The sequence below is a fragment of the Peromyscus leucopus genome, chromosome 15, assembly GCF_004664715.2.
Source record: "Peromyscus leucopus breed LL Stock chromosome 15, UCI_PerLeu_2.1, whole genome shotgun sequence".
In the NCBI taxonomy this organism is placed as follows: domain Eukaryota; kingdom Metazoa; phylum Chordata; class Mammalia; order Rodentia; family Cricetidae; genus Peromyscus; species Peromyscus leucopus.
This window is the reverse complement of record NC_051076.1, coordinates 26,568,609-26,640,697: the sequence shown is the minus strand read 5'-3', so window position 1 is coordinate 26,640,697 and position 72,089 is coordinate 26,568,609. Positions and strand designations below refer to the sequence as shown.

Below are 72,089 nucleotides of genomic sequence, written 5' to 3'. Positions count from 1 at the left end.
TGTTTACCCAGGTTTGGCCTCACAGGCACTCAGAGGTCACTACAGCTATGATGAAAAGGGAACCAGACCACATGTAGAACTTGACAGTGGTCACCACATAGTGATAGGTCCGGCTAACATGAAGAATGTAAGAGCTATTGGATCACTAAGGCTTGTACCAAGATTCAAGAAAATTGCTGAGACCAATGTGTAAAAGGGTTTGATTTATGTGGAGCCCCTGACTGGGCTGTACATGAAGCTGTGAAGGGGAACCATGCTTGAGTCCCAATAGATCTACACTTGTAGATGCCAGGAACATGAGACACACACTTGAGGAAAGATGCAGGCATCTAGTGTAGCCAGCCCAAGAGAGAGGCCACATGTACTGCAGCAGTAGAGCTATAAAGCTGGGGCTACCCAAGCCCATTGGAGCCCAGATATTGCTACCAGGAGTTCCAAATGCTGGACATGGAGCTTCAGAATTTAGTATTTATTCTGTTGTGTTTCAGTCCTGTGTTGGTCTGGTGTTTCCATTCTATTCTCCTTTTGGAATGGAAATGTTTGCTTTGCCATTATAAGTTGGAATTATGCAATGTGAGAGTTTTTTTAAAAAAAAAATTTTTTACAAGTTAAGAGATTGCCTTGAGTTCCAGAAAAGACTTTAGACCTTGGACTTTTGAACAGTGTTAGAACTGGCCTTTTGAAATTGGGCTGAATACAGTTTTGACTATGAGAAGACCATAAGTTGTGGGGGCAGGGGGTGGTGTGGAACAGAATATCATGATTCAAGTGTGAAATGTCCCCTCTAGGGGACACATGTTTGAAAGCTTACTCCCCAGAGGTTGGCAATATTTGGGGAGACTGTGGAATGTAGAGATGGGTCCTAACTAGAGGAAGAAAGTCACTGTGGGGGATAGACAGTCAAAGTCAAACCTGCTTCTGGTCCAGGCTCCCTGCTTCCTTGTCCACCAAGATGTGAGGAACCCTACAGCATGTTCTACTGCCATAAACTCTGCTATGATTTCCCTGCCATGGCAACTGTATCCTTTCAAACTGTGAGCCAAAATTAACTGTTAGTAGTTCTCCTCAAGAACCATCCAGTTTGTTCTTAGAGACTATTATGGCAAAAACTTCTTCCTGTGGTCAATAAAACTATTGAAAGAGTTGGAAGTTATAAAAAGACAAACCTCATACTTTCAGTGGATAACAAACCATGGAGTAAGTTCACAGCAGTACATCTATCCTTTGTTCCCATGGTGATTGAGAAACTCAGACCATACTTTTTTTAATAGTATTTAATGAATTTTTTATTTATTTTTCCATTTTTTATTAAGAAAATTTTTTCATTCATTTTGCACATCAATCAAAGATTCTCCTCTTCCCTTTTCCCACCCCCAGTCTCCCTCTTCCAAGCCATCCCCCACTCCCACCCACAAGAAGGCAAGACCTCCCATGTGCAGGCACATCCAGTAGAGGCAAATCCAAGCCTTCCCCCTGCCTCAAGGCTGCATGAGGTGCCCCATCATAGATAGTGGACTCCAAAAAGCTTGCTCATGCACCAGAGATGGATTCTATCCTACCTCCAGGGGTCCCCCCAAGCAGATCAAGCTGCACAACTGTCTCACCATGCAGAGGGCCTAGTCCAGTTCCATGTAGGCTCCAAAGCCATTGATCCAACTTTCATGAGTTTCCTCTAGTTTGGTTTGGTCATCCCTGCATGTTTCCCCATCATGATCCTGATGCACTTGCTCATAGAGTCCCTCTTCTCTCTCTTTGACTGGACTCCTGGAGCTTTGCCTGGTGATTGGCTGTGGATCTCTACATCTGCCTCCATCAGTCATTGGAGATGACAGTTAGTGTATTCACCGGTCTGATCTCTGGAGCAAGCCAGTTCAGTTCAGGCACCTTCTCCACTGTTGCTAGTAGTCCAGGCTGGGATCATCCTTGGGGATTCCTGGCAACTTCCCTAGTCCCGGGTTTCTCTCTATCCCCATGATATCTCTCTCTATCATGGTATCTCTTTCATTGCTTTTCCCCTCCCTCCCTGTTCCAGCTCAACCATCCCATTCCCTTATGATCTCATCCCCTATCCCCTACCCTCCTTTGCCCACCCCTCATCCCCAGTTTACCCATGGAGATCTCATCTACTTCCCCTTCCCAGGGAGGTCCATGTGCCCCTCTTTGGGTCTTCCCCATTAGTTAGCTTCTCTAGAGTTGTGGGTTGTTGCCTGATTATCCTTTGCTTTATAGCTATATCAGCTTATGAATGGGTACATACCATGTTTGTCCTTCTGAGTCTGGGTTACCTCACTCAGGATGATATTTTCTAGTTCCATCCATTTGCCTGCAAATTTCATGATGCGCTAGGTAACAGGTTATTAGTTAAGGCCAGAGAGTTTATTCACTCTTTGTTCCTATAGCCATCTTTGTATTCATTATTTCTGTATTATGTACCATAATGCTTGCCAAAAGCAATGTAAGAGAAGAAATATTTATTTTGGTGCCGAGTTTCAAAGGGTTTCAGTTCACCATGGCAGGAAAAAAAAAGATAAAATAACTCAGATCATGGCAGCAGGAACATGTGGTGGAGATGGTTTACATCACAGTGAACCCAGAAGCAAAGAGTGAGGCAGGAACAAGGGGCCGAGTATAGTCTTCAAGGGCTCACTCCTACTGACCTATTTCCACCAGGCTGACCTCACTTCCTAAAGTTCAGGAGCCTCCCAAAACAGCACTACCATCTGGGAAACAAACATTAGAATGAACCTATATGGGGCAATCAGATGCAAACCATGATAGTCCCTGACTGTTTCATAATTTGTGCCTTTTAGTTCATTTTTTATACATGTATATATTTGTGTTTGCAATATATGTGCATATCTGAAATTAGTTTCAAGTTACATTAGTAAATGTCATTCAGTTTCTCAGGCCTTTTGTCTGTTGTTCAATATTGTACTCTTCAGATCTTTTCAAGTTGCAAATGTGGCTTTAGCTGTATCTTTTTAATAGTGTTGTATTCTATGGATACATCATATTTTATGGCTTATTTTGTTGTTGATATTCAGGTTTCTCTAACTCCTGGTTATTGGGCATATCTATTGTGAACCCTCTCTCACTCAATTTTTCATGTCTTTGTATCTATGTAAGTGTTCTGAGTAGTTACCAAGGGAGTTACTCTATGGAAAATTATGCAAATTAATTGCTATAGTATATGTAGTTATGATGCAAAATGCATACTCCCAGTCTCAGTACATTAAGATTCCTCTTCCTCTCCAGCACTTGGTACTACAGTATCTGGGGGTTGGGAGTTTTGTTTTATTTTTAGCTGATCAAGAATGTGATACAGAGCACTTGCTTTCATTTTCGTATCTCTGATCCCTATTGGCAGGGAAGGAGATGGTGGATGCTCTCAATGCTTATTTGCATTCTATTTTCTACTTCTATGAATTATTTACACAAACCGTTAACTGATTCTCCTACCAGATAACCTTTTCTGTTCTTGGGGTTGCATAGGCTTTTACCCTGCTTTTGTGATGTTAGTCGGCTGTGACACCACTTTTGACATTGTACTGTCATTCACTAAGCAGAAGCCAAATTGGATTTAGGTATCGGTTTTTAGATTATTATTTATGTTTTTATATCTCTTTAGAATTTTTTCCCGGATTACAAGATTGCTAAGGTATTCTTCTACACCATCATCTGATTCTCTGTCTCTCTCTCATTGAAGATGAGGACTGTGAATTGATTCCAGGGTCTCGTGTATGCTAGACAAGTGCTCTACCACTCATCTGCTCCCCAAGCCCTTGCTTTATCTCTTTCTCCTCTTGGTTATCAGTAACGTTTAAGATGTTTTATTAGCAAATATTAATTATCCACCTGATGGCTTTCATTATGACATTTCGCACATGTACCTGATGTATTTTGATCATGTTCACTCCTAGTTACTCTTTCGTTTCTCACTTCCAGTTCCCAGCTGAAGCCCGCTTCTACTTTCATGCCTTGTGTGTGTGTGGTCCTAAGAGTTTAATTAAGGTGTCCAGGAGCATGGATGGCAATTTGTTTCTAGTAATATATGCACCATACCAGTGTCTACACCACTAAAGAAAATATCTCTCCCTCCACACTCAACCATGATCAGTCTTCAGGGAGAGCTGGAGCCCCAGGAACCCTTCCTGCTTCTGTGACAGCATATTTAACAGGTATTGAAGTGGAAAACAGAATGCAAATTGAGAGCACTCATCATCTCCCTCCCTGCCACCGGGGTTCAGAGATAATGAAAATGAAAATGAGTGTTCTGTACCACATACTTGATCAGCTAAAAATAAAACAAATGTCATGCAGGTAATCACAGTTGCAGTAAATGCAAATATGCAACAGCCCTGCCATTGCTCTCCCTTCACTCCTTCCAGTTCTTACATTCTTTCCACCCCTTCTCATGTGATGTTTCCTCATCCTTGGAGGAAGTGACCCAGATGCTTCCTTTATGACCAGGCATTAAACAGTCACTCTGGTCAATCAATATTTTGTCTACATGGTATTTTTACACTTAATGCATTGTATATACAGGAAGTCAAGGCTTCCAGTTATGCTTTGTTCTATCAAACAATCTACTTCCTTTTTTGTAGATGAACTTCTAAGCGGTCTTATTAAATAAAAAGCACGGGGCCAAATATAGGGGTAGCCTTAGAGATCAAGGAAATAGGAATAGCCACCAGCTAACCTTTCCTCACCATGCTGCAGCTTTCAAAGTGTGCTACTTCCTGTCTACCCACGTCTTTATTGCCTTGCTGTTCTGCCCTCTCATTGGCTCTTAGCCCAGCTACCTTGCTTCCTTGTCACTGCCTGTCTGAACAGACCCACAGGTCTCTATGGTTGGTACTGGGATTAAAGGCATATGTCACCACGCTTGGCTCTGTTCCCTAGTATGGCCTTTGAACACACAGAGACCCTGCCTGCCAAGTGATCAGATTAAAGGCTTGTGCTACCACTGCCTACTTTTGTGTTAACTTAAAATGTCTTTGCTATTTCCTCTGATCTCTAGGCAAATTTTATTTATTAACATACAAATAAAATAACACCACATTTCTGCACAAATAAAATATCATCACACTTTTTCCATCAGGAAGATCTGGTAAGAAGCTTATCACTTCATTGTAATTGGGGATTCAGCTTAGTCAGGTTGAGTTTCAGTTTAAGTAAGACTTAATAAACCTTTGTTTTACCCAGTTCCTTGGGTGTGGTCCTCCTGAGCCTTTGCATAAGATACTGGTAAACTCCTATTTTCTAAGATCTGAGAGGACTTTTTAATTTCCCCAGCCCACCACTTCAGTGTGGTATTCCACACAATCTGGAAAATTAGTTAAGAGAGAGGTAACCATGCAAGGCTCTCCCATAAATACAGGACTGAGCAATGATTTCACAATAGGACACCATTATTTGGGATTAAGTTCCCAAACCCAGAACCTGACAGACTAAACTATAAATTAGAAATGGAGTCACTCATACCAAACTCCCTAACTAACTAACTTATTAACCTGGTTTGAGAAATCAGAAGAAGGAGAGAGGGAGAGAGGGAGAGAGGGGAGAGAGAGGAGGGGAGGGAGAGAGGGAGAGGGAGAGGGAGAGGGAGAGGGAGAGGGAGAGGGAGAGGGAGAGGGAGAGAGAAACAGCAACATTTTCCAAACAGACCAGTTTTTGGTTTTTGGTTTTTTTTTTTTTTAATGTGTTCTGATTTGTCCAGTTTGGTGATGCTTGGGATCAACCTTACACATGCTAGTCAATCCGGGACACTGAGCTATGACTCCAGCCCTGACAAGGTTCAGGTTGCCATGGTAAAATAATATAATAAAGTAACCCAGTGCTCAGCAGTTATCTTGCTGTTACCCTGCCTTCTGATCTTAACTTTTAGGGAAAGCAACTTTGGAATCAAAGCTGAAAAAAAAGTTACACATTGATCTTGGTTTCTGCTTTCCTTAGAGATGCTCTGTTCATAAAAAGAAGCCACTTCTGCTCAGCTCATTGGAATATTTAGTCTATTTTCTGGAATAAAAGGTTGCCTGGATCCAGAACCACAAATAAAGCCAATTAAAGCCTTTAAAACTAAATTTATCATAACTTGGCCTCTTGCCGGTTCTTATCAGTCTAACTGCCTACCCTCCCACGAATTCCCATTCTATTGAGAAAAATCAGTGTGCATTAGAGACCATTTCATATTTCCAACTTTCTCTCTATACTCACCAGCTTCGATTATTCTTTTCTGCCTGTCCCTTCCCTGACCAAAAAAAAAAAAAGTTGAATATTCAGCCTATGCATAGACTCAGTCTTTCCTCTCCATGCCCAACAAAGTGGGGAAATGGCTGGTGGTTGTTGGCTCATGGAATTACAGATCATGGTGTACTGTTTTTTCCATAGCTCTCTGGCAGCTTTGAAAACACAGTTCCAAATTCATCTTTATTCCGTTCATATGAGGAACATGAAACACTGATCTCCCATCAAGTGTTGGCACTCCTCACAGAAGTTAAAGACTTAAGCTATGCTGTATCTTTTGCTATCTGTGGAGAATTTATAAGTCAAAATCTTATGTTCCATAGGAATTAAATTAATAAATTTTGTGGTAATTAAGTTTGCTAATATTAACCCCCCAAAAAAAGCAATAATTAAGTACAACTTATTTGATAAATGTTTTATCATAAGAATTCCTGCATAAAAATGCATTTTGAGTAGAAGTATTAATATAGAATCTGAAAATATGGTTTCTGTGTTTATATACATATTTAAAGTTCAGAAAATTATGATGTGAATACTAGTACTTCCTTAAAATTGATATGTTGAACTCATGACATTCAAGATGATGGTATTGTGTAAGGCCTTTGGAAGGCATTTATGTCCTGAAAGGGAAAAAATTACCATTCTTAATTGAAACTTGTGCCCTTTCTTTTTTCTTCTCTCATACATTACAGACCAATGGTAGTTCTCCCTCCCTCCCTTTTCCTCAGTCTTTCTCTCTCACCTCTCCCCCAAGACTCATCATTCCACCACCATCCCACGACCTCCCCTCAAAAAAGAACAGGCCTCCCAGAGACACCAATAATGGCATAACAAGCTACAAAAAAATCAGGCACCTACCATCATATCAGGGTAGACCAGGCAACCCAGTAAGAGGAAAAGGGTCCCATGAGCAGGCAAAAGAATCAGAGATAGCTGTGGCTCCCAGTGTTAGGAACCCCACAAGAACACCGAGGTACTCAGCCATAGCATACATGCAGAGAACCTAGGTCAGACCCCTACAAGCTTCCTGATCTCTGAGAGGCCCCGTGAATTCCGGTCAGTTGATTCTATGGGCCGTGTTCTTGTGGTGTCCCTGACACCTTTGATTCCTCTAAGCTTTCCTGTCCCTCCTCCGGAGGACTCCCTGAGCTCCAACCAATGTTTAGCTGTGGAACTCTGCATTTGCTCCCGTCAGCAGCTGGATGAAGTCTTCTGTTCTCTTTGAAGATGATTCTGCTAGGCTCCCATCCCAGAACACTCTGCAGGCAGGACAAACTGTGGGTCAAAGGTTTTGTGGCTGGGTTGGTGTCCCAATTCATCCACTTGAGGCCTTGCCTGGTTACAGAAGATGGCTGATTCAGGCTGTCTCCAATTACTAGGAGTCTTTGCTAGAGTTACTCCTATAGATTCCATGAAGTTTCCATTGTATTAGGATTCCACCTCATCCCCCAATACCAGTTGTTTCTCCCAGTATTTTCTCCCTCCCTTCCACCTGATCTCTCCTGTTCCCAACCCCACCCACCCCCAGTCCACCCACAAAATCTATTCTGTTTCTCCTTCCCAGGGAGGTCCTTGTTTTCCCACACACACACACTCCTTAAGCCTTGTTACTTAGCCTCTCTGGGTCTGTGAAGCCAGATTATCCCATGATTATCTTTTACTTTACAACTAATATCCACTTATAAGTGAGCATATACTATGTTTGTCTTTCTGGGTCTGGGTTATCTCACTCAAGATGATTTTTTTCTAATTCCATCTGTTTGCATGCAAATTTCATGATGTCATTTTTAACAGCTGAGTAATACTCCATTGTGTAAATGTAGCATATTTTCCTTATCCATTCTTTGGTTGAGGGACACCTAGGTTGTTTCCAGTTTATAGCTATTACAAATAAAGCTGCTGTGAACATAACTGAGCAAGGAATGGAGGATCCTTTAGGTATATGCTCAGGAATTTTATAGTTAGGTCTTGAAGCAGATCAATTACCAATTTTCTGAGAAACCACCATATTAATTTCCAAAGTGGCCGTACAAGTTTGCACTCCTACCAGCAATGGAGGAGTGTTCCTCTTACTCCACATCCTCACCAGCATGAGCTGTCCCTTATATTTTTTATCTTGGCCATTCTGACAAGTATGAGATGGAATCTTAACATCATTCTGATTTTCATTTCTCTGATGGTTAAGAATGTTAAACATTTCTTTAAGTGTTTCTCTGCCATTTGAGATTCCTCTGTTGAGAATTCTCTGTTTAGATATATACCCCATTTTTAAATTGGATTAGTTTGTTGGTGCCTAGTTTCTTGAGTTCTTTATATATTTTAGATATTAATCCTCTGTCAGATGTGGAGCTGGTGAAAATCTTTTCCTATTCTGTAGGCTGCCATTTTGGCCTATTGACAGTGTCCTTTGCCTTACAGAAGCTTTTCAGTTTCATGACGTCCCATTTATTAATTGTCAAACTTAGTGCTTGTGCTATTGGTGTTCTGTTCAGGAAGTTGTCTCCTGTGCCAATGTGTTCAAGGCTATTCCTCACTTTCTCTTCTATCAGGTTCAGTGTATCTGGTTTTATCTTGAGGTATTTGATCCACTTGGACTTGAGTTTTGTGCAGGGTGATAGATATGAATCTATTTGCATTCCTCTACATACTGACATCCAATTAGACCAGCATCATTTGTTGGAGATGATTTATTTTTTCTATTGTATATTGTATATATTTTTTCTATTGTATCCATAGGCATGTAGATTTACATCTGGGTTATCCATTTGATTCCATTGAACCACCTTCTGTTTTCATGCCAATACAATGCAGTTTTTATTACTATAGCTCTGTAGTAAAGCTTGAAATCAAGGATGGTGATACCTCTGAAGACCTTTTATTGTATAGGATTGTTTTAGCTATTTGGGGTTTTTTGGGGGGGGTTGTTGTTGTTATTGTTGTTGTTATTGAGTATTGTTCTTTCAAGATTTGTAAAGAAGTGCATTGGAACTTTGATGGGGATTGTATTGAATTTGTAGATTGCTTTTGGTAAGATGGCCATTTTTACTATGTTAATCTTGCTGATCCATGAACGTGGGAGATCTTTTCATCTTCTGATATCTCTTTAAATTTCTTCTTCAAATACTTGAAGTTTTTAATCATACAGGACTTTCATTTGCTTGGTTAGAGTTACCTCAAGATATTATATATTATTTGTGGCTATTGGGAAGGGTGTTGATTTCCTGATTTCTTTCTGAGCCCATTTATCATTTGTATATAGGGGGGTACAGATTTTCTTAGTTAATTTTGTATCCAGCCACTTCTCTGAAGGTGTTTATCAGCTGTAGGAGTTCCCTGGTAGATTTTTTGAGGTCATCTATATATACCATTTTCCTTTCCAATTTGTATCCCCTTGATCTCCATTTGTTGTCTTATTGCTTTAGCTAGAACTTGGACAGCCTTGTCTTGTTCCTGATTTTAGTGGAATTGCTTTGAGTTTCTCTCCATTTAATTTGATGTTAGCTATAGACTTGCTGTATGTTGCCTTTATTATGTTTAGATATGTCCCTTGTATCCCTGATCTCACCAAGACTTTTATCATGAAGGGGTGTTGGATTTTGCCAAAGGCTTTTTCAGGATCTAATGAGATAATCATGTGGGTTTTTTTTCTTTCAATTTGTTATATGGTGGATTTTCATTGACAGATTTTTGTGTGTTGAACCATCCCTGAATCTCTAAGATGGAGCTTACTTGATCATGGTGGATGATCTCTTTAAGGTGTTCTTGGATTTTGTTTGTGAATATTTTATTGAGTACTTTTGCATCTATGTTCATGAGGGAAACTGGTCTTAAGTGTCTTTCTTAGCTGAATCTTTTTGTGGTTTAGGTATCTGGGTGACTGTGGCCTCATAAAATGAATTTGGCAATGTTCCTTCTGTTTATATTTTGTGGAATAATTTGAGAAGTATTGGTATTAGGTCTTCTTTGAAAGTTTGAGAAAATTCTGCACTAAAACTGTCTGGGCTGGGCCTGGGCTTTTGGGGGGAAGATTTTAATGACTGTTTCTATTTCCTTAGAAGTTATAGGTCTATATAAGTTGTCTAAATGATCTTGATTTAACTTTGGTAAGTGGTATCTATTAAGAAAATTATTCATTTATTTTAAATTTTCTAATTTTGTGGAGTACAGGTTTTTGAGGTATGATCTAATGATTCTTTGGATTTTCTCAGTGTCTGTTGTTATGTCCCCCTTCTCATTTTTATTTTGGTAATCTGAATATTCTTTCTGTGTCTTTTAGGTAGTTTGCATAAGGATTTGTCTAGCTTGTTAATTTTCTCAAACATCCAACTCTTTGTTTCATTGATTCCTTGTATTGTTCTCTTAGTTTCTATTTTATTGATTTCAGCTCTTAATTTGATTATTTCTTGCCCTGTACTCCTCTTGTATGTGTTTGCTTCTGTGTGTTTTAGACCCTTCAGGTGTGCTGTTATTATTAGTATGAGATCTTTCCAATTTCTTTATGAAGGCACTTAGTGATATGAAATTTCCTCTTAGCACCACGTTCTTTGTGTCCCATAAATTTGGGTTTTGGTGTGCATTCATTTTCGTTGAATTCTAGGAAGTCTTTAATTTCTTTCTTATTTCTGCCTTGACCCAGTAGTCATTCAGTAGGGAGTTGTTCAGTTTCCATGAGTTTGTAGACTTCCTGTTGTTTCTATTGTTGTTGAAATCCAGCTTTAATTCTTGGTGGTCTGACAGGATACAGGGAGTTATTTCAATTTTCTTGTATCTGTTGAGACTTGCTTTATGATCCAGTATGTGGTCAATTTTGGAGAATGTTCTGTGAGGTGCTGAGAAGAAGATATGTTCTTTTGTGCTTGGGTAAAATGTTCTATAGATATCTATTAGGTACCGTTTGATTCATAACATCTGCTGGCTCCAGCATTTTTCTGTTTAGTTTTTGTCTGGATGACTTGTCCATTGGTGAGAGCAGAGTCTCACCACTGAAGTTTCCCACTACTAATGTGTGATGTTTGATGTGTGGTTTAAACTCTAGTAATATTTCTTTTACAAATGTGGGTGCCCTTGAAAAGAACTGAAACATCATCTTGGTGGATTTTTCCTTTGATGAATATGAAATGTCCTTCTCCATCTCTTTTGGTTAAGTCTATTTTGTTAGCTATTAGAATCACTACACCAGCTTGCTTCTTGGGTCCATTTGCTTGGAAATCTTTTTCCAGCCCTTTACTCTGTAGTAATGTCTATCTTTGATGTTGAAGTGTTTTTCATGTATGCAGCAGAAGGATATGTTTTGTTTTTTAATCCATTCTGCTGTGTCTTTTTATTGAGGAACTGAGTCCATGATATTGAGAGATAGCAATGGCTAATGACCGTTAATTCTTGTTATTTTGGTGGTGATGATGGTGGTAGTGGTGGTGGTGATAGTGTATGTGTGTGTTTGCATATGTATGTGAGTGTGTATATCTGTGTCTGTGTGTTTGTGTATGTGTTTCCCTGATTTGGGTTTTGCTGGTTTGAGTTTATTTATTGCCCATGTTTTCATGGGTATAGTTGACCTTTTGGGATTGGAGTTTTCCTTTTAGTACCTTGCATATGGCTGGATTTGTGGATAGATATGGTTAAATTTCATTTTGTCATGAAATATCTTGTTTTCTCCATTTATGGTGATTGAAAGTTTTGCTGGGTATAGTAGTTTGGGATGGTGTCCATGGTCTTTTAGAGTCTGCAAGAGTCTTTTACAGTCTCCATTGAGAAGTCGACTGTAATTCTAATAGGTCTACCTTTATACGGTACTTGGACTTTTCTCCTTGCAGTTATTAACATACTTGCTTTGATCTGTATGTTTAGTGTTTTGACTATTATGTGGCAAGGGGACTTTCTTTCTGGTCCAATCTACTTGGATGTTCTGTAAGCTTCTTGCACATTTATAGGCATGTCCTTCTTCAGGTTAGGAAAATTTTCTTCTATGATTTTGTTAAATATATTTTCTGGGTTTTTGAGCCTAGATTCTTCTCTGTCTTCTATTCCTATTATTCTTAGGTTAGGTCTTTTCATAGTGTCCCAGATTTCCTGGATGTTTTATGTTAGTAATTTTTTAGATTAGCATTTTCTTTGACCAGTGAATCTAGTTCTTCTATCATATCTTCAACACCTGAGATTCTCTCTTCCATCTTTTCTATTCTGTTGGTAATGCTTGTGTCTGTAGTTCCTGTTTGCTTAACTAGATTTTCTATCTCCAGAATTCCCTCAGTTTGTATTTTCTTTATTGCTTCTATTTCGATTTTCAGGTCTTGAACAGTTTCCTTTATCTGTTTACTTTTTTTTCTTGGCATTCTTTAAGGGATTTATTAACTTCCTTCATTTTTTTTTTTTTGTCTTTTTCTCAATTTCTTTAAGGGATTTTTTTTGACATTTCCTCTTTAAGGACCTCTACCATCTTCATGTAGTTGGTTTTATGGTCATTTTCTTCTGTTTCAAGAAAATGAAACTGCATTGGAATATTCAGGTCTTGTTGTCATAGGATAGCTGGGCTCTGGTGATGGTTATTTTTATATATCCTCAATATAGCCATATTGCCCTGGCTAATTATCAATTGTGTTCTTACACTGGCATTTAGACATCTGGGTTTGGGATGATTATAAGTCTAGGTACTGATTTCTGTATGAGTGTTTTGTTCCTTGGTTTCTGTTTCCTCTTTGGTCTTCTGGTTTTTTGTTTGTTTGTTTGCTTTTGTTTTTTGTTTTTGTTTTTGTTTTGTTTTTTTGTGGCCTGGATTTCTGGAGACTGGCATGACCTCTGATCCAGTAGAGAGTCTCTGTCCAAGTTTGAGGCTGGACTTCTGGGGGCTAGCTTCTGTGACAGCAGGGAGTTTCTGCCCAAGTTCAGGGGTGGAATACAGTGCTGAAGAAGGGGAGTGAGGACTGGGGCAAAGAGTGAGTGGAGGAGGTCTACTAGTGGGCTGCCTGTCTGTGACTCTGGTGACAGGTATGGTCTCTGGTCCAGCAGAGAGTCTCCACCTGAGTTCACATGTTTTTCTGGCTTGCTTGCCCTGCACCTGTTTCAAACTGCCATGGCTTGCATCAGCTCTGATTGGTGTGGCCTGCTCCTGGGCAGTGTAAGTCTGTCCAGAGTGGGGTCAGGGTAAGGGTACAACAGGGGGAGGGGACAGCAGGGCAGGATGTGGGTGGGGGAAGTGGGATGGGTTTTGGGGAACTGAATCTAGGGAGTGTGCCAGTTCAGCTGGCAGGCCAGTCACTCCCCTGTTCTTCTGACGTCTGCAGCCTCCACCTGAGCAGCAGGAGTCTGCCAGAGTTGGGGGAAGGGGCCTGGCAGCAAGGTGGGTTGAATTTTATGCCCTTTTAATAGATAGCCTGGAGGGGCTGGAGAGATGGTTAAGTGGTTAACTGGCTGGTGCTCTTCCAGAACACCAGGTTCTATTCCCAGCAAACAGCCATCTGTAACTACTTTCATTGGATCTGACACTATTTTTTTTATCTCCATTGACACCATACAGAAATGTGGTGCATAGACATACATTCAGACAAAACACCTATATACAAATTAAAGTAAAATAAAATAAGTGTGTGTGTGTGTGTGTGTGTGTGTGTGTGTGTGTGTGTGCAGGAGCACTGCCTCTTCTCTTCTGCCATGATTCTTTCACAGCAAAAGGAACATTTTATGAGGAAGGAGGCTTTCACCAGACCCTGAATCAGCCAGAACCACCTTCTTCAATTTTCTGGCCTTGAAAACTGTGACAAATAGAAGTCACTCAATTTATGATAGCTCATTATAACAACAACATTTTAGGAGAAACCAGAATAGGACAGAAAGCATCTTCTACTCAGCAGACATTTTGTTGTTTTTTGTTGTTGTTTTGTTTTGTTTTTGTTTTCAGAGTTTCATGGTCCCTCAACACTTACAGAGAGATTACTGTCTCAGAGAAAAATATCAAGAGGAGTCACTTAATTATTCTAATGGTTTTAAATACCTTAAAAGGTGAACTTGAAAAAGTCCATAGGCAATTAGTTTTCAAGAGAATTAATTAAAATAAGATAAAATTATATATTATTTAGAATAAATTGTAATGACAAGGTACTAGAGATGATAAAAAGAGAACACTAGTGAAACTCTGTGACCATGCACAAGGAATTATTACTTTTGTATCCAGATAGCCAATTGTCTGAATACAGCTTAATATATGAACAGTAATAAATGAAATGTTTACCTTATTTTACCTCAGTAAAAGCAGACGTTGAGCTTGGCAGAGAGCTCAGGAAAACACATGAGGACCTGAGTTTGGATCCCCAGAAACCACATGGAAAGCTGGGAGAGGAGGCACCCACCTTTAACCTCAGCAATGGGGAGAGAGGAGGCAGAGACAGATGCTCACTGCAAGTTCATGGGCCAGTTAGTCCGGGTGACACAGTAAAGTTTGAGGTCAAAGGTCAACGCTCCTGAGGACCAACACTCAAAGTCGTCCTCTGACTTCCATGCGTGTTGTACATGTACACACCCACACCTACACTGCATACACACAAACATGTGCAACACACACACACACACAATGTCTTAGGTTTGTTCTTATTATATATTATATATATATTATAAAAATTAGAAATAATTTTTTTTCTCTTTTTTTTTTTTATTTTACAACACCATTCAGTTCAACATAATAGCCACAGATTCCCCTGTTCTCCCCCTCTCGCCCCCCTCCCCCTCCCCCCAGCCCACCCCCCATTCCCACCTCCTCCAGATCAAGGTCTCCCCCGAGGACCGGGATCGACCTGGTAGACTCAGTCCAGGCAGGTCCATTCCCCCCCTCCCAGACCGAGCCAAGTGTCCCTGCATAAGTCCCAGGATTCAAACAGCCAACTCATGCAACGAGCCCAGGACCCGGCACCAACGCACAGCTGCCTCCCAAACAGATCAAGCCAAATGACTGTCTCACCCATTCAGGGGGCCTGATCCAGTTGGGGGCCCCTCAGCCTTTGGTTCATAGATCCTGTGCTTCCATTCATTTGGTTATTTGTCCCTGTGCTTTATCCAACCTTGGCTTCAACAATTCTCGCTCATATAAATCCTCTTCTTTCTCACTAATTAGACTCCTGCTAGATGTGGAACAAGGATGACTGGACTGCTACTCACATCACCAGTGAGGCTACCTGGAAAACGGGACCCCAAAAAAGACACGGAGAAATGGACGAGATCTACATGAACAGCCTGGTCATGAGTGGGAACAATGAAGGGCAAGGGTCAAGGGAAAGAGAGTGGGAGATCCTAGCTGGATCAAGAAAAGAGAGGGAGAACAAGGAATAGGAGACCATGGTAAATGAAGACCACATGAGAAGGGGAGGAAGCAGAGAGCTAGGGAGGCCCACGGAGATCCACAAAGATACCCCCGCAAAAGACTGCTGGCAATGGTCGAGAGACGGCAGGAACTGACCTACTCTGGTGATGGGATGGCCAGACACCCTGATAGTTGTGCCATAAACCCCATCCAAGGACTGAGGAATCTGGATGCAGACATCCACGGCTGGGCCCCTGGTGGAGAACTGGGAGTCTAATTAGAAATAATTTTTAAGATTTATTTCATTTGTAATTATGTGCATATGTACAGTTCTATGTTTGAGTTTATGCACATAAAGATATTGTCTGCTGAGGCTTACATCAGATGCCCTGGATCTGGAGTTACAAGTGGTTGTGAGCTGTCGGATTTGGCTGTTAGGCTGAATTTGGGTCCTCTGCAAGAGCAATACATACTCTTAACTGATGAGCCATCTCTCTAGCTCCTAGAAATCATTTTTTAAAATATTTTAATAAAACTATTAAAATCAGTTTGCCATTATAACAAAACCTGGTATTTCACCCAATATATCATCACTTCAAAACATCAAATAATATCCATGAATTTGGTGTCCCCTTTAATCACAAGCATATAGTAGTGTTTTATTTCTCTCAATGGATGTGTTAGTCAATGTCCTGTTGCTGTGGATAGACACCATGGCCAACTCTTATAAAAGAAAGCATTTAATTAGGGTCTTCTTGCTTATAGTTTCAGAGATTTAATCCATTATCACCATGGCAGAGAACATGGTGGCAGACATGGCAGGTGTAGTTGTTTAAATAGAAATGGCCACCATAGACTCATGTGTTTGAATGCTTGGCCCACAGGGAATGGTACTATTAGGAGGTGTGACCTTGTTGAAGTAGGTGTGGCCTTGGAGAAAATATGTCACTGTAGAGACAGGCTTTGAGGTCTCCTATGCTCAAGCTACACCCAGCATGACACACAGTCTCCTTCTGCTGCCTATGGATCAAGATGTAGACCTCTCAACTCCTTCTCCAGCACTATGTCTGCTTGTATGCTGACATGCTTTTAGCCATGACAATAATGGACTAACCCTCTGAAGCTGTAAGTCACCCCCTATTAAATGTTTTCCTTTATAAGAATTGCTGTGGTCATAGTGTCTCTTCACAGCAATATAAACTCTAAGACAGCTGGCATGGTGTTAGAGAAGTATTTGAAAGCTACATCCTGATCCACAGTTTGGGGGTGGGGGTACACAGGGGAGACTGGAAGGGGTTTTTAAAACCTCAAAGCCTACCCCAAGTGACACACTTCCTCCAACAGGGCCACACCTCCCAGTCCTTCTAATCCTATTAAAGAGTTCCACTCCCAGGTGTCTAAGCATTCAAATATAGAGCCTATGGGGGCCATTCTTATTCAAATGATCACAATGGAGAACTGACCAACAGAGTTCACAACATGGAGATGAAGACTCGAGATCCCCATTGGAGAAGAATGAAATCAGAAAGTAAAGTAAGGGAGCCAGGTATGATGATACACCTGTGAACCCAGCACTGGGGAGGCAGAGGCAGAAAGATTGCAAGTTCTGGACCTCCTGGCTGTATAACAAGGTCATGTCTCAAAAGGAGGGAGGAGATGTAGAGGTAATAGACAATATACTAATTTTTCAATGCTTTTATTGTATTTCTTAAAGAGAGGTTCTCACTCTATAGGCCAGTGAGTAGTTCCTTCAGTTCAGCTTGAAAACTAACATCAAAACTGTTATACACACACACACACACACACACACACACACACACACACTTATATTTATCATGCTATCACATGCTGCAGCTGCTTTTATACTAGAAAAAAACAGCATCTCTTAGATAAATAGTCCCAAAAGTCATTGGATGCTTGGGAGGATTTCACAAAGAAAGTAGAATTTTTTTAATTTCTATTTTGAAATATCCACGATTCAACCCCACAATGAGAAATTCCCATAATAGCATTCATGTCAGAGGCCCATCCCTTATGGTTTGAACTCTACTGTCTGCTGTGAGATGACTATAGTTGTGAGTCAGGGATCTTCAGGTAGAACTGAAGTCAGCCCCAATGCCTTCAGCTGTTTCTCATGTGAAATTATTCCCTGTAGTTCCGGAAATGAACCTGTGCATGCAATAAGTAATAATTGTCTCTTTTGGACTGTTCATTGCCTGCTCTTTTGTGAGCAAAGGAATTCCCAGCCGGAATCTACCAAAACATTGTATTGAAGTTTTTGAATTTTGTTTGTAATAGCTAATACAATGGAAACGCTTTGAACACAGCATTGAGGAAATAATGGCAAGAAAAATGTGCACATCAGTGAGATGCAGTTATCTCTTCCTCTCCCCTGTGACCCTTGGTTGCCCCCTTTCTCTACTGCATCCTTCCTCCTTCAGTGTTCTCCTTTCATATCTCATGAGTTCTGCTGTCCTCCACAGCCCAGTCCTCAAAGCTTTCTTTCTCATCTCACAGGCACTAGCCTCCTGCCTTCTCTTCATTCTCCCGTGTAACTGCATAGATTTAATCGTCAGAAGTTAGATTTAAAAAGAGCATGTTATTTGTCTTTATGAGCCTGTTACCTCATGTGATACCATTCTCCAGTTCCATCTCTTTCCTTGAATTTTTTTCCTTTATCTCTGAATAAATTCCATATGTACACTACATTTTCATTAGCCATTCATTAGTCGATGGAGAGCTAGGCTAATTCCATTTCCCTGCTACTGTAAATAGAGCATCAGTAAACATGGATGTGTATGTCTCTACAGTAGAACACTGAGTTTTTTGGGTGTGTGGACAGGAGTGGTATGCTGAGTCATCTGCTAGTCCTATTTGTTGATTTTTGAGATATGCTCACACAAATTTCCATAGTGGTTGCACCACTTAGAGTCCCACCAGTGGTCAACAAGCACCCCTCTTTCCTCACATGCTCACCAGCACTTTTTAGTATTGGTTTTCATGATGATCACCTTCTGACTAAAGTGAGAGGGATCCTCAAAGTAGTTATTTGCATTTCTCTAATGGCTAAAGATATTGAACACTCCTCAAAATATTTATTGGCCATTTACACTTCTTTTGAGAACTGTTAGGTTAATTCATTTGCACATTTTTTGAGAGGCAAGGTATTGGTTTCTTTGTTTGGTTTCTGAAGTACTTTTGTACATTCTAGATATCCACCCTTCCCCTGGAGTGTAGATGGCAGATTTTCTCCTGATCTGTAGGGTATTCATACCGTTGACATTTCTGTTGCTGTGCAAAAGCTCTTTGAGTTGATGCAATCCCATTTAATTCTTGGGGCTAATTTCTGTGCTTCTGAGGTTCTATTCAGATTTTATTCCTGTACCTGTATCCCAGAGTATATTCCCTCAGCAGTTTGCATTTCTGGATTTAATTTTGGGTCTTCAATCCATTAGAAATTGATTTGTGTACAGGATGCATGTTGTGCAATAATTTCCTCTGAGTCAAAACATCCCCTCTTTGAGAGGGTAAATGAAGCTCATTAGGTTTCCAGAGTAGACAATTCACAAGTCTCAGAGAGTTCTAACCTTTCGTCAAGATCCCCAAGACCTTTCCCCTGGTTTGTAGAAACAACACACAACTGCTGAGGGGCAGACTCTCGCCTGTGGCGCTAGATGCAAGTCATGTACGGAGCTCCAGGGATGCAGCTTTGACGTCACCGCTTGGGCTGGGTGGGTGCTCTCTGATTGAGTTGCCCTGGAGTCAGTCATCCATGCATCTGTAAGTAACTCTGCACCCACTAAAAGGAAAGAGAACACTTACCACATCTGTAAGAGCTCATTCTGGGATCCTGGGTACCTATGAGAAGAGTCAGACAGCGGAGAGGGTAAACTGAGATAAGTGATAAGAAAGAAAGTAACCATGCTAGAGGTGGTGCATGAGGCCCAGTATAGGACATTGTTTGGCAGAGTATTGAGAAAGGGGGGTTCCCAGAGCCCTCTGGACTAGAGCGGTGCTTCAGTAGCCTGGTGAGCCCCATATGGAACATGGATTTTATGAGTTAGTAGAGGATTTGGTGGATCTAAATGACTTAGACTGGCATGTAAATTACGTTTATAAAGTGCTAATCTAAAACAAATAAGAAAAGAGAAAGAAAGAGGAGAGAAAGAGAGAGAGAGAGAGAGAGAGAGAGAGAGAGAGAGAGAGAGAGACCTTTCCATGTCACCTGAAGACAAATATGCAAGATTTGTGTTGAATCAAGTACCAAGTTCCTACCAAAAAAGATGAAAAAAAGGTTGTATTAATAGAAGACATAAGTATTTAAACAACACAAGAGGGTTAAGATTGTCCTGAAGGAGGACAATAATTCCCCTGAGTAAATGAAATTGTGTACATCTTTCTCCTACCAGAAAATAATAATAATAATAATAGGCTGGGGGTAGAAATTGTTTGCCTGGCCTAGAACTTTCCCAGAGTCAGATGTGGCTGACGGAAAGATAACTGGAGTGGCTGCAGCGACAGTTCTGACCAAGAGCCTATCAGACCCAGGCACGCACAACTGTGGCAGGAAACCCCGCGGTTCCTCCTTGGTCCTGACCCAAACTGCCTGAGCTGTTCCCGCTAAGCCCAAGGAGGTGAGGAAATGCACCACAGAGGTGCGCAGGGATGAGGAAACCAGACCGCTGTGGAAGGGACAAATCTTCCTTCTGCGTGGGAGCTTGCTAACAGTTTACTTTAGCCGCTAACTCCTATCAGTTGATGATTCAGATGAACTAGTGTGGAGTTCTGGAGAACCCGTTCACCATCTGTTAAGAGTTATTATTACATGAGTTTGGGGTGGGTTTTTTTGTTGTGGTGGTGGTGGTGGTTGTTTTGTTTTTCTTTGTTGTTTTTTTTTATGCTAACTTCTGAGTGTCTGACAAAATTAAAAGAAATATCTAAAAAAAAATAAAAAGGAGTTATTTTGTATGTATTATTTTAAAGGTATCCTACATGGGTTGGAAAAGAGGATCCCAAAAGCTATAAGGTTGTTAAATGAAAAGCCCAGAACTAATGGTGGGTTGCCTCTAGGAGTTATTGGCCAGGGAGACCCTACAGACTTTTTAAATGATAAATACTACTGTCACTGTGTCCTGGTTAGGGTTTTTATTGCTATGATGAAACACCATGACCAAAAGTAAATTGGGGAGGAAAGGGTTTATTTGGCTTACACTTCTACATCGCAGTCCATCACTGAAGGAAATAAAGATAGTTACTGGAACAGGGCAGGAACCTGTAGGCAGGAGCTAATGCAGAGGCCATGGAAGGATACACTACCTTGCTCGTCATGGCTTGCTCAACCTGTTTTCTTATAGAACCTGGGACCACCAGCCTAGGGGTGACCCCACCCACAAAGGGCTGGACCCTCCCCATCAATCACTAATTAAGAAAATGCATTTCAGCTGTGTCTTATGGAGGTATTTCCTCAATTGAGGTTCCCTCCTTTCTGATAACTCTAGCTTGTGTCAAGTTGACATAAAAACTAGCCAGTGCACAGTGTCATTAGTTGTGTGAATGAAATTTTTTGAGAAGAACAAAACCTGGATGTTTTTTGACACCTTCAACAAAGATTAAGTGACCATAGATGGTGGGTTTATCTCAGTGTCTTTTATTATGCTCCACCGGTCTTCCCGTCTGGTTTTGTCTCAATACCATGCTGCCTTACTCACTATAACACTGTAGTAGTTGGAAGTCCAGTAATGTGAGAATTCAGGCTGTGTTCCTTCTGTTTAGAATTACACTGACTGATCTTTTGTGTTTCCAAGTTTTATCCCACTGTTTTATCAAGTTATGTGAAAAAATATTGTTGAGCTCTTTATGGAAATTGTGTGAATTTGTGATTTATTCTTGCAGTAGAACTATAAGCACAATTATTAATTCTGCTAACCCACAAGCATGGCAGGTTGTTCTATAATCCAATGTCTTCTTCAATTTTTTTTCCAGTGTCCTCAAATTTTCCTTGTAGAGGTCTTTCACTTCAGTGGTTAAATTTATTCCTAGATGTATTTTATAAGCTATTGTTAGTGGGATACTTTTCCTAATTTCTTTCTCAGTAAGCTTGTTATTGGTATATATAAAAGATACTGAATTTTTTTTTTTTTTTTTTGTATACTGGTTTTGTATCCTACCACTTTACTAAAAGTGTTTAAGATCCAAACATTTTCTGGTGCTTTGTCTGTAGGCTCTTTTAAGTATAGAATCATGTTATTTGCAAATATAAATAGTTTAATCTCTTCTTTTCTAATTTTTATTCTCTGTGTGTGTGTGTGTGTGTGTGTGTGTGTGTGTCTCCGTGGTATCACTTGTGTCCTTGGCTGTCCTGGAACTCACTATATAGACCAGGCTAGCCTAGAACAGAAATATATATATATATATATATATATATATATATATATATAGAGAGAGAGAGAGAGAGAGAGAGGGGGGGGGGGGGTTCTCTCCGGGTCCCGCCAAGCCCCAGCAGTCCAACAGCCTGCTTATAAAATAAACACACAGACGCTTATATTATTTAAAATGATTGGCCTAATGGTTCAGGCTTCTTGTTAACTGTTCTTATATCTTAAATTAACCCATTTCTATTAATCTATACTTTGCCATGTGACTCGTGGCTTACCAGTACCTTACGTCTTCCTTGTCATGGTGGCGGGTGCAGTATCTCTCTGCCTCAGCCTTCCACTTCCCCGAATTCTCTTCTCTGCTTGTCCCACCTATACTTACTGCCTGGCTCCTGGCCAATCAGTGTTTTATTTATTAACCAATCAGAGCAACACATTTGACATACAGACTATCCCACAGCCTATATAACATATTTAATAAAGGTTTCATTGACTTTTCATGTATACATATGATAAATTTTGATCACAGTCACTCCCCTATTACCATCTCATCCCCCCACCCCCACTGATCCCCTTCCTCCTCTTAGTAAGTTCTCCTTCGTCTCTGATGCCTTTTATCCACTCCCAGTGAGTTTCATTAAGGTTGTTTATAAGAGTATGGGTGAGAGTGTGCCTTACTACAGGCTGTTGGGGGAGATTTGTTTGTGTTGATTGCTCCAAGACCTCCAATAGAGTCCGACCTCGGTTCAGAGTGTGGGGTCCATGAGCTGGACAGAGTGGACCATAGAGTTTCCTGGCTGATTCAGTGATGATAGAAGGGGGAAGAGGAGCAGCCGAGGGGTTGCTCAGGCTTTTCGATCCGGGAAGTGTAGTAGAGGGCAGGTGATTGTGTCTCTGTCACTCGGTGGATCTTTCAGGTTTATTCCCTAATATTTACTCCCGAGTTTTGTTTTTTTAATAAAACAATAAAAGAAATTACAATAAATGACTATATCATTGAAAAAAAAGTCTCTTCCTTCTCTGTAAACCATTCACTGTGTATAATTTCCAAAGAAGGGTGGGCCTTCTGATCCCATCCATGCTCCATGACAGGATATTGATGGGCCCAATTTGATGTACATCTTGTGCAGAAAATCAGAGCTGCTTGGAGTTCAAAAGTGTAGAATCCACATCATGCCTGGAGGTCAGCATTCCGTAACACACCTGCTCTTCCTCTGGCTCACACGGCCTTTCTAACCCTTCCTCCAGCAATGTTCCCTGGGCCTTAGAGGAGATGATGTAGATGCCTCAATTATGACTGAGTCACTTCTTAACAGTTGATCAATATCTGAAGTTGCCACAGCCCACTGCAAAAAGAATTCTTCTAACTAAAGCAAAGAGTACAGTACCACAATCCTATGGACCTAAACACAGACATTTAAAAGGTAATTCAAGGGACACATGATGTCCATTTACTAAACAATAGCAGTAGCTTCTCTGCTAAGGCCTATGACCCTCCAGCCAAAGGCTTTTGGAAATGTTAATAGTATTAGATGCAGGATTTCTCCTTGGGAGTTAAACTCAAATCCAATCTTAAAGTGGGTGTTTCAGGCATGACAGACTTGCCACCATGGCACCAAGGGACAGACACATTTTTCCTGGCTGGTCACTAGTGTGCATTCAGGGTCCCCGGTTGAGTAAGACTGTTTATGACAATTTGTACCCATCAGCACCTTCCAGCATTATGAGGGCTAGCCAAGAGAGAGGAGGTTTCCACCCTAATTCCAGTTTTATTTTCCTTTGTTCTGTGACTAAAGTATGTGGCCTCTTCAGCAATAACATCTTACAGGTGTGCATGATTGCTAAGTGATCTCTCCAGCTTCATCAATCTCTTTTTCTTATTATTTTTTTAAATTTAGCTTTCCAAGTATCAGATTTCTTTTTTTTTTTTTTTTTTTTTTGTCTTTTTTTTCATGACATGGTTTCTCTGTGTAGCTTTGGGGCCTATTCTGGAACTCGCTCTGTAGACCAGATTGGCCTCGAACTCACAGAGATCCGCCTGCCTCTGTCTCCCGAGTACTGGGATTAAAGGCATGCGCCACCACCGCCCAGCCAGATTTTCTTAATGAATTTTTCACACATTGTTGATTTTAGTTGACTCTTGTCTCTTCATCTCCCTGTCCCCACCTCCCCACTTTAAACTTTCCACCCCCACATTTCCCTTCCATTTCCGTATCTGTGTCCTACTGCCCCATGTCCTTTAAAACCTCTCTTTCCCAGTCTCCTGGGCCCCTGTCTAGCTTCCCGGTCTCTACATACACTCACTCCCACAAAAATGCAATTTGTACAAATGGAAACTAGAAACTGTGTGTGCAAGAGAACATTAAGCAGCGTCCTTCTGAGCCTAGGATACTTGTCTTACTATAGTTTTTTCCAATTCTATACATTTCCTGGAAATTTGCATCACTTCAGTTTTCTTTGTGTACATACATCATATTTTCTTTATATGTTCATAAGTCCATAGGCATCAAGGCTGACTCCATTTTCTTGCAGTTGTGAATCTAGCAGCAATAAACATGGATGGACAAGTATCTCTGTGGTGAGATATAGAGTCTTTTGGGTGTGTGTCTAATAGCAGATCATGTAGTAGATCCTATCTCTAGCTTTCTGAGGAATCCACAATGATTTTCATAATGGCTGCACCATTTACACTCCTACCAACCATGAAGAAGGATTCATTTTTCCACATCCTAGCCAGAATTTGCTATCATCTGTGTTCTTAACAAAAGCCATTCCAATATAATGCCAGTCATTCTAGTCTGCATTTCCCTGACGGATAAGGATATTGATCACATTTTTAAAGCATATATTGGCTATTTGTATTGCTTTTTTTCAAGTTTAGGAACTAAGCCAGTTTTTTGGATTGAATTGTTTCCTTAATTTTTTGCTTTTTAAATTATTTGTATATTACAAATATCAGTCTCCTGTCAGATATACAGGCTGCAAAGACTTCCTTCCATTCTTTAAACTATCTCTTCATTCAATAAACTGTTGTCTTTGCTATACAGAAGATTTTTAATTTCATGAAGTCCCATTTGTCAGTGGTTGGTTGTATTTCCTGAGCAACTAGAGTCCTATCCAGAAAGCTTTTGCCTATGCCTGTATCTTGTAGTATTTTCCCTACATTCTCTTCTGGCAGTCCCAGAGTTTAAAGTGTCACATATGAACTTTGATCCATTTGGAGTTGATTTCCGTACAGGGTGAGAGCTGTGGATCTAGTTTCATTCTTCTCTTTGTAGATAAATGATTTTCCCAGCTCTGCTTACCAAAACTCAGGTGAGTATAATTGTGAGAGCTTGTATTATGGGTTCTATGGTAGTTCAAAAGAAAATGCCCCCCAAAGGGAGAGGCACTATTAGGAGGTGTGGTCTTGTTGGGGTAGGTGTGGTCTTCTTGGAGGAAGTGTGTCACTGTAGAGACGGGCTTTGAGGTCTCATATATGCTCAAACCCATGCCCAGTGCCTCAGACCACTTCCTGTCACCTATATATCAAAGTGCAAAACTCTCAGCTCCTCCAGCACTATACATGCCACCATGAAGTAAATTTCTGAAACTGTAAGCCATCCCATTAAATGTTTTCTTTTATAAGAGTTGCAATGGTCATGGTGTCTCTTCATAGCAATAGAAACTCTAACTAAGACAGGTTCTCAGTTTAATCCCAAATATCTATATGTCTGTTTTTGTACCAGTACCATTCTGCAGTTTTTACTACTATGACTCTTCAGTATAACCTGAAATCAGGTAGGGTGAGACCCTTGATGTTCTTCTTTAAATTTTTTTTTAAATTTTTAAAAATTTATTCTTTGAGAATGTCATGCATGTATATAATCATCCCCTTCCAACTCTCTCTAAACCTGCTGACCCCCAAATCCCAACAAATATGAACACACACATATAGCTATAGATAGATAGATATAGACAAAGACATAGATATCCACTGAATCCAATCAGTGCTGCTCAGGTAAGCACGAATGTGGGACAGAAATGCATGAATGTGGGGCTATACACTGGAGCATGGACAACTTACCAGTGGCCACACCCCCAAAGAAAAATAGCTGTCCTTTCTGCAGCAGTCATGAATTGTCACTGGCTCCTCAGCTGGGCAGGAGGGCTCACAAGCCCCTCCCCCATCCACCCTCTATCGTTCTTATCCAGAATTGTTTTGCCTATCCAGAGTCTTTTGCACTTCTGTATGAATTTTAAGATTGCTTTTCCATTAATATAGAAAATAAAGTTGGAATTTTGATGTAGACTGCATTGAAAATCTGTCGATTGGTTTGAGGGAAATGGTCATTTTCACAATATTAACTCTTCCAATTTATGAACGTGAGGAGGTTTGCAATCTCCTAGTGTCTCCCTCAATGTCTTTAGTGTATTTCAGCTTTCAATACAATTCCTTTGTTGTATATTTGAGTGTTTTAACTATGATCTAAAATGGAGGAGACTTTTTTCTAGTCGCACCTATTTGGTGTTTTATGTACCTTTTTGTACATAGATGGACCTCTGTTTCCCTTAAGGTGGAAATATTTTTACTACAATTATGTAGAAAATATTTTCAACAACTTTGGCATGGAATTCAACATCCTCTAAGCCACAATTCATAAATTTGGACTTTCCATGGTGTCCTAAGGATACCATACATTCCACACACTTATTTTATTAAACACCAATCATTAACTTTGACTTAATATCTCAATTCCTTATTGTGCTTCCAATCCCTGTTACTCTCTCTTCCCCCATGATTGATAGTTGGAGAGGCTTTCCACTGCATTATTTATTTCACTTAAGTTTTTCATTCCCAGCATCATTTCAGTTTGGTTTTTCTATCTCTTTCTTTAATTCCACTTTCATATCTGACATTAGCTTCCTTATTTCCTTAAGCTATCTATTCATGTCTACTTTCATTTCTTTAAATAGGTTTTCACTTCTTTGAATATGTCAAGGAAATGAGAACATATTCATAATCATTCTATTAAAAATTATTTCTAAGTCACTTTGATCAGGAGTCACTACTCTGGGGTGTGTAGTTTAAGGAAGAAATGGGGTTTTCCCCCTCATTTTTATTTTCTAGGTATGATTGTTTGGCGTGTGTGTGTGTGTGTGTGTGTGTGTGTGTGTGTGTGTGTGTGTGCACTGCCTTCAGCTTCAGAAGTCAAAGGACAGTGATTGATTCCCTGAAATAGGAGTTACAGACAGTTGTAGGTACTGGGAATCAAACACAGGTCCTCTGAAAGAGCAGACAGCCCTAACCACTGAGGCGTCTCTCCAGCACAAGATAACTTATCTTGATTTTTCATGTAATTTGTGATTTTTATGCTGGAGATTGCAGCTCCAGTGTCAGGCTTAATTTCTCTTAGGTCACTTTTCTTGTTTCAATGAGTGTTTGCAGTGTTCCAGAGGGATTAGGTTATAGTAAAGTTGAGTTATCATTTCCCTCTGTGTTTGAGGTACTAAGTTCTGTCTCTCTGATCCCACTCTGAAAGTGGGATACCATCTTCAATAATAGTCACTACCAGGAATAGGTCCATTTATTGCTGGAGATTTTCGGTCATCTCTCGTGTTCCTTTCCTGGTTCCTAGAACCCTGCCTTGCAGCTTGGAGTTCCTCAGACACTGAGCATTTCTTCCTGTGCTCTCGAATGGTGAGCACCTGTCTGGACCAGCTCTGGGCTTGAATCTGTTTACACTCTGGTGTAGCTGGAGTTTTCCGGCCTTGCCCACAGTCAGGACAAATCTCTGTCACCCGTCAGTCCCACAGCCGCTCAAACCCAACCAAGTAAACACAGAGACTTATTTAGCTTTCAAACTGTCTGGCCGTGGCAGGCTTCTTGTTAACTATTCTTATATCTTAAAGTAACGCATTTCTATAAATCTATACCTCGCCACATGGCTGGTGGCTTATCAGCGACTTAACATGCTTCTTGTCATGGTGGCGGCTGCCGTGTCTCTGGTCATGGCGGCGGCTGCAGCGTCTCTGGTCATTGCGGCGACTGCAGCAGCTCCTTCTGCCTTTCTGCCCTTTTTTATTTCTCCTCTCTGCTAGTCCCGCCTATCTTTCCTGCCTAGCCACGGCCGATCAGGTTTTATTTATTAACCAATCAGAACAACTTGACATACAGACCATCCCCCAGCACAGCCAAGTGCAGACCATCTCAAACACCTGCACTCAGGCCCATGGTCCTAATCATCCTCTATACGGACCTGCTGGGTAAAGCCACGAGGAACCCAAGAAGGGCTCCCACAGGACTTACTGAACATCCCACAGCACTCTGGCTCTGGCTTCCACTCTGGATCTTGTTTGGCTCTGGCTGACTTTAGATCTAGCTTTGGCTCTAACTCTGGCTTGCCATCTGGAAATGTGTGTCTGCCTTTTGGAATGAGTTTGGCACACCTACACTGAGCGTTCAGACTGGGCCTTGGTGTTCTCTCCACTCAGCTGGTCTTGTCTCACTAAGGGCTACATGTAATTCAGTCTTAGAGACAAATGATGCCCATTCATGAGTTGGGGAGTTACCTAGGGGATGGTGGGTCAGTGGGAGGGACACAGTGCTTATGGACAATTTATTCTTGTGATTCAAAAAATAGTTAACCCTTTGGCTAACAATGCTAATTCATTCTGCATATTTGTGTCAGCTAAATTGTCAGTTCCTTTCAGAAATCTCCAACTCACCCTAGATGGAGTACATGCCTCCCCTCTCAGAGGTCCTTGTATTTCTTGCTGCTGCAACACATATCACCATTTGTTGAAATTTCCTGTGTAATTATGGATCCCTCCAAAAAGGATATAAATAAACCCCACAAAAGGAAAGCAGTCAATTACTTTATTACTGCTGAATAATTAATTAATTAACAGTTAACAGGCTAGTGGGCACTGTGGTCATGCAGTGGAAAACACTTGTAAGCACAGCAAGAGCAAACGCTTCTTAATCAGCTCACACTTCCTCTCTCAAGCTTCCGGAAACACCACAAGTGAAATAAAGAGTCTCCTAGACTTCTCCTCGAGAAGACTCCAGCCTGCCGGAGATGGCTCAGCACCACCTGTGGATCTGGTTCCTTTGCCTGCAAACCTGTAAGTTCTGAGAATTAACTCCTCCTTTCCCCATAAAACTTTAGAAATTATGCTTGGGAATGCATTGACATGTGCCTTTGATCTATTTTCAGCAGCACATCCTGGGTTGCTGTTTATATTATACTCACAACATTTAACTACAGGAAGGACTTAAGATCCAAACTATGTGCTTTATTTCATTAAACCAATAAACCAATCACCTTCCACTTGATAGTTCAGTTCCTAACTATGCCTTTGATTCCTGATACTCTCTCCTCCTCCCCATGATCCAATTTGTTGGTGAGGCTTTCCACCAAAGTATTTATTTGACATAAGTTTTTCATTTCCAGTGTCATTTCAGTTTGATTTTTCTTTTGCATTTCCGTCTCTTTATTTAATTCTCTTACCTTAGCTGGTCTTGTCTCCATAATATGTCTGGGACATAGTAGGCAGTTAATAAAATGTTTAGTTGGATAGTTAATTAGTTAATACTAGGCACCAGAATCATATAATGGAATGCAATAGCAAGTAAGATAAGAACCAAGATTCTTGTTTTTTATTAAGAAATTTTATTATTCATTTTACATACCAATCACAGATCCCCCTATTCTCTCCTCCCACCCCTCCAGCCTTCCCTCCCACTCCCCATTCCCTCCTATAAGAAGGTAAGACCTCCCTGGCACATTCAGTAGAGGCAGGTCCAACTCCTGCCCCCCATCAAGGCTGTACAAGGTGTCCCACCATAGGTAGTGGGTTCCAAAATGCCAGCTCATGCACCAGGGATGGGTCCTGATCCTACTGTCAGGGAGCCCCTTATGCAGATCAAGCTACACACTGTCTCGCTTATGCAGAGGGCCTAATCCAGTCCCATTCAGGCTCCACGGCTGTTGGTCTAAATTTCATGAGTTCCCACTAGTTTGCTTTGGTTGTCTCTGTAGGTTTCCCCATCATGATATCGATGTCCCTTGCTCATAGAATCCCTCTCCTCTCTCTTCAACTGGACTCCTGGAGCTCAGCCTGGTGTTTGGCTGTGGATCTCTGCATCTGCTTCCATCAGTTACTGGAGAACCAATGCTTCTTTTTATTTTCTTTTTTTTCCCCATTTATTGAAAATAGATTCTTTGCTCATACAATATGTCCTGATTACAGTTTCCCCTCTCTAAACTCCTCCCAGTTCCTCCCTGACTCCCCTCCCCTCCAGATCCACTCCCTTTCTGTCTCTCGTGAGAAGAAAACAGGCTTCTAAAGATAACAAGCAAACATTACAAAATAAAATATAATAGGAGGAAACAAAAGCCATCACACTCAGGCTGGACAATGTAATCCAAGAGAAGGGAAAGAGCACAAGAGCGGACATAAGAATCAGACCCATTAGTTCAACACACAGGAGTCCTGTAAAAGACTAAGCTGAAAGCTATAACATATTCGCAGAGGACTCTGTGCTTGCTATGTCAGTCTCTGTGAGCTCATATGAGCCTTGCTGAGTTGACTCAGGGAGCCTTGTTCTCCTGGTGTCCTTATCACTTCTGTCACTTATACTCTTTCTGCCTCCTACTCCGTGGGGTTCCCTGAGCTCTAAGGGGAGGGATTTGATGGAGACTTCCCATTTAGAACTGTGTGTGTGTTCCAAGGAACTGTGTGTGTGTTCCAAGGAGACTCTCTCCTCATAATGTCTGCCTCTGTGGGTCTCTGCATCTGTTCCTGTCTGCCACAGGAGGAAGCTTATCTGATGAATGTTAAGAAAGGCACTTATGTATAAGTAGAGCAGAATATCCTTAAGAGTCATTTTCTTTTTTTAAGACAAGTAGTGTTTGATTTTACCCTAGGTCTCTGGGCTCTCTAGTCTCTGGGTCACACAAGCAGTGTCCAGTATGGGTTCCATCTCATGAGTGTGCTTTAAGTCAAATCAGACATTGGTTGGCCACTCCCACAAGTTCTCTGCCCCCATTGCCCTGGCGTGTCTTTCATGCGGGACAGATCGTAGGCCAAAGGTTTTGAGGCTTTGTCAGTTCTTACTTTCTCCTTTGGTAGCCTGCAGAGTCCCTTCCTGTACCAGAGACAGTAGAACATGGGGGTAAAGGCTCCACATAGGCACCAGCTAGGTTTCTCCACGACTTGTGTTGGTGTTAGCCTCCAAAATGGGGCCCCACTATCAGTTTGTGGAGAGAAAACCCTTGTCTTAGCAACAGCCTGGGTCATTTGGGGATTTCCATGGGACTCTCTAGTCCAACAACTCAGTTAAATATAACCCAGTCCTAATACTGGAAGCCTCATTTGGTGACAAGAGATGGCCAGTCGGGACCCTATCTCTCCAATTATCAGGAGGCCTCATTAGGATTGCCTTCATATATTTTAGAAAGTTTCCACTACACTAGATTTTCATGTTATTCCTCAAATGCCCCTCAATTCTAGCTGTCTCTCCCTGCATTCCCTCCCTCAACCCTTTCTCCCTTCCCCCTTCCCAATAGATCCTCCCCTCCTGTTTCTGTCCCAACTCTGTGCCTAATCCGCCCATAAAATCCATTTTATTTTCCTCCTCCCAGAGAGATTCATGTGCCCTGCTCTTTTACCTTCCTCTGTACCTAAACTCTCTGGGTCTGTAGATTATAGGTTGGTAATCATTTATTTAATGACTAATATTTGCATATAAGTGAATGCATACCATATATCTTTCTGGGTTACCTCACTCAGGATGATTATTTTCTAGTTCCATCTATTTGCCTACAAATTTCATAATGTCAAGTTTTTTAAAAGCTGAGAAATACTCCATTGAGAAAATGTACAATTTCTTCATTCATTCTTCTCTTAAGGGACATCTTAGGCGGTTTCTTGTTTTTTGGCTATTATGAATAGAACAGCAATAAACATGGTTAAGCAAATGTCCCTGTAGTCATATGAAGCATCTTTTGGGTATATGACCAAGAACAGTACAAATGGATCTTGAGGTAGATAGATTCCCAACTTTCTGAAGAGCTGCTATATTGATTTCTATAATGACTGTATAATTGGCACTCCCACCAGCAATGGATAAGCATTCCCTTTATTCCATATCCTCTCCAACAAGAGCTGTCACTAGTGTTATTAATCTTAGCCATTCTGACAGGTATAAGGTGGAATCTCAAAGTAGTTTTGATTTGCATTTTACTGATGGCTAAGGATATTGAACAATTCTTTAAGAGTTTCTCAGTCATTTGAGTTTTCTCTATGGAGAATCCCCTGTTTAGATCTGTAGTCCATTTTTTAAACTGGATTATTTGGTTTTCTGATACCTGGTTTCTTGAGTTCTTTATATATTTTAGATATTAGTTCTCTATTAAATGATAAGTTGCTAAAAGTCTTTTCCCACACTGTAACATGAATTGCTAAACAGTCTTATTAATAAAAAAAAAAACTCAGAGCAAGATATTGAGGTGAAAGCTGAAAGATCAGTGGGACAGAACAAGCCAGCCACAAGTTCTTACTGCTAGGAATTCCTCAGCCCAAGCAAGCTACTTCCTGTATACTCACGCCTATATACCTTTCTGTGCCCTGACATCTTACTTCCTATCTCTGCCCAGCTACACCACTTCCTCTTTCTGCCCAGCTCTGTCACTTCCTGTCTGTCTGTACAGACCTCCAGACCTCTATGGTTAACAAGTGCTAGGATTAAAGGAGTGTGCCACCAAGCCTGGCTCTGTTTCCAGTGTGGTCTTGAACTCACAGAGATCCGGAATAATCTCTGCCTCCTGAATGCTAGGATTAAAGGTGGATGCTACCACTACCTGATCTCTATGTTTAATATAGTGGCTGGCATTTCCCCCTGATCCCCAGGCAAGCTTTGCTAGAGCACAAATAAAATATCACCACACCATTCTGTAGACTGCCATTTTGTCTGAATGAAAGTGTCCTTACAGAAATTTCTCAGTTTCATAAAGTCCCACTTATTAATTGTTGATCTTAGTGCCTACATTATCCATGTTCCATTCAAGAAGTCTTCTCCTGTGCCAATGAGTACAAGGGTATCCCCTACTTTCTCTTCCATCAGTTCAGTATATCTGATTTTTATATTGAAGTATTTGATCCACTTCGACTTGAGTTTTGTGCAGGGTGATAAGTATGGAATTATTTGCAATCTTCTACATACAAACATCCAGTTACACCAGAACCATATGTTGACTATGCTTTCTTTTTTTTTCCATTGTATAACTTTGGTTTCTTTTTCAAAAATCACCTGTCCATAAATCTGTGGATTTATGTCTGGGTCTTCAATTCAATTTTATTGATCAACGTGTCTTTTTTATGCCAATACCATGCTATTTTTATTACTATAGCTTTGTAGTATTACTTGAGATCAGGAATGGTGAGATCTCCCTCACAAATTTCTTTTATTGTTCAGGATTATTTTAGATATCCTGGAGTTTTTTGTTTTGTATTGTTTTTCCATATGAAGTTGTGAATTGTCCTTTCAAGTTCTGTGAACAATTGTGTTGGAATTTTGATGAGGGTTGCATTGAATCTGTAGATTGCTTTTTGTAGAATGATAATTTTACTACGTTAACCCTACTGATCCATAACCATGGGAGATTTTTCCATCTTCTGATATTTTTATCTATTTCTTTCTTCAATATCTTACAGTTTTTAATCATACAAGTCTTTACTTGCTTGATTAGAGTTAACCCAAGAAGATATTTTCTATTATTTGAGGCTATAGTGAAAGGTGTTGTTTCCCTGCTTTCTATATGAGAGCTACTGATTTTTGTGAGTTAATTCTGTATCCACCTACTTTGCTGAAGATGTTTATTACCTGTAGGAGTTCCCTGGTGGAATTTCTAGTGTCACTTATGTATACTACCATATCATCTGCAAATAAAGATATTGTGGCTTCTTCCTTTCCAATTTGTATACCCTAGATCTCCTTTAGGTGTCTTACTGCCCAGGTATGGAGAAAGTAGACAAGCTTGTCTTGTTCCTGATTTTAATTGAAATCCTTTGAGATTCTCTCCATTTAATTTGATGTTGCCTGTGGGCTTGCTGAAAACTACTTTTATTATGTTTAGATATGTCCCTTGTATCTCTACTCTCTCCAGGACTCTTATCATGAAGGGGTGTTGGACTTTGCCAAAGGCCTATTCTGCATCTAATGAGATAATCATGTGGTTTTTTTTTTCTTTCAGTTTGTTTATATGGTGGATTACATTTATTGGTTTTTATGTATTGAATCATCCCTGCATTTCTAGGATGAAGCCTACTTGATTATGGTGGATGATCTTTTTGATATGTTCTTGGGTTCATTTTGCAAGTATTTTATTGAGTATTTTCTACAAGTTTCTTAAGAATATACTTTGATTATCTGGAATTCCTCAGGTGTCTGTTTTTATGCTTCCCCTTTTCATTTCTGATTTTGTTAATTTGGATATTCTAGCTCTGCCTTTTATTTTGAATAAGTGCTTGTCTATCGTGTTGATTGTCTCAAAGGACCAACTCTGTTTCATTGATTTTTTTTTGACTTGTTCTCTTTGTTTCTATTTTATTGATTTCAGCCCTGAGTTTATTTCTTGGCATCTACTCCTCTTGTGGGTGATTACCTCTTTTTGTTCTAGCACTTTTAGGTTGCTGTTAAATTGCTAGTGTGAGATCTCTCCAGGTGTTTGTTTGTTTGTTTGTTTGTTTGTTTTTAGGCCTTTTAGAGCCACTTTCATTGCGTCCCTTAAGTTGGGTATATTCATTTTCCATTGGAATCTAGAAAGTCTTTCTTAATTTCTGTCTTGGTCTATTTCCATTCAGTAGACAGTTGTTCAGTTCCATAGGTTTGTAAACTTTCTGTTGTTTCTGGGTTTGTTTGGTTTGTTTGTTTGTTTGTTGTTGTTTATATCCAGCTTTAATCTATGGTGATATGATAAGATATGGGGAGTTATTTCAATTTTCTTGTATCTGTTGGGACTTGCTTTATATCCAAGTATGTGGACAAAGCTCCATGAGGTGCAGAGAAGTAGGTGTATTCTTTTGGGTGAAATTTATTGTAAATATCTGTTAGGTCCATTTGGTTTATAATGTGCTAGTGCTATCATTTCTCTGATTAGTTTTTGTCTGGATGACCTGTCTGTTGGTGAGAGTTGGGTATTAAGGTCTCCCACTATCAGTTTGTGAGGGTCAATGTGTGACTTAAGCTGTAGTAGTGTTTCTTTTACAAACTTGGGTACCCTTGTGTTTGGGCATAGTTGTTAACAATTGCAATGTCCTCTTGGTAGATGTTTCCTTTAATGAGTATGTAGTGTCCTTCCCTATCTCTTTTGATTAGTTTTCATTTGAAGTCTAATTTTTCTGATACTAAAATGACTACACTAGCTTGTTTCTTAGGTCCATCTTCTTGGAATATCTTTTTCCATCCCTTTACCCTAAGATAATGTCTATTTTTGACATTGGGGTGTTTTTCTTGGATGCAGCAGAAGGATGGATCCTGTTTTCATATCCATTCTGTTAGTCTGTATCTTTTTATTGAGGAATTGAGATCACTGATATGAGAGATGTCAGTGACAAATGATTGCTGATTCCTAGTCTATTGTTGTTGGTAATGATGGTAATGGTGGTGGTGGTGATGGTGTGTGTGTGTGTGTGTGTGTGTGTGTGTGTGTGTGTAGGTGTGTGTATTTGTCTGAATATGCTTGAAAGATTAGCCAAGTATGGTGATATACATCTTTAATTCCAGCATTTAGGAGACAGAGGCAGGGGAATTCTAGGCCATTCTGGTCTACATATTGAGTTCCAGGCCAGTCCTCTAGACATAATGAGACCCTGTCTCAAAATCATATATATGTTAGCTAATTCTGTTGCTGTGTTTTATACTTGTGTTTCATTCTTTTTAAGAAGGGTCTGAGTTCTGTTGTACAGAGATCCTGGACAGGACTTGGTTGTTTGTGGGATGGATCAAGGAAGCTAAACAGGCAGAAAAATGGTAGCAGTTTGAGCTTGAGTACAGGCTATTGGGGTTCTGTAAAGGAAACCAGGGATGAGATATTCAGTTTGTCAGGGATCCTTAAGACAGGGAGTGAGCCTTGTTTTCAAAGAAGTCAGAAGTATGGATCACCCTAAGTGTACCTATGTTTCCCCTCTTAGGGTTATTTTACAGATACTTCCTGAGAGCACAAGAGCAAGATATGCTCTAGATTCCTCCTGCTGCTGTCCCTGGTAGAGTGGTCCCCGGTAGAGTGGTTCAGTGTTGGGCATGGTCCTGCTTTCCTGCCCCTTCCCAGCAACCAGAGCAACGAGATGGCCAAGGCTGAAGGATAAATGCATGTAGACATCTCCATTTTCCCTGGAATCACTGGTTCAAGGAAGTTGGAGACAGTGAATCATGACTTCTTTGTGCTGGAGAAGCTTTTTTAAAACCAAGACTTCCAGTCTTATGCTCTGATTCAATGTTCTCATTGCTTAGTGAACTCTGTGACTGATTGTCCTCCATGTGTCCTAGAGCCACATAGTCAGCCTCCAGGGACAGACCATTTTACAGAAGAGTCCACCACCTTGCTTCTTGCTCATTCTCTCTACAAGTCTTTTCTGTATTGATTTGATTATTTTCCTTTCTCCTCTCATTTTTGTATCTATTTGTTCAACCCTTCCCCTTTGATTTTTCTCCTATCTCCCATCAATAAGAGCCAACATTAACCATGTATGAGGCAATCACTATATGTCTGACGTAATTCTAAGTCCTCTACAATTACTACTTTGTTCAATCCCATGATACCCTATAAGATGGGTAGTACTAATAAGCCCATTTTCAGATGACAACATTTATACACAGACACTCAGAGGTACTTTAGTCAAAAAGTGAGGAATTTTTTTTTATTCAAAGTTTAAGTATGTGCTAATAGGAAAAGTACTAGTGAAGCAATGGATGGCCATGTCCCCACCTGCTTGAGATTTTGTGTTTGATTTAGATTTCTAAAGTATTGATTCAGAGTAACCTAAATCTTAATAAAGATGACATAAAGTAAAAATATCTGGAAAAAAATGGTATGCTGCTGTGCAGGTTGTTGGTGTCTTTAAAAAAAAATGTGACATAAGAATTTCTATAGTTATGGAGAGTGACATAGGATTTCTGCTACCCAGTCCTTCCCTGCCTCATTGCTCTCAACATCTCTTGACTTATTTTGACTAATTATAACTGACTCTTATCCGAGTGTTGTGTACTCATGCTGTGCCTGTTCATCCTCCCAGCTCTCAAATTTGGAGGGAGCTAGTCACACTGTTAACCCTGGAATGGAGAACAAAGAAAAAAAGATAGTTTAGCTACTGCCCCACCCCACCCCCAAACAAGAACAAGAAATGCTTACTTAAAGAGCCACAAAGAAACAACGGGTGGCAATGAGTGTTAAGCAATATTCAACTGTCCCTACTTCCTCTCTAACATAACCTCCCACCTCACCCCAATGTCACCAACCTAAAGTATTATTTTAGTCCCTTCAACAATGATTATTTGTTTGGTGAATATTTATGAGTGTGGTGTGTGTGTGTGTGTGTGTGTGTGTGTGTGTGTGTGTGTATGAGTATATATGCCCATGGACACAAGTACATATGTGTACCTGCATGAGGAGGTCATGTCTCTCTTGATTCCTTTCCACCTTACTTTTTAAGACAGGTTCTCTAGTTGAACCTGGAGTTCACTGATTCAGCTAGGTTGGCTGGCCAATGAGCTTCCAAGGATCTGCCCGTCTCTTCCCCGCTCCACTCCCCCATGGTGCTGGAGATCTGAACTCAGGGCCTCATGCTTACTAAGCAGTTGCTTGACAGACTGAGTCATCCCTCCAGCCTCTCATTTGTTTCGCATTTAATAAGCAATGCAGTGGTCAGGATATGCCAGCCCACAGATACCAGCTTGTTTAGCTCTCATGACCCTTCTTTATTAATTAATTTATTTATTTTACATCCCAACCGCAGCTTCCCCTTTCTCTTCTCCCACTCCTTCCCCCTACCTCCCCTTCACCACCACCCCTTCAACCCACCCCTCCTCTGTATTCACTCAGAAAGGGGTAGGCCTCCCATGGGCATCAGCAAAGCATCTCCTGACACTTTTATGAGGTCAGTGTTATTCCTAGTGCCATAGTAAACCTGAGGAAACTGAGGCATGAAGGAGTTGCTAAGTTTTCCTAGGACTGATGGCTAGTATCACATAACACTGGTAGTCACATCCAGGAAGTCATGTTCTTAAACAGTAGGTCAACAGTGACTTACAAAGGAGCAGGCCAAGGAAGGTCCTCAAGGCAAGACCTTCTGAGGGTCTCTGAATTCCTCCCCATTAGTACACAAACTGGAGAGATCTGTCACATCATCTAGTCCTCAAAGTACCTAAAAATGACAGCTCTGCTTGGTTTCATTTACCAGCTTAGCTGTTCAGTACATTCTTGGGTGTCTAGCTAGTCAGCAATGAAGGGAGCAGACAAAGGCACCTTGGCCTAAGAACTGCCATTTTCAGACTCCGTTTTACCTTTAGGGTAAAATAAAGTTCAGGTTCCCAAGCCCTAAGGGAGCTGAGAACTTTCCAATGGCTGACCAATCTCCTCCTTAGATGACAAATAGTCTGCTATGTCCCTTAGTTCTCTAAAAACATTATGGCTATTCCTAACAACAGAAAGAACACATGAATCTGATTGGTTGGAATGAAAAGCCCCCATTTTGTGTCAATTGACAGTGATGGAACACACGAGGAAAGTCCCTAATCTTTGACTTCTGATTGTGAAAATTGTATCTGTAACTTGGCAGCAAATGTTTGTGATTTTTGTGCTTACAAACCCACTTCTGCCCCTGTTTGGGGCTGGTGGGAGAAACAAGGCTCCCGAGGTTCTGTCCTGAAGCCCTGGTTGTTCAGTGACTGTTTTATGTAGTGACTTATTAAAGTCTTTGGAACCCATCAGTGTTGTCTCTCTCCTTCCTCGTGGATCACGAGGGACTGGGTGTAACCAGCAATAGAGCCTGGCATGGAATATGTTTCTTAATCTGCAGTTTGCGGCACTCTTGCTAACTTGTGGGTCCCCATTCTATAGTTTTCTATGTGGATTTTCCTTTCAAACAGAGCAGATATTCCAGTAGAAGGAAGCTACAATTGGCTGACTGACCCTTCTTATTAATCTGTTTAAACTCTGACCAAGACTGAGAGACCAGTGAAGAGTTTTCAGTTTTGTTGTCAGATTTTCCATCTTGTTTTATCTCATATTTCTATTGATAAATGAGAGGGTGATTGTACCTATAGCAAGAAAAGGTATTCATGTTTATTCTCCGTCCTCCCCACAAGAAATACTTAAAAACCATCCACTGGTTATAGGAGAAATATTAGTGATGGAAACAAAGACTCTGCATTAAACGAGGCTGTGTTCAGGGAAGGAGGGATGATGATAAATTAATATACATATTTGAGACTTCAGTAGTGTTGTCTGGCACGAAAACAAAACACAAGGAGTGGGCTGCTTGAGCACTGGTGGTCAGGTGTTAGGACACAGTCCATGGATGACGCTGTGTGAGGAGAATCATGAGTGCTTGTAAGAAAACAGCACAAGAGTCTTGTGGTGTCAGTCCTCCAAAGCACAGGATTGTTCTTGGAATGTGCTCTTGTGCCCCTCCTAGGTGTAGCAAATGGGAGTGGGTTTGCTTCTAATGACCTGTTGCATTGACTGTAGCTTGTCCTTGTAATGATATGTAGCCTGAACTTGTGTGAAACTTGCTTACATGATGGCCTTGCTTAAAGCTCAGAATAAAAATTATCTGAGGCTCTAAATAAACTTAGCTATTGCATGAAACGTTAGTCTGCCTCATTTTTAGACTCCATTGTTCCAGGTCCCAGTGCTGTTAGAGTAGTGACAGTCAGGAAAGCTCCTTCTGATGGGAGGATGTTAGAGTCAAGACCTACATAAGATGAAGGAGTGCTGGAGAGTCAGCTAAGAGAAGAGAACAGAGCATATACATGCTCAGAGATGAAGTGCTCCTGGTCTATATGGCTGTTGGGGGAGAGAAAGGACGGAGGTGAGTGACTGAGACCTGATCTGGCAGGAACCAGACGACGGTGAAGTGTGTGAAAGGCAGCTAAGTGGTTTCACAAGCCCACCAGACATGGTGTAAGTTCCTCATAGGACTTAAGACATCCACAAGGAGACAGTCCAGCCCATCAAGTTCTCAAACTCTTTTGTCTGTTTATTCTTTTTCAAATGTCTTTTCTCACCATCTCTGTCGTCTACTTCCAGCAGCAGCTTTTGACAGCTACTTATTCATGAAATGTGCATTTGTAAAGTCCACCCACAGACACGGAATATATCATCCAATGAACCGCAGATCACTGTCTAATCCATGAAATGATCTGTCACGACAGGAGAAGTACTCCAGCCTAAAGAAAGAGGAAGGCTGCCTTTTACAAAGGGTCTGTGCACAGTGCTCTGACCATGCTGGTGTCATCCCACGATCTCTGCTCCAGACTCCGTCTTCCTCAGAGCTACCTAAAGAGTCACTGCAAACAAACTTTTACCACTTGTTGTAGTTTGAATATGCAATATCTGCCCCCCCACCAGCTCCCAAATCTCATATGTTAAAGCCTTAGTTTTAATCTGCTGGGCTTTGGGGAGTGATCATATTACAAGGGTTCTAACTTCACCCATGGGTTAATCCTTTGATATATTCTAAATCTGATGACAGTGGTGGGAAGTGATAGAAAGTAGGAGATGGAGTCTAATTAGGGAACGTTGATTACTGGAAGTTATGTCCTAAAAAGGGAGACCTTGTTTCCAGACTCCTCTGTTCTTTCTCTGGTTACTGGGTACCATGAGAAGAAAAGCCAGCCTCTGCCACATAATTCTTGCTGTGATATTCCATCTTGCCTCAGCTTGTAACAATGGAGGCAAGTAACTAAAAACTATAAACTTGGAGCCAAAATAAATCTGTCCTCCTCTGATGTATGTTATAGGTTCTCTCACAATGGAATCTGAACAGACATCATTCAAACCTGCCTCAGTGGTAGCCATTTCTAGTCCTTGTTTCTTCTCTGTGGTCTGCCTCTCCCTCTTCCCTTTGTGGTCTACTATATGGGAGTTTGAAGATGAATCTGGTCAACTGATGTTGCAGCTGTAGTCTTCACACTTCTTGACTTGGATCCCAGGGTTTCTGAAACCATTTGGCCTGTTTCATCAATCTCTTGTTGGCTTATAAGACTGTGTCTCAAAGTTTTCCCATCGAAATAATTGAAACTACCATTGGATTGTCTCACATGCTTTCCAATCTCAAAGATCATCAATACACTTCTGTCTTGTGAGGGTTTTTATTGCTGTGAAGAAACACCATGACCATGGCAACTCATATAAAGAAAACATTAAATTGGAGTGGCTCACTTACAGTTTTAGAGGTTAGTCTATTATCATCATGATGGGGAGCATGGAGGCATGCAGGCAGACTCCAGCTGAGAGTGCTACATCTTGCAGGCAATAGGAAGTGGACTGATTCATTGGGCGGTATTTTGAGCATAGGAACCCTCAAGGCCCACCCCTACAGTGACATACTTCCTCCAACAAGGCCAGACCTCCTAATAGTGCCACTCTTTGGGGCCCATATTCTTTCAAACGACCACACCTTCAAACACATAACTTTAAAAGCTGTTTTCAGCCTGTGAACACTCTGAATCATTATATCACAGACAATCCCTCTTGAGACTACAGTAGGCTCCCTGCTGATGACGCTCTTGCCATTTGGCCTGCTTGTTTGTTTTGTTGTTGTTTTGATAATTCTTCTATAACTGTGGACACTTCTCACAGGCTCAACTCCAGACTTTTATCTTTCTATATCACCAACCTCAATGCTTGGTTTTCTCATTATGATTCCTAACATTTCTCAGGGGCCCAGCTACCATGACAAAATAAAGCATAAAGAAAAAGAGATGGAGAGAACATGTTCCCTCTTCTAAAAGACATTGGAGGCGTATATAGTTATCTTTACTTATATTTTATATTCAGTTGGCCAGAACTTAGTGGCATGACGACACTTGACTAGCAGAAAACAGGATAATATAGGCTATTCTGGTGGTTATCTACCCTTTTAACCATCAAAGATTCTGTCACTATGGAAAATAGCTAGCAGGTGTAATAAGTCTTTTTCTGTCCCACCAACCAACTCCCAAATAACGACACAGAGACTTCTTATTAATTATGAAAGCTCAGCCTATAGCTTAGGCTTGCTCCCAACTAGCTCTTATAACTTAAATTAACCCATTTATATTAATGTTGTTGGAATTTCTAAAGGTCTTTTAATGAAAAACCTGGAGCCAGATATTGGGGTAAATACTGAAAGATCAGAGAGACAAAGGAACCAGCAGCGCCACATCTTACCTCTAGAACTCCTCAGCATGAAAAGCCTCAGCTGAATAGCCTCTAGTTCCTGTATCCTCAAGCCTTATAAACCTTCTCCATTCAGCCATATCATTTCCTATCTCAACTTTCCTAATGCTGGGATTAAAGACATGTGACTCCCTAGTATTGGAATTAAAAGTTTGTGCCACCACTGCCTGACTCTGTTTCTCTCCTGGACTGACTCATTCTCATGTAGTCCAGGGTGGCTTTGAACTCACAGAGATCCAGAAGGATCTCTGCCTCCTGAGAGCTAGGATTAAAGGTATGTGCCACCATTGTCTGGACTCTATGTTTAATCTAGTAGCTTGTTCTGTTCTCTGAACTTCAGGCAAATTTTATTAGGGTACACAATATATCACCACATATTAATCTATATTCTATCATGTGGTGTTACCCCTCTTTCATCTTCCACTTTCTGTTTCCTCTCTGAGTCTCTTGGCATCTCCTTCACACCTAGATTCCTCCTCCTCTAGCTTTCTTTACCCAGAAATCCCACCTATACCTCCTGCCTGACTATTGGATGTTCAGCTCTTTATTACACCAATTACAGCAATATATCTTTATACAGTATACAAATATCCCACAACAAGCAGCTTCTGTTGCCACTCTCTTCCATCCAACAATACCACTAGACCATACTTTCTCCTATCATCCTTCCTTCCAACTGCTTACTTAGGTGGTCCAATATCACCTCAAATTTTAACACTTCTAACACTAGCCTTGTCTTTTTCTTTTGACATCTTTCCTGTATATCTGTTTTCTAATATTAGGTTTTCACTGACAGAAAGCAGAAACTAAAAATAAATAGCAGAACAAGTGAATTTTATTAGGTGCCTATTTCTTCATTTCCCTCCCTTGCACTATCTCTAAAACTTAGCCCTTCCTTTCCTTTCCTATTATAACTCCCTTGGTTCATGCCCTGATGGCTACATTAGCCTCTTAAAGTTCTCTCTAGTTTATTTACAGCATATCTATTTCCTCTATTACCAAAGCTTCTTTTTCTTTCTGTACATCATTAGTATTTTTAATTACCCCAACATATTATCTTAATCTTAATCCTTAAAAACTTTAATAGATCCCTCTACCTATTAGATAAACTCAAATTTAAGAGTGTCCCAAATCCAAACATAATTTATGTTTCTAGTGTTCTTCCCCCGCCCCACCTCCCCTATCATGAAAATCTGGACTCAATTGACATCAAAACTTGTGAGCGTGAATTCAGAACCCAAATACCTGAGACACCTTTCTTTCCCTATATCTTTCCAATAAGTTTTTTTTTTAACAGCCACAGTTCAAAGTACCCTTTGTCTTTTTGGGTTTTGACTGAAATTGCCATTGATGAATGTCATTCATTTGCCTGACATATCCCACTTCATATGAAAATGAAGCAAAGGAAAGTTTTGTGTGTGTGTGTGTGTGTGTGTGTGTGTGTGTGTGTGTGTGTGTGTGTGTGTGTGTTACCCCAACTTGGTATTAATTCCCCTGAGGCTCAAACGTGGGGCCTCACACAGGACATGCAAATCTCAGCCCCCTTTCAAGACATTTTTGTGCCACAAGTTCTCTCCAAAATTGGATTTTGCTGAGATTCCCTCCAGTGATATGATACTATTCGAGTCTCTGTGGCATGTAGAAAAATAAATATTGGAGTTGATTGGTAGACAATTCCTTTCTTTGAAAACTGAAGTGTTTTAAGAGCAGATTGAGATCTGCCAAGTAGAGCAGTTAAAAGCATCCAGCTGAGCTTCACTTGAACTATACCATAAATCTGTTTAAGGGAGATCCAATATGGCTTCAGCATCACTGAGCCCTCACAGGGAAGGGCCATGCAATCTTGGAAATGCACGTACCACTTGCTCGTGATCAACACCAGGAATAATTCACATTAGTTTCACCTGGACAGTTAACAAAGCACCTCTGCTCACATTGCACTGTTTGATGCCCACTGAGTTGTTGTTGGTTGTTTTTGCTCCTTTGGGTGGCCTGCCACCCAGCTCCCAAATAAGTCACACATGGAGGCTTATTCTTAATTGTAAATGCCCAGCCTTAGCTTGGCTTAACTCAAATTATCTCATCTACCTTTTGCCTCTGGACTTTTTCCTTTTCTTACTTCTGTATATCTTACTTTCACTCTTACTCCATGGCTGACTGGATGGCTGGGTGGTTGAATAGCTGGGTGGCCGGGTGGCTGGCCCCTGGCATCCTCCTCTCCTTGTTCTCTTGCTCTTTCTTCTTTTTTTTCTCCCAGATTTCCCCTATTTATTCTCGCTGCCTGACAGCCCTTCCTGTCCTTTCTCCTGCGTCGCTATTGGCCATTCAGCTCTTTATGAGACCATCAAGTGTTCCAGACAGGCAAAGTAACACAGCTTCACAGAGTTAAACAAATGCAACATAAAAGAATGCCACACATCTTTGCACCATTAAACAAATATTTCACAGCATAAACAAATGTAACACATCTTAAAATACTATTCTACAACACTGAGTAGATGGGGCCAATGTTACAGCTGTGATAGACTGAGAAAGGTTTTGTAACTATATTGAGTTTGCCCCATTTGGAAGCAGATGCCCAGTCTGTAGCCTGTCTCATATGTTTTTCAGTTACTTGCTGCAGTCCCAAAGCTACCTCTCTCGGAGTAGTTGTGTGCCTTTAAATGCAGCAGAAAAGTCAGTTCACACCTATTCAAACTCTTTGGTTTTTTTCTCCGAGAGCTCGAGGTCTTGCAACAACATCAGCAGTGCAAAAAGCTGCAGTATTTCCCCTACAGTGTCACCTACACATCACCCTCCCTGCTCCATTGCTCTTTGAGAGCCTGGCATCATTTCCTGAATGACTTTGCTGTGGGGAGTGGAGCATAGCTTAACACAAACACCACATTCAACCACTTGTGGTTGCACGACTGCTCCAATACCAAGAAGTTCTCAGCCTTAGCTGCTGGCCTCCATGTTTCAGAAGGCGATGATGGAATATAGCCAGAATTAGATATAATATATCTGATTCATCTCATACCTAACTTAAACCCAAAGAGTCAAATGACAGTTAAGCCATAGGATGTCAATTCAAAAAAGCCTTGAGACATGTAGGAGATCTGAGACAGGGCTTGGCATTTGCAGGACCCAGTGCCAAATGAAAATTTGGGGCCCTCTGTTTGAAATGCATTAAGCATTTGGAAGTCACACAGCAGGAGAAAACCAGTTCAATATCCTTTGAGCCTAGCCTCTGGCATCTATACCTGAGACAGAAGCTAAGGTATTCCAAGTGCCCTCTGTGAACCCTATCAGCCCAGTAAGATAATTGATCTGGTGACAGTTGGTGTTGGGGATTTCTGCAAAGTGTGGCTGCCACAGACAGCATTAGCCTAACTTTATGTCCTCTGTACGTTTTCTTCCTATCATCCTTTCCCTTTGGCAATCATCATGTTAGCTTTTGTATTCCTCCTCAAGACTGTAATGGTTTCCTATTATCTCTGTGGTCCTAACATAGCATGGATGGGTAAGTAGTACATAATAAATGTTAGTAGGTCAAGTGTCCCTACTTTCCTCCTGTCCCATCCTTCCTTGCTGTAGTGCCCTAAAACATATTGTCTTGGCTTGCCCATTTCAACTGAGTCACCAGTATATTCCTCTTGATGAAAAACCTTCCACTGACCAAACAGAAAGAGATTCATGTTAGCAGTCCTGGGATCCTGCAGTAGCTATTGAGCTCAAGGGCAAAGGTGGCCATCAGTGAGAGCACCACCAGGTTAAGAAATCCTTTCATTTTAGTGATTTGCATTCTCAACAGACCCTTGTATAGCAAGCCCTATGCCAACTTTAGGGTTAACCAGAACCCATTATGTGGAAATCATGGCTTGGCCATTAGGGCTTACACATAACCAGTTCACATCAAAACAGCTCAGCTAGTTGTTCATGAATAACACCATTTCTGCCTGCTCAGTTCCCATGTCATATCCATTATTGCATACTTCATGTATCATCCATGCCAATCTCGAACACTACTGATCATTAAAGAATCCCCAGTAAGAGATCTGCTGTATTAAAATATGTTTTCCTAGATGCATAAATTCTGAAGGCTAGAAGGCATTCAAGGAAAAAAGACCAGAAACCTTCATTAGGTCCAAGATATGAAGTGCATCCCTTTTCTGATCCTTCTGCGCAATAATGGAAGAGTTTTGGATGAGTTCCAAAAGTATGTGGGTTACTGCTTTTTTTTGTTAGTTTTTTGTTTTTTTACTGTGGTTCTCAAAAAAACACATAACATTTTCCCTTTTATCCTTAGAAGATACAGGCAAAGATTTCTGGCAAAATTATTCCCTAAGTTGGTGGGTTTAGGGGTATCTTTTCTGTTCCCTTCTGTCTTCCCAAACTCCATAGATTATTTGACACACAATGGGTGAGTATCAAAGTGTGATACTCACACTCACAGAGTGAGTTAAGTACTGGAATTCACTCTTGTGTTGCACAGACTGTCTTGAAGCAGCTTACAAAATAGGTTAAATTAATTCTTCATTCATTCGTCTATGAAGGAACACATGTATTTCTTCAGGGAAAGTTTTGTTTCAGACAAATCTGCAGGTATTTAGCTAAATTTTGGTTGTCATAGCACATTAACATACCTAGATTAAGCCGGGCAGTGGTGCTGTATGCCTTTAATCCCAGCACTCTGGAGGCATAGGCAGGTGAATTGGAGGCCAGCCTGATCTACAGAGCGTGTTCCAGGACATCCAGGCCTACACACACACACACACACACACACACACACACACACACACACACACACACACAAACCTAGAATGAAAGAAGAAATCCTCAAGACCCAGGAAGAACAGTGTCTGAGGAAGTTCCTCAGTGATACCCAAGAAAGAAGAAACACAAGTGTTTCAACAGTCTGATGGTCATGGTTTTCTATTTATATCCTCAGGGTCTGAAGCAGCAGGAAGAGGAGCAGATTCATCCGTGGTGTATGGGATTCTTGGGGAGTCAGTTACTTTCCCCTTAAACATTCAGGAGCCACAGAAAGTTAGGATCATTGCCTGGACTTCTGATTCATCCGTTGCTTTTGTAAAACCCGGACTCCAAGGAGCACCACCTGATGTTACTGTGACCCGGGCTGTTTATGAAGGACGACTAGATGTCATAGCTCAGAACTATGACCTAGTCATTAGAAACCTGAGGATGGAGGATGCAGGAACTTACAAAGCAGACATAAATGAAGAGAACACCCCCACCACCACCACGAAGCACTACCACCTCCATATCTACCGTAAGTTATGGGAGAACAGAGGGCAGACTTTACTTTTGCTTTGGAGATTTCTGACCTAAAGCACACCCATATTTCTGAGCATGATTTCATAACTCTTTCATACTCATAACTGTATAAGCATATCAGCACCTCTAAAGGTCTAACTTTAGTGCTGGCCAGCTCAGACTTTAGCTGTATTACTTTTCCAGGAGGATTTGTCCTTGGATCTTCGTTTTCCTGTCTTATTAAATGCCAACAATCATACTATTCAATTCGCAAGAGTTATTATGACAATCTAGTAAGATACCATCTGAAAAGTGGTCTTTACAAAGCTACTTGTTTCAAAATAATTGCAGAATGCATACAAAAATTCAAAGAATCACAAAAAGAGGTGCTGTGTGCCCTCCATTTCCCCTCTTCTGTTCCTCTAGATCCAACAACCCACCAGTCTGATCCCCAGTGCTAAAGCAGACCCTCTGGGGTGACATCTCTCCACTGTCTCCCTGATTCCAAGGAGATGAAATATGCAAGTACTGGTTGAACACTCTCCTCCTGTAAGAGCTAATACTTACAGGACTGCAGTTCAGTGTGCAAGGTCAAAAACAGGAAGTTGATGTTAGTGCAATTTGCAGAGCTTACTTAGAAAAGGTTCCACCTGTATCTGTGCGTATTTATGAATGGAATCCCTTGTAGTCCTATAGATCTTAATCATGTGTGTAGCACTGGAAACCACAATCAAGGTAGTTAAGTGCACCACCCCAAGATTCCCTTGTCTCAGCTTGGAGGGTGGAGATCTGTCAGTCCTGACTGTGACTTTCTCTGCTCAGCAGCTTTGTGCAGATAACATCTCTGTTCCTGTTGAGAAAATGAAATGAGATTGTAGTTTCACCATTATGACTGCACTAATACCCTTCCCCCTCCCCCCACACACACGATCTCTCTGAAAAATAGATAAATATGTATAGTTTTCACCACTATGGCTATACCAAAACGCACATGTCACTGGCTCTGGAGCTGGGGTCCTGCTGTCTCTGGTCCCCAGGGCACGGGGTAAGTAGACCCAGAGTCAAGGACACAGACTCCTGGAGGTTTGCAAGCAAGCTTTCATCTATTAAACAAAAGGCTGAGGTTTATATATGTGGATTTTTGGCGGGCTCTGCTCCTAGCTACTGTGGCATTTCTTGGTTAGCTCTAGGGCTGCATGTCATCACCGTCCAGTTTGGAGTTTATGGGTCAGGTTTCCTCTGGTCAGAGTGCTCTCTGCGCATGTCACAGTGCTTTGTTTGCTTAAGGCATGACCCGGTGCTTTCGGCCTCAACAACCACACAACACACACACACACACACACACACACACACACACACTCTCTCTCTCTCTCTCTCTCTCTCTCTCTCTCTCTCTCCCTCTCTCTCTCTCTCTCTCTCTCTCTCTCTCTCACACACACACACACACACACACACACACATAAAGTCTCTCTAAAAATAGGTAAATATGATCTTTTGCTTGGGCTTCAGCTATGGTGGAGTATTCAGGGCCAGCTGTGGTAGGGTTGCTCAGGTGCAGTGGAGACATATTACCCTGCCTGTTATTGACTGTGTTTTGATGTTGGCATCTAGGCACCTGAGATTAGAATAATTATAAGTCTAGGTGCTGATTTGGGCATTTGTCTTTTTGGGGTGAGTGTTTTGTTCCTTGTTTTTATTTCCTCTCTGGATTTTCAGAGAGTGTGATGGATATGTGCTGTCTGGCAGGAAATTTTCTTTGGAACTGATAGTTGTGACCACCGAGGGTTTCAGGTAAAATGTGTTTCTGGGTATTGGCAACTGACACTTAGGACCTGGGATAGGCCAGGGGTCTGAAGAGATTCACAGAAGAGAGGAGAGGAGAGTGTTCAACCAGCATCTGCTTATTTCATCTCCTTGGAATGGGGAGTCAGTAGAGAGAGGTCATCCCAGAGGATCTGCTATAGCACTGAGGACGAGACTAGGGGATTGGATCTAGAGGAACAGAAGGAGAGGGGAAGATCTACAGACAGCCTACCTGCTTCCATGGCAGGAGTGGCCCGTGGATTAACAGGAAGTACCTGCTGGAGTTGGGGGCTGGGATAAAGCAACAAGTGGGGAGAGGGGAGGTGGAGGAGAAGGTGTGTGGGAGCCACAAGATATGTGGGTAGGAAGTTAGAAGGAAAGCAGGTGTTCTGTTGTGGACCTGGGGTTGAGACTGGGGGATTGGGTTTGGAAGAGAGGAGGGAGTGGTGAAGGTCTTCAGTTAGCTTACATGTTTTCCTGGCCTGCTCAACTGGTATGTTTGCAGGGAATGCCTGCTGGTATTTTCTGGAATGCCTGTTGGAGGATGGGCTACTAGGATAATTTGGAGAAAGGAAAGTTGGGGGGAGAAGATAGAGGTCTTCAAAGAGGAAATTAACAAATTCCTTAAAGACGTGCATAAAACACAAAACAGTAGAAAGAAATGAATAAAATTGTTCAAGACCTGAAAATAAAAATAGAATCAATAAAGAAAACCCAAACTAAAGGGAATTCTGAAGAGGAAAAAATTAAGAATTTGAACAGGAAGTACAGAGGCAAAATTCACCAACAAATATGAGAGATGGAAGAGAAAATATCAGGTGTTGAAGATATTATAAAGAAAATGGACAAATCAGTCAAAGAAAATGTTAAATAGAAAAAGTTCCTGACCAAAAAAAAAGGGGGGGGGCAAGAAAGCTACTTTTGCAGTGGTATCAATGACTGAACAGGGACATAGAAGGTTTCTGTAACAAATCCTACCCCCACCCCAACCCTCCAAAAAAATGTAACAGCCTAGACAGGGAACCATTGAAGAGAGCTCTAAAAATTGTGATAAGGATGCTGATGTGTAGCTCACCACAACTGATGGCTTCTTATGGAGTTGCAGGTGGAGTAGGACCCATTTTTCTTTAAGGGACTGGCTACTGGGAGTTTGACTATGCTCCAGTGAATATATGAATAACAAAAATGGGACTCTTCTTCTTCTTCTTCTTCTTCTTCTGCTGCTGCTGCTGCTGCTGCTGCTGCTGCTGCTGCTGCTTCTTCTTCTTCTTCTTCTTCTTCTTCTTCTTCTTCTTCTTCTTCTTCTTCTTTCCTTCTTTCCTTCTTCTCCTCCTCCTCCTATTTGGGAAGACACAAGGGTGGGGGTGGACCTGGGAGGACTAGGAAGTGAGTGTGACCAGGGTGCATGATGTGAAATTCCAAAATAATAAATAAAAATATTATGTTTAAAAAAATACAGGAAATCTGGGACACTATTAAAAGGCAAAACCTAAGAATGATAGTATTAAGGAAAGAAAAAAATCCCAGCTCAAAGGCCCAGAAAATATTTTCAACAAAATCATAGAAAATTTTTCCTAACCTAAACAAGGTCATGCTTATAAAGATATAAGAAGCTGAGCTGGATGAGTGGGCTTTTTCGAGCCCAGTACCTGTGATGGGACACCTCATGAAGCCTTGAGGCAGGAAGAAGGGCTTGGACTTGCCTCTACTGGATGTGCCTCCACATGGGAGGCTTTGCCTTCTTGTGGGTGGGAGTGGGGAGTGGGTTAAGAAGGAGAGCCTGGGGGTGGGGAAGGAGGAGGGAAGAGGGGGATCTTTAATTGGTGTGTAAAATGAATGAAAAAATTCTTAATAAAAAAAAGGAAAGAAAGAAAAAGAAGAACAAAGAAGAAGCTGAGCTAAGAGGTGGTAGCACATGCCTTTAATCCCAGCACTTGGGAGGCAGAGCCAGACAGATCTCTATGAGTTTGAGTCTAACCAGGTCTATAGAGCAAGATCCAGGACAGGCACCAAAACTACACAGAGAAACCCTGTCCCAGGGAAAAATAAATAAATAAATAAAAGGTAAAAGAAGCGTATAGAACACCAAATAGACTGGACCAGAAAAGGAAGTCTCTTCAACACATAATAATCAAAACACAAAATCTATAGAACAAAGAAAGAATATTAAAAAGTCTCAAGGGGAAAAGACCAAAATAACATATAAAGGCAGACCTATGAGAATCACACCCAACTTCTCAACTGAAACTCTAAAAGCCAGAAGGTCCTGGACAGATGTGCTGTAAACACTAAAAGACCATTGATGTCAGCCCAGACTACAATAACCAGCAAAAGTTTCAATCACCATAAATGGAGAAAATAAGATATTCCATGATAAAAAAAAAAGACAAATTTAAGCAATATCTATCACAAGTCCAGCCCTACAGAAGGTGCTAGAAGGAAACTCCAACCTAAGGAGATTAACTACACCAATATAAACCAAGGAATAAATAATCTTAGAGCAGCAAAATCAAAAGATGGGAAGCACACGCACACACAAACACACACACACACACACACACACACACACACACACACACATCCCTGCCATCAATAGCAACAACAAAAACTAAGTGACAGGAATGAACAATCATTGGTCATTGAAATCTCTCACTATCAATGGTCTCAATTCCCCAATTAAAAGACATAGACTAACAGAATGGATGTGAAAACAGAATCCATTCTTCTGCTGCATCCAAGAAACATACCTCAACATCAAAAATAGACATTACCTCAGAATGAAGGGTTGGAAAGAGATATTTAAAACAAATGGACCTAAGAAACAAGCTGGTGTAGCCATTTTAATATTGGACAAAATAGACTTCAAACCAAAACTAATCAAAAGAGATAGGGAAGGACACTACATACTCATCAAAGAAAAGATCCACCAAGAGGACATTGCAATTGTCCTTATGTTGGGTACCCAAACATAAGGGTACCCAAGTTTGTAAAAGAAACACTACTACAGTTTAAGTACCATGTTGACCCTCAAACACTGATAGTGGGAGACCTTAAATTCTCATTGTCATCTAAGCAAAAACTAATAAGAGAAATTCTGGACCTAACAGATTTTTTAAACCAAATGAACCTAACATATATTTACAGAACATTTCACCCAAACAAAAAAGAATATACCTTCTTCTTTGCACCTCATAGAACTTTCTCCAAAACTGACCACATGCTCAGACACAAAGCATGTCCCAGTAGAGAAAAGAAAATTGAAATAACTCCATGCAACCTATCAGACCAGCACAGATTAAAGCTGAGTATCAGCAATAACAAAAGCAACAGAAAGCTTACAAACTCATGGAAACTGAACAACTCTCTACTGAATGGAAAATGGGTCAAGACAGAAATAAAGAAAGAAATTAAAGACTTCCTAGAATTCAATGAAAATGAATACACAGCATACCCAAGCTTATGGGACACAATGTAAGCAGATCTAAGAGGCAAGTTCACAGCACTAAGTGACTACATTAAAAAAAAAAACTGGAAAGATGTCATACTAGCAATTCAAGAGCACACGTGAAAGCTCTAGAAGAAAAAGAAGTAATCACACATAAGAGGAGTAGATGGTAAGAAAAATGATCAAACTCAGGGCTGAAATCTATACAATAGAAACAAAGAGAACAATACAAAGAATCAATGAAACAAAGAGTTGGTTCTTTGAAAAAACCAACAAGATAGACAAGCACTTATCCAAAATAACTAAAAGGCAGAGCAAGAATATTCAAGTTAACAAAATCAGAAATGAAAAGGGGACATAACAACAGACACCTAGGAAATCCAGAGAATCTTAAGTATATACTTTTAAAACCTGTACTTCACTAAATTGGAAAATCTAAATTAAATATATAATTTTTGTCGTGGATACCACTTATCAAAGTTAAACCAAGACATATAAGCAATTTAAACAGTGAAATAAAAGCAGCCATTAAAATCTCTTAACCAAAAAAAGCCCCGGAGCCAGATTTTAGAATAGAATTCTACCAGAATTTCAAAGAAAAGTTAAGGTCAATCATCCTCAAATTACTTCACAAAATAGAAACAAAAGGAACATTACCCAGTTCATTTTATAAGGCCATATACCCAAACCACATAAAAAAAAAAACCAACAAAGAAAGAGATTTACAGATTAATTCCCCTTATGAGCATACATGCAAAAATATTCAATAAAATACTTTCAGAGTAGGGCTAGACAGATGACTCACAGGTTAAGAGCACTGGCTGCTCTTCCAGAGGCTCTGAGTTCAATTCCCAGCAACCACCATGGTGGTTCACAACATCTATAATGAGATCTGGTGCCCTATTCTGGCATGCAGGCATACATGCAGGCAGAACACTGTGTACATAATAAATAAATCTTTAAAAAAAAATTTCAAACTGATTGCAATAACATGTCAATGATCAAGTAGACCTCATCCCAGAGATGCGGAGATGGTTCAATATATTAAACTCAACAAATGTAATCCACTATATAAACAAACTGAATGAAAAAAATTATTATCTCATTAGATGCATAATAGGCCTTTGATAAAATCCAACACCCCTTCATGATAAAAATCCTAGAGAAATTAGGGAATACAAGGGGCATACTTAAATATAATAAAGGCAGTTTACAGCAGGCCTATAGCCAACATCAAACAGACTGAAGAAAAACTCAAAGCATTTCAAGTAAAATCAAAAATAAGAGAAGCTTGTCAACTTCTCCATACCTATTCAATATAATATTTGAAGTTTTAGGTAGAGTGATTAGACAACTGAAAAAGATCAGGAGTATACAAATTGGAAAGGAAGAAGTCAAAGTATCTATATTTGTAGATGATATGGTAGTATATAGAAGTGACCCTAAAAAAATCCACCAGGGGGGAAAAAATCCACTAGGGAACTCCTACAGCTAGTAAACACTTTCAGCAAAGTAGCTGGATACAAAATTAACTCACAAAAATTAGTAGAGCCTCCTAGGTACAAATGACAAATGGACTAAGAAAGAAATCAGGGAAATAACACCTTTCACAATTGCATCAAATAATATAAAATGTTTTGAGGTAACTAACCAAGCAATTAAGAGAATTATATGGCAAAAACTTCAAGTCAGCCAGGCAGTGGTAGCACATGCCTTTAATCCCAGCACCAGGGAGGTGAGGCAAGTGGATCTCTGAGTTCAAGACCAGGCTGGTCTACAGAGCTAGTTCCAGGACAGCCAGGATTACACAGAGAAACCCTGTCTCAAAAAAAAAAAAAAAAAGTGTTTGAAGAAAGAAATAAAAGACAATATTAGAAGGTGGAAAGATCTCGCATGCTCAAAGATCTGTAGGAATAATATGGTAAAAAAAAAAATGGCTATCATACTAAAAGCAATCTACAAATGCAATACAATCACCATCAAAATCGAATACAATTCTTCACAGAACTTGAAAGGACAGTTCTGAACTTCATATGGAAAAACAAAAAAACCAGGATAGCTAAAACAATTCTGAACAATAAAAGGACTGCTGGAGGTCTCATCATTCTCAATTTCAAGTTGTACTACAGAGCTATAGTAATAAAAACAGCGTGGCATTGGCATAAAAACAGACAAGATGATGAGTGGAATCAAAGTGAAATCCCAGACATAGATAAATAGAGCTATTGACACCTGTTTTGTTTTGTTTTGTTTTGTTTTGTTTTGTTTTTATAAAGAAGCCAGAAATACACACTGGGAAAAAAAGACAGGATCTTCAACAGATTGTGTTGGTCAAATCGATGGCTACACATAGAAGAATGAAAATAGATCCATACTTATTACCCTGAACAAAACTCAAGTCCAGTTGGATCAAAGACCTCAACATAAAACTAGACACCTTGAACCCAACAGAAGAGAAAGTAGGGAATTGAACTTGAACTCATTGGCACAGGAGACAACTTTCTGAGAAGAACACCAATAGCACAGGAACCAAGACTAATAAATGGGACCTCATGAAATTGAAAAGCTTCTGTAAGGCAAAGGACACTGTCATTCAGACAAAGCAGCAGCCCACAGAACTGGAAAAGATTTCTTAGCAACTCAATGTCTGACAAAGGACTAATATCCAAAATATAAAAAGAACTCAAGAAACTAGATATTAAAAAAAACAAGTAATCAAATTCAAAAATGGAGCACAGATCTAAACAGAGAATTCTCAATAGAAGAAACTCAACTGGCTGAGAACCTTAAAGAAATGTTCAACATCCTCAGGGAAATTCAAACCAAAATTATTTTGAAATTCTATTACACCTATCAGAATGGCTAAAAACAATAACACAAGTGACAGCTCATGCTGGTGAGGATAGAATAAGGGAAACACTCCTCCATTGCTGGGGGGAGTGCAAACTTGTACAGCCACTATGGAAATCAATATGGTGGTTCCTCAGAAAGTTGGGAATTGATCTACCTTAAGATCCACTTATACCACTCTTGGGCATGTACCAAAAAAACGACTCCAATACCACAGGGCCACTTGTACAACCATGTTCATTGGTACCCTATTCATAATAGCCAGAAACTGGAAACAATGTAGATGCCCCTCAACTGGAGAATAGATAAAATGTGGTACATTTACACAATGGAGTATTACTCAGCTATTTAAAAAATGACATCATCAAATTTGCATAAAAATGGATGTAACTAGGAAAAAAATCATCCTGAGTGAGGTAACCCAGACCAGAAAGATAAATACAATATGTATTCACTTATATGTGAATATTAGGCATTAAAAAATGATAACCAAGCTACAGCCTAAAGACCCAGAGAGGTTAGGTATTGTGAAGGGCCTAGAAGAGACACATGGATCTCCCTGGGAGGGGGAAATAGAATAGATTTGTGGGTAGACTGCAGGTTGGGGAGATGAGAATAGAGACAGGAGGATCAGGTAGTGAGTGGTAGAAAAAATGGGGTTGAGAGAAAGAATGCAGGGAGAATTAGCTGGGATTGAGGGGCATTTGAGGAGTGGTGTAGAAACGTAGTCCTGTGGAAACGTGTTAAAGTATAGGAAGGCTATCCTAATGAAGTCTCCAATAATGAGTGAGATGAAGTACACCCTTCAAGGCCGGGACTTGAATTTTCACTGTCAGTCAGCCTCCCTTTTAATGAGGACTTTGCTTTGATTTCCACAACTTGAGCTCTGTGGCTGCTGGAGAGAAGATCCTCTTCCAGGGCACCCTTAGGAACCTTTAGACTGTTTATGTGTATCTGGAGCTGATCAACTTTATCACTAACTTCTTTGTTGTCCTTCACCATATTCTGAGATGCTGGAAGTTGGTCAATTTATCTAGAGATGCTTAGAGCAAACAAAAAGCAACAACATTTTCCTCATTTTCCCACACACTGTCAAAAGTTTTATATACAGTCACCAAATCCACTGCCACCCATGATTAGTGAATCAGAATAATCAAATATACTTGTCTCCTTAAGTTTATAAAATAGTTCCGACCATGGACTTTTAGTACTCTCTGAGCTCCTGGGAGAGGCTTCAGTAACTGAGGAGGGTGCAGTACTTGTAGGTATTGGCAAATTGGAAAGCCTATTCCCAATACTTAAAATATTCATCTTAATACTTCTGTTGTTTTAGAACCACTTCTGGTACCAAAAGCTGTATTATTCAGGGTCCTTTACAATCTAAAGCCTACAGTAACAAAACTTATAAAATGAATCTCTCTGTGTTGAAAGAGGATTAGAATGACTTACAGGCTGTTGTTCAACAAAACTAACAATGGCTGGCTATAAATAAGAATAACGTCTTCTAAGAATCCAGAAGTTTCCCAGGCCACAATGCTGGATGTCTCAGCTGGTCTTCAGTAGATGCTAGAATCCTGAAGAAGTAGTCTCTAATGCCAGTTAAGGAATGGGCTTGCTAGCAAGGCAAGAACAAGCAGGCATAGAGCAAAAGCTTCCTTCTTCCTTGTCCTTATATAGGCCTCCAACAGAAGGCATGGCTCAGATTAAAGGTGTGTCTTCCCACCTCAAGATCCAGATTAGAAGTGGATCTTCCTACTTCAGATTAAGCAAATTTCCCTCACTGCTGTGCCCTCCATTTTTGATTTTAGTTAATTCCAGATGTAGTCAAGTTGACAACCAAGAACAGCCATCACGGGGTGGAGTTCTTCTTCTGTCTTAGTCACTGTTCTATTGCTGTGAAGAGACCATGACCAAGCCAACTCCTGTAAAAGAGAGCATTAAATTTGGGCTTTGCTTACAGTTCAGAGGTCTAGTCCATTATCATCATGGTAGGGAGCATGGCAGCATGTGTGGGGCTGGAGCAGGAGCTGAGAACTACATCCTGACCCACAGGCCAAGAGGCAGAGAGAAAGGCTGGGCCTGGTGTGGGCTTTTTGAAACCTCAAAGCCCACCCCCAGTGACACAATTCCTTCAACAAAGCCACACCTACTCCAACAAGGCCACACCTACTCCAACAAGACATATCTCATAACCCTTCTAATTGTTTCAAATAGTTTCATTCCCTGGTGACTAAGCATTCAAACATATGAGCCATTTTCATCCAAACCGCCACACCTTCAATGCTCATAATTTTCAGACTCAGACTTTTTTGGTTTTTGAATGGTTTAGTAGGTATCCCAAGCTAACCTCAAATTCATAATCTTTCTGCTTCACACTCCCAAATGCAAAGATTATAGGCACTCATCTGCATGTCTAAATACAAGCAGCTTCATTGCTGGGGCCAAAACAAAATGTTTTACAGATACTGGATCAGTACAGCATTTTGCTTTATATTCATGATGTAATGGCTACAAACATGATATGCTTTTAAGTTTCATCTGTTTTAGTATCTTTCCTCTACTGCTTTCTCAAGTATAGAGCATCAATGACGAAAAGGATAAATCAAGCCCAAAGTTACATTTCCAAATTTCTGTGGTTTAAGAACTTCTGCCAGTTCCCCTCCTTCTACTCCTACCAGTTCCTCTCCATCTCCCCTCCCTTTCTGTCTCAGGATACATCATATGAGAAAAGAATCTATTTAATCCCAGCACTTGGGAGGCAGAGGCAGGGGGATCTCTGTGAGTTCAAGGCCAGCCTGGGCTACAGAGTGAGTTCCAGGAAAGGCTCCAAAGCTACACAGAGAAACCCTGTCAAATAAATAAATAAATAGGAAAACTGGGGAAAAAATCGATATGTGTATATGGGTGTGTACATATATGCATGTAACAACAAGTAATGAAAAAATAGGCCATGAATTTGGAAAAGGAGAGGTATATGGAAAGGTTTGGAGGGAGGAAAGGGAAGAGCGAAATGATATAATTATATTATAATCTGAAAAAGCAAAGAAAACAGTTCTTGTGAAATGCTTAATGGGAGTGACAGAAAAATAAATAAATATAGGAAAAACATTTAAAAAACCATCTTCTATCGCTGATTTTAAGATCTACAGGGTTGAAAGGACATACTTACTTATATGTCATTACAGAGCATGTATGCAATTTGTACAACTCACTGCCAGCACACAGACTATAATAAAATATCAAAAATAATTTTAAAATAATTTTAGTATAATTTATTTGTTGTCATAACTTAATTTTTAATACTGTATTTAACAACTATCGTACAAATTCCTGAAAAGTTAACAATTGATTCTCAGGAGGTTATAGATGCTGGGTTTAGCTCACTATAGGCTTGTATGTTTTCTCCTCACAGCTCGGCTTGGAAAACCAAAAATTATACCGAGTTTAAAAACATCTGCAAACAATTTTTGTAATGTCACACTGACATGCTCTTTGGAGAAAGAAGAAAAGAATGTGACATACAGTTGGAGTCCCTCGGGAGAGAAAAGCAATGTCCTTCAAATCTTCGAGTCCCCCAAGGATCAAAACTTGACTTACACATGTACAGCCCAGAACCCTGTCAGCAACAGCTCCGACTCTGTCACTGCCCAGCAACTCTGCACAGGTAACCAGCTCCATCCATCTCTTCTGGAAAGCCTCAGAGATCACTCAGAAGAGCTTCAAGGCTTACCCTTTGACTAATCTTTACACATATGTGCCTCCTCTGTGCTGACACTAGCCCTGGGTGTATGTTCACTCAGGTAGCCTACTGGGTGAAAAGACCAAAGCCTTCTATGAAACACTAAGCATTCTCAGGTATTTTGAAGAGCCCCTGGTTGACTCTGATTCATATTGTAAGTTGAAGAATTTTGGCACTCTCTGAAGGTATCTCATGTTAACAGTGGTCATGAATATGGACAACCCTGCATAGAATCTTGGCCCTGTCTTCTGATAGCTAAGACTCACAACAATTTCTATTTCCAGACAATCCACGTGACCTTCGCTCTCGTATGTTTCTAAGTGGACTGGCTGCTCCCCTGTTTATTCTCATTCCACTTTCAGTATTTCTGTTCTATTGGAACAAGAGAAGACAAAAGAGGATTGACCTGGAAGGTAAAATGTGAGAACATGTCTTCTTTCTTCCAAGGAGTAAAGTCATTTATTTAGCCGGGATGAAATAGAGAATATCATTTTGGGAACCATAGTAGCAAGCCAAAGGAGCAGGGGTAAAACTATTTGCCAGTCTAGAATAAACATACACACACACACACACACACACACACTATTTAACAAAGAAAATATGCTATAAGAGAGAGATGCAGTAGTTAGTCTCAGAGAGAGACTATTCCATGAGAGAGAGTGGAGTTCTCTTCTAACAGTTAGAAAAAAGTATTTGGTCCTATATTCCAAGACATTTGCATGTGGTCCATATCTGGGCATCTCACTATCTTGTTAAGTAGTAAATTTTACAGTATCAGCTGTTCTGCTGGTGAGCTGACCCAGGAAAGGTAATAAATGGAAAATTCAACCCCATGTGCCCTTCAAAAGGAAACATCCTTCGAAGGCTGGCTCAATTTATCTATTTAATCTGTACATATACATATGTATATATGTCTATAAATGTGTGTATATGTATATATATATGTATGTGTGTGTTCATTTAATTATAGGTGGATACATAGATAGATATAAATATATAGAAACTCCTTGTCATTAAAGACTGTGTCTCATAAAGTGAAGAAAAGAGTCTGGGATCCCTGGTCTTGTTTTTGAAGGTTTTGTTTAATATCTAGAGAGGCTTAGTGTACATATGTATCCAAATGGTGCAAAGGTCTCCATTAGCCACTTTGTGAAGGGGAAGAGTTTTCTCTAAAGAGAAAATGGCTTTTCATTCTTCCCCGAATTCCCTATATGAAGTTCTTAAGATTCTGTGAGGGAAAAGGACCTGGGTAAGGAAAGGTGGTGATTGGGGAGAACTCCACATGTAGAGAGGAGGGAGTGAGCCAAATAAAATTTAAAGGAGAGGAGGAATCAGAGTTGCTAGATGGAGTGGCTGGTGAGCAAGGGCTTGAGTCCAAGAAAGGAAGGGTGATCAAAGATGTCTTCTGTGGTTGAGTGTCAGAATGTGGTCCAAGAATGGAGTCACCTGAGTAAAAGTCTCGGGGCTTATGAGAAAACTTCAAGAAAACAAGACAAGAGTATTGTGACCCCAGTTTCTTTAGAAACACAGAACTGTTCTTGGAATGTGCTTTTGTGTTCCTCCCAGGTATAGTGGATAGGAGAGAGTTTGCTTCAGATTATTCATTACAACTGGCTATTGTTATTTGTTTATATGCTTCTATGGGAAAACATGTTTTTGCCACACGTGCTTGTCCTTGTGATTGTACACTTCACTCAGGTGACTCTTCTTAACCCGCAGAGTATAAATTGTCTGATGCTCTGAATAAAGCTGGCTATTGCTTGACCCTTGAGTCTGCCTCATTTTTAGGCTCCATGCTTCCAGGTCCCACCACCTCTAGAGTGGTGAACAGTCAAGTTTAGAGGAGATGGATTAGTGTGAGATAATCTAGTAAGACACATACAGCATCCATCTTGCAGCTTGAGGCACTGTGATGAGGCCATAAAGGCTTAAATACAAGAGATCTATGCCCTTACCTAAAGTGTGACAAAAGAGGTTTGATTTTAACACCCACTTTTAGAGCCCAGTGTGTCATGAGGTGATTTTAACATTCTTGATCTGAGAGTGTCTATTAAGGGTTAAGTTTTATTGCAAAGTAAAACTAAGGGACATATTTTTCTTTTGATAATCTGTGATTCAAATTTACACCACTTCTTCAGAATACACCTCAGGGCTAAGTCAGAGGGAATAATGGGCATGAGACCTATCATGTGGGTTCTACGAGGGGTGAAGTTTTTACCCAGAATGCACCACTTGTGGGAGCAGCAGAACTCTTGTGTTAGAGACAAGACCTGGTCACACCGCACTGACTCGGTGGAGGTAGATGTGCTTTGTAAGCTAAGGCTTCGCTTGAGAATAAAGACTCTCGGGCTGGAGAAATAATGGGTCAGCTGTGAAAAAGCTGGACTCAACAACCAAAATATAAGAGAACAGAGACTCTCCTGGTTCATGGAGGTTAAATTTGGTTTCACTCGAGAGTTAAACCTCTCCAGCTAGTGAAGCCAAACCAACCTTGAAGGTAAAATTTTACAATGTCACACTTGCTGTGGATTGGTCATAAGGGAAAGAAGGGGACTCATCATCCAGGAAAAAACTAGGTTACCTATGGGTCTTCGGGACGAGGAAGTATTGACAAGAGTCAGAAATTATAGGGGGGGGGGGAACACCATCAACCACTGGCTCTGCTCCCACCTACTCTGGAGAGTAACAGCAATGCCTGAATGGGGAAAGGGAATGAGAGAGGAGAGGAAAGAGTAAGTCCTCACCATGTGTGCACATTCACCCTGGACAAGCTGCTGCTGCCAACTGCCTTTGAAAGTGAGGTCCCCTTCATTCTTACAAACTGGAAGGGGGCTGTTCTCTTTGTGATTTCCTCATGTCCTACCAAAGTACACCCTTGCTGTATGAGTTACTTTTCCCGTTACTGTGACAAAATACATTTAGGGATGAAATCCCACCTTGACTATTATTTGGCCAGTTATTTTAGCTCTGTAAGATTCCATTCCATCAGCTTAATAAGGATTACTGCATGTACTTATTAAGTAGATTTCACACATGCAATAGTCAGCCTGGCCCCTGGTACATGGGTACTAGGTAAATGTTAGTTCCTGGATGTATAATTGGCAGGCCTGAGTATGGTACAGAGGTGGCATTCTAAGGGAAAGGTTTTGTGACATGCATCATAACTCAAATGAATTCACAAAAGGGAAATGTCATCGTCCCTCAGGCATGATCTCCAAGTTGACTCATAGAAACATCTGTCTTCCTCTCATAAACAAGAGAGTAAGGAGGAGAGAGAGAAGCAGAGTGAGATAGACAGAGACAGACTATTCTTTGCACCCACAAATAAGATTGAAAGCGCTTTGTCTGGCTCCCTCACCACATCTGGGGCAGAGACAAGACTAGCTCTGAAATACTGAAGCCCGTGATAATCTCGGATCCCACCGATTATTTGTACATATTTTGGTGTCCTGTAATAAGAAGGCACAAAACTCTGGCTATCTCTTTTTAACGTGAACCTAAAACACTGTGTTAATATTAAAGAAAAAGAATATTTGAGATTAATGCCTCATCTAGCTCAGAAATTCTTGCAAGTAAGGATCTATGCACCCTTTCTTTGTTTCTCTGGGGCCTCCAATGGAGCGTGGCACATTAATAGTAGTTAATAAATACTAAACTATCTCGTGAATGTTTGTGGTTTAATTGGCTATGCACCAGGATAAGAAAGCACTGACTAAAATTAGGATCAATCAAGTTAAACAACTAAGATCCTGACGTGGAAAGTTAACTAGCCATGCAAGGTCATCAATGCCAGAGCTATCTTTGAATTCCATTACAGGACTGGAGAAATTCTCTTTAGGCTAAACTAGACTTCAGAAATAAAAAAGAATTCCCATGGGGCTTTAGGTGAGACTTGAACAAGATGTGTCCTATTACACATGCAACCCTTGGGATGGGAAGACCATCTGAGGATCCAAGCACCTTTCTCTGTAGGGTGGGGGCCATTTGACCTTTGGGTTTTATTTCTTTTTCACAGAAAGATAAAATAAGACTAAGTAGTCTCTAAAAAAAAAATCTATCTTTCACAAACTATTGTTCTATGTTTATTTGTGGCAGGTGATGTCCCAAAGGGAACAATATATGCCCAAGTTTCAAGAAGTAATCATCCCACAGAGTCCAGAATCTATGATGAAATCCCGGAGTCCAAGGTGAGCTGGTGCTACTCATGAATACACCGTACCATTACCACCAGCAGACTAGGAGTCTTGGGCAACAATTGCTCTCTATTTGCCATTGCATAGAAAGAAGCTACAGTCAAGAATCTGTAGGAACCAACGAAGAAACACCATGCTAAGGAAATGATGGCATGGATCTCCCCATGAAAGCAAACATAGTCCATTGTCTCCTCATGGCAGCCTCCATGGTATAAGACCCTGAGTTTCACATGAAGGCCTAGCTGTGTGTTAGATGTGATTTGTGTCTAAGAAGCTCTCCCTAGAGGGATCAAACAACGAAGGAGTCCTTACTGTGAGATGAGGGATACTAAGGGGTTTCCAACAGGGCAAAGTCATTGCTAAGGTTGTACCAAGGACACATAATAGACACCCTTGAAGTACACTAGCTAGTCTATCAGAGGCTTGTTTTCTCAGACTCTTTATTCATCTGACGCACACCTTTTGCCTTTTGTCTGCTTGTTGTGCCTCACCTCTACCAAAGATCACCTCTGTGTCTACACAAGCCTGCTCCCTTGGGGTCTGCAAGGACTGACAGGAGACACTAAGGTTTCTCTGGTTAGTTTGACCCTACACTTGAACTGTCAGGGATGCTATTAGAGATTCACATAAGTCACAGAAAACTAAACTCCCAACTAAGCAAGACTCAGTCTCAACTACACAGAACCCTCCTCTTGGCTCTTGGAGGTTTTTTGCCAACTGCCACCCATTCATCTTTATCCCTAATTAACCCATTCCAAAGTTGGATGAAACAAGAGCTGATGTTGGAGGCTATACAGTAAAGTCAGATCAGAAATGGGTGATGGAGAGAGTGGAGTTAGGAAGGTTTGTCTTCTGCAATCTCACTGAGAAGAAAGGATTTCTTTTCCAGGGGATGACCCACAAAGAAAAGCCAATGCACACCATTTACTGCTCAGTGCAGCATTCTGAGAAGGTAAATCCTGTATGGCTTTTTGCCTCTCTTTTTCCATTTGTTCTATTCACCCTGGTGTATCCAATCCATCAATATTTGATTGAAAGTCCAAGTCTCCTCAAGGTGATGGGGAAGTTGTTCACAGCATTCTAAGTACTGGGTCACGTGAGACATTAGTAGGTATGAGATGCCAGCAGTCACCTGTCTCTATGTGGGGGTGAAAATGGAATTGTTGAAGAATAGAAAGCACTAAGACTGAACTAGGAACACATAATGCAGCCTGGATGTTGCTTGAAGCCTAAAAATCAAAACCAATTTCAAATACCCCTAGTTTCTTCTACTTATCTTTTCTAGGCTAAGAAGTTCCCTGAGATTCCCAAATGGGGTGGCTGGAGCAAAGGCAAAGAGCTCATTAAAGGAAATCGCCTTGCCATCCAGATTTTCCCAAGCACAGAGGAAATCTGAGACATCACCCTGTGCCATTTTCTTAACTCTCCTGGTACCTCATGGGATGGGACTTACCCAAGCACACCTTTCAGCCAACATGTTTTCATATTTCTCTCTCTTACACAGGTGCAGAAAAACAGCACCAAGGATGACAGCCCTCCCAAGACTCTGGGTAATGAAATTGTCGTCTAGGTGAGCAGGCAGAACTCTCCCACTGAGAACCGAAGTTACAACCAGTGATAGGGCAGGAGTGCTGGAGACCTAGACCTTCTTTGGCTATCCCTTATCAGGACATTTCAAATCACCATATGCAAAAACACAAGCACAGCAGGAAACCTGTTGGTGGGCACTGCTGGTACCCAGATGGACTTATGGAAACACTTGACCTTACTTTTCAAATCCTTTCTACATGAACGGCAAGAAATTCCCTAATATGGTGCCTCCCGAGCTTCATAACATCACGGATCATTATAAAGTTATTTTATGGCACACTGGATGAAATCATCAAGGTTGCTAAGGTTTAAAGAAGACTGGAGATGCCTGGAGGATTCTCATGTCTAGATGTAGCATCACTATCCAACAGCTGTGGGGAGATACCACTCAGTATTTTGGACAGCTGGAACACACCACAGCATACCAGCTAGATGTTCTGTGCAGATTCCACATGTGTAAAGAACCCTGATGCAAGGCCTCCATGAGCTGCTACAGACCTTAAGCAACTTAGGAAAGACATCCTTGGAGGATAAGTTGAATGCATGGTATGGTAAGCCAAGCATAGGCTACATGGCAACCCCTACTCATTCCTCAACTCAGGAACCATCATGCCGGATACAACTGCCATTACTAGCCCAAATATAGATGGCCGTGCGACCTGGAAAGCTGTGAGTTGTGGCCCTAAATCAGGCAGATACATTCTCTAAGTGTAGCATTATAATATATTCTTTCTGTAAGAATCTGCTGGAGATCTTCAGAAGCCTCATAAGATTTCCTTTCTGGCCAGGCTTTCCTTCCCTGTATATTACTTCAGTCAGCCTCAGCAAGAAGACACCATGCCCAAGAGCCTTTCTCTCCAAAAAGAATTGGCCAACTACATTTCTGATGCCCTGGGAGAAGTGGGTACAACCAAGCCATCAAAACAAGAGATCTTGAAGATCGCAGTCATCCACGTATTAGGGAACCTGAGAGATGACAATTCAGCTGGTGAAACTAGGTTCCTCCCAGATCCTGTGTTTCAGCCAGCTCAGAGAGGCACAGGGTTCAAGCTAGGCTTGAGTTCCTTCACCCCAGCACCCCCACACACTCAAAACCAGCTGACTAGGCATGAGGAAGAATCCTCTAGCTAGACAGGACAGCATGTGATCATTTGAGGACATTGTTGTCTTTTGTGTCAATCATTACCAGCTAAATCTCCAATGCCCATGAACAATCCCAGACTGTGCAGCAGGAATGAGCTATATTTAGGTATAATTAAACTGTATGTCCCACAAGGGTCTCGGGCATTTGAAAAAGTGAGAGGTACTGCTAAATTGTCCTCCAAAAAGGTTAAATTGACTTTTATTTCCAATAAGTGTGCTAGTGTCCATATATCTTTGCTCTGCCTATCTGACAGGGGAATTTTTCTCCTGTATTCTAACCATTTGTAAGTGAAATGCAGCTCATGCCCAGATGCTTATTGATGACTGTATTCATTCTGTTGTGAAAAGCTGTTGGTACCTGTCAGGTCCCAATGAAATCTGGGACAAATGGATAACTGAGGTTCCTGTTAGCATACCAAAGAGCACACTGGCCAGACTCACTCAGTACCTGTGGCTCCTCCTCTCTGCTCTTCTCACCCCACCCCCTATCCTAACTCTCTCCAGTCCAGGAGCACCACTTCCCTTCCCCCAGCTTCTGATTCCTATATAACCCAGACATTATTTTGGCAATTCTCTCTGTATGTCTGTCTCTCTGTAGCTCTCTGTCTCTGTCTCTCTCTCTCTCTGTCTCTCTCTCTTTCTCTCTCTGCCTCTCTCTTTCTCTGTTCTTCCTACTGTCTTGGTCCTCTTGGCCCTCCCTCTTCTCTCCTTTCTTCCTCTCTCAGTCTACCCTTCTCTGTCTCCTTTCGTGGTCTGGTACAATCTACTGGTTATGTTCAATCTCCTACTTTCTCTCTCTGCTCTGAACTCTTCCAGATGCCTCTGGATGTACTCTCCCTCATGTCACAATAAAAACCTTCTCTCTGTCTCCTCAGCAACACCCAGGAGCAATCATGTCCTCATGTTCATTCAATGCCTTCTGTTCACTTCCCTATTTGTTTGTTTACAAAGTGTTCTCTTGTAAGAATTCTCACAATATGGAGGAGACAGCATTCAAAATGCTTGAAATTTTCCAAGAACAAATTTAATAAAAAGCTTTTAAAAGTAAAAAGAAGAAGAAGAACAAGAAGAAGAGGAGGAGGAGGAAGGGGGAGGAGGAAGGGGAGGAAGAGAAGAGGAAGAGGAAGAGGAAGAGGAGGAGGAGGAGGAAGAAGAAGAAGAAGAAGAAGAAGAAGAAGAAAGAAGAAGAAGAAAAAGAAGAAAGAAGAAGAAGAAGAAGAAGAAGAAGAAGAAGAAGAAGAAGAAGAAGAAGAATCCATAGAGCATTCTAGCACCAATTACTGTTTTTAGGGCTACAAGGACCCAAAATATAAGATGACCATTATATCTTGCTGCTATGGATGATTGATTGATAAATAAAACACTGATTGGCCAGTAGCCAGGCAGGAAGTATAGGTGGGACTAGCAGAGAGGAGAATTGAGAGAACAGGAAGGTTGAGGAAGAGACACAGGCCTGCCATCCTGGGAGCATCATGTAAAGGCAGCAGGTAAAGCCACGGAACACGTGGCGACATATAGATTAACAGAAATGGGCTGAGTATAAGGGTAAGAGCTAGACAATGGTAGGTCTGAGCTAATGGCCGAGCAGTTTAACTAATAAGAGCTTCTGAGTGATTATTTTATAAGCGGTTGTGGGATTCGTGGGGCTGGACAGAAGTGGAGAAACTCCAGCTACATCTTGCCCTTGTCTAACTGAAGAGACAGTTCCAGCACTGACACTAACTCCATCTAAGTCCTAAACTGTAACATGAGCTAAAACAGGAAAGACCTAATGGAGGCACAAGCCTAAAGCCAGACCTCAACATATAGAAGGGAATGTGATAGAAAAGGCAGGAGACAGAGGGACTCCAAATGAGGGAAACAGGAAAACTAACCAGAGGTCTGCCCCTGTGGGATGCACTCTGGGAACCTCCTCAGATACATCACACATGGTCTCAAGCTCCTTGCTCATTTGTAACACAGTGACTCAGCCAGGATCTATGCCCCCACCCTAGTCTACTTACATCTCCTTCAATTCCCACCTCAAATGGTACCTCCTCTATGAAGCTTCCCCTGGCATAAACAATTAAAATGTTTCACTTTTTCTCCCTTTGTTGGTCCTTCTTTCACTTTAACTCATTTCATTTTTGACTTAGAGAAGAAGTAACTATTTGTTTTCCTCTGGGTGTCAGACAAAATTTTAAAAAAAAAAAAATCTGTTACTTTTGTTTATTACTTAATTTCCATTTGCATTTGCCATATCCCAACATAACACATTGTAGCCTGTGTGAGAGTAATAAATGCTGTTGGATAGAAATCCAAGTAAGGCGTCAGCTCAGAAGACACATTGAAAGTAGAGATAGATAGAAGCCAGTAGACATAGAGGAACCAATTTACACTAAACATTAATCTTAAAGATGCACACATCAGTAACCAGTTCAAGGCCAGCCTGGACTACATGAAACTCTCATAAAAAAAAAAAAAAAAGACACTTTTCTGCTGTGTATAAATAAAACACTGATTGGCCAGTAGCCAGACAGGAAGTATAGACAGGACTAACAGATAGGAGAATTGAGGGAACAGGAAGGCAGAGGGGGAGACTGCCTGCAGCTGCCACCAGGACAAAGAAGATGTAAGGTACCAGTAAGCCACGAGCCACGTGGCAAAGTATAGATTAATAGAAATGGGCTAAATATAAGAGTAAGAGCTAGACAATGATAGGCCTGAGCTAATGGCCAAGCAGTTTAAATAATATGTGTCTGTATGTTTATAAGTGGGCTAAGGGACTGCCAGGGCTTGGCAGGACCCGGAGAGAAAACTCAAGCTACACTTTAATTTTTTTCACATGTTCTCCTTGGAACATGCCCTCCACACTAGGTCAGTTGAAGTGGTGAGGTAGGCATGAAGAGGCAGTACCCTGGAGAGATACACGTAAGAGAAATGAAGAGACTTGGCCATAAAGGATGGAGACAAGTCAAAGTTACACTGAACAGTTTCTCAAAATCACTCCTCATCTTGTAGTTGAGTAGAGGAATCTCGGGCAGACTTCATTCTCCAACTTGTCCCTTCATCTCCTTGATGAGCTCACTCAAATTCCCAGCATCTTAAAGCTCTGGTGTGCAGTGCCACATATAAAGGACCAGAGGCGAGAGTTCTCTAGGCATTGTACAAGACCAGTTTTGTTTGAAGCATGGGAATTTTTAAGGTGGCCTTTGGGCTCAGGACCAGCTTGCATTTGTTTCTTTTCTAGGAATCTTGTGATTTCTGAAGATATAAGCTGTTCACTCCCCTCTTAGGACTCAATTCTCAGATTCTTCTGAAATATTAGAGTTATATTATTTTCCCATTTAAATATTTCTAAGTGAACTAGGTTGTGGCCAATAGGTCAGAAAAATAAAAGTATACTTTCAGTAGAGCAGAATCTCTTACTAGCCTACAATGTGCCCACACACACACAAAATTGAAAGGTCCAACACATTGCTCTCTAGTGGAGAGTGCTGGTGAGCCCTCTTCACAAATACAAGGCTTCATCAGGAATTCAATTAAATAAATGAGAAGTTGCAAATCACACTCCCCAAAGAATTGGAAATTTAAGCTATTTAAAATATTTTTAATCTAAAAAATCCATAAATTATACATCCCACAAGAAAAGAGTTTGGCTGGACCTCCTTGGAAACATGGTTACATTTGCCAGTGTAGTCTGGTCTGTCAACAGAATCCAGTCTTAGCTAAAACCTCATGAGAAGAAATGATTGGGCCCCAATTTCTTCCAAATTTATACCTATTTTTCTGTTTGACTTTTTCCTGGACTTCCCTTAATTTGTATAATTTTCTAGAGAACATGGTCTCTACTGGGTATAAATGAAGCTTGAAAAAACAGAAGAAAACATGAGTGATCAGAAATGTGGGCTCTGACTCTAGAGGACCTAAATCTAAAACCTAGTTTCCTAGTGACCTGGGAGCAGATCACTTGAACCTCCTGTGCCTTGGGTTGCCCATCTGTAAAATGGAAGTAGCTAACAGTACCTACCTTAGCAGTGTTGGTTGTGAGCATTAAGTGAGGTGTTACTATAAGAATGGGCCAGAACACAGTAAAGTCCTGTGTCCTTTTAACTAAGGCTATTTTGTTATAGGCCCATGTATTCCTTCTGTCATTCACACACGCCAGTCTACTTACCTACTACTACACCTATCTCCTCAAAGAGACAGAAAGGATAAGAGCTATATCTAAGTAATAATTAAAATGAAATGCTCTTGCAGGGCAAAGAGTTTGTAACAATTCACTGAGGACTTATGTTGCATGGCAAATGTTACTATATTGTATATTGTTGTATTTTGTAAAGTAGAAATTAATTCTTCTAGTTTTCACTAAGACTAAGGGGATAAATACCTTGGCAAAATCAGAAAGATGGGAGGACAAGAGTCAGATGTGAGATTTCATGTATTTGCATCCTGACACACAGCCTCCATTTACCTGCTGTGGATCCCCAAGGCTTGACACTTGGCCTCAGATGTAGCACACATTTGGCATTTTTGCATAATAGATGGATCATCAAACCTCTGTTGAATGAATATTTGCATAGACTATTATTGCAAAGCTACTAGAAGTATATCAATGCAAATATACTGGCATGTTAACCCCATTGTACTGTAGTCAACCACACAAGTTCTCTCTTGGCAATGCCTATCAAACTGAAGAAGACTGTATAGAGCTCTCGGCTGCATCTAAGCAGAGATGTGTTCATATCAAACAAGGGAGCATAGTCATGTAAGTTTCTGGTGAGGTTTTTTTTCTTCCTATATCACATACTTTATCAACTAAAAATAAAACAAATGTCATGCAGGTAATCACAGTTGCTGTGAGTTCAAATATGTAACAGCCCCGCCATTCTTCTCCCCTCACTCCTTCCAGTTCTTAGGTTCTCTGCATCCCTTCTCGTATGATGTTTCCTCATCCTTGGAGGAAGTGACCCAGATGCTTCCTTTATGACCAGGCATTAAACAGTCACTCTGGTGTGACTGTTTTATATTTTGTCTACATGGTATTTTTACACTTAATGCATTATATATACGGGAAGTCAAGGCTTCCAGTTATGTTATGTTCTATCAGACAACCTACTTCCTTTTTCTATCAGGAAGATCTGGTGAGAGGCTGATCACTTCATTGTACTTAGAGATTCAGCTTAGTCAGGTTGAGTTTCAGTTTAAGTAAGACTTAATAAACCTTTGTTTCACCCAGTTCCTTGGGTGTGGTCCTCCTGAGCCTTTGAATAAGATACTGGTAAACTCCTGTTTTCTAAGATCTGAGAGGTCTTTTTAATTTCCCCAGCCCACCACTTCAGTCTGGTATTCCATACAATCTGGCAAATTAGTTAAGGGAGAGGTAATCATGTAAGGCTCTCCCAGAACTACAGGATTCTGGAATGATTTCACAATAGGACATCATTATTTGGGATTAAATTTCCAAACCCAGAACCTGACAGACCAAACTACAAATTAAAAATGGAGTCACTTGTACCAAAACCTTAACTAACTTATTACCTGGTTTAACAGATGAGAGAGAGAGAGAGAGAGAGAGAGAGAGAGAGAGAGAGAGAGAGAGAGAGAGAGAGAGAGAGAGAGAGAGAGAGAACACAGCAACATTTTCCAAACAGGCCAGTTTTTGTTGTTTTATGTGTTCTTATTTGTCCAGTTTGGTGATGCTTGGGATCAACCTTACACATGCTAGTCAATCTGGGACACTGAGCTATGGTTCCAGC

General features: G+C 40.7%; 1 protein-coding gene across 1 annotated transcript; it reads left to right on the top strand.

The window, feature by feature from the left end:
* The first annotated feature begins 28,875 nt into the window (after positions 1–28,875).
* LOC114690704 (SLAM family member 5-like) lies at positions 28,876–65,369 on the top strand. Its single transcript, XM_028865586.2, has 7 exons — positions 28,876–29,013; positions 47,263–47,604; positions 59,099–59,350; positions 59,710–59,838; positions 63,521–63,612; positions 64,508–64,570; positions 65,123–65,369. Exons 1-7 carry the CDS (start codon positions 28,968–28,970, stop codon positions 65,186–65,188), a joined length of 990 nt encoding a protein of 329 aa, XP_028721419.2. The 5' UTR covers positions 28,876–28,967; the 3' UTR covers positions 65,189–65,369.
* The last annotated feature ends 6,720 nt before the right edge of the window (positions 65,370–72,089 follow it).

Bases quoted from the DNA above. Each gene is read 5' to 3' on its own strand.
- LOC114690704 (XM_028865586.2), top strand. From the start codon at position 28,968: ATGGCTCAGCACCACCTGTGGATCTGGTTCCTTTGCCTGCAAACCT. The intron at 29,014-47,262 runs GTAAGTTCTGAG...TTATATCCTCAG, and splicing joins GTTCCTTTGCCTGCAAACCT to GGTCTGAAGCAGCAGGAAGA. The intron at 59,839-63,520 runs GTAAAATGTGAG...TATTTGTGGCAG, and splicing joins AAAGAGGATTGACCTGGAAG to GTGATGTCCCAAAGGGAACA.